Genomic DNA, 70891 nt, shown 5'->3' with positions numbered 1-70891 from the left:
TTGTTTAGATAATGTGGTATCCCTCAAACAACTGCTCCAATTGATAAAAGCTTTCAATTAAAAGCAAATATACAGAGATAACTTTCACTACACTTCTTTGTTAAAGCAGGAGAGAATAACATAGGTTAGAAAGAATGAAAACTTGAAGTAGCATATAAAAGAGAAGTGGAATTGGAATGTTGTATTCAATATATATACATTTTTTTACAATCAATTAATCAATGACCATGGAATAATAAATTGACTTGTGTCACTAACTATACAAATGTTTATGATTCTATCTTAACTCTAGTGTTGTATAAATGATCATATACTCCTGCCTGCCTAAAAGAATCACTCATATCACATCAACAGAGGAGTTGGTGCTCATGACTCAAAAGAGGATATGCTATGCTGCTTCTACTTTGGCTTCTTCCGACCATTTTGAGACAGTCACCAAACCAGTTCCATCTCCAGTGAAGATCAGTCCACCAGGACCTTTCTCGATTGATCTAACTTCTTGTCGAGCAAATAGTCTACCCCTCTCTGTAAAACTTTAAATCGTAAAAGCAGACAACGTCAGGTCAGAAGCAAAATTAAGTTTACACAAAGTCACAACAATAAAATGGTTGCAAGTTTACTTACGATGGTAGTTCATACAGACGAACTGAATTGTCTCGGCAAGAGCAAAACAGTATAGTCTTATCTTCTGCATCAGTCATCGCATTAAGTGCAACAATGCCCTGTAATCAAAATAAATAACAGCTTATGTGACCATGACAAAACAAATACCAGCTTGTTTCCTAGAAATGAAAGAGAGAAACAAATGATATTTGACGAAAATAAAAAATTTATGCACTTACGTTTTCCACATTGTGCGAATATGCCACTTGCAAAGTTTTCTCTTGACTTTCAGCCCAGACCTTAATAGTGCAGTCCAATGAACTTGATAGTAAGAAGTTGCCCCAACAAATAAGGGATGTGACTGTGTCAGTATGCCCATTGAGTGTCATTTTACACTCAAATGTGTCAAGATCCCAAACCTGCATGAAACAATAATAAATTACTATCTCAATCAATAATATGTAGCTAACATAGGGGAACAGTAGACCGCCAAAGATATACAATGACGAAAACAGATAAAGACATTGGCATTTCTATTACAGGATTACAGCATTACACAAGAGAAAGACAAATAATATTTAGCAAAATCTAGATCAGTATCAAGAACTAGACATCAGACAACTCTATTAGTTTATATATAGGTTCTTAAAAAATACAAAAATTTGAAAGAAAAAGAAAACAGTGAAACCTCCAAGATAACAATAAAAATACCTTAATACTGTGGTCCATGGATCCCGAGAAAAGCCTCTTGTTGGGGCATCCGACAGTAAGGCAAACAACAGATTTAGAGTGGCCAAGTAGTGATGCAACCAGTTTAAAAGGGGAATTGGCTTCAGAGCTGCCCTTCCATGCAGAAATTACACCATCCTGCGGTTAAAGTAATGAAATTATAGATAAATTGATCGATTATAGAAAAGAACTGTTACAAAAGTAAGAGAACAAAAAAAGCATTCCGTTTCTAAATACAGATTATAATGTTTGATTTATTCATTCAGATAACAACCATTAAAAAATGTGTCAGTAGTTACCTCTGCACCAGCTAAAAGTGTATCTTTGCCAACAGTCATGGCAAGGACTCGCCCATTAGGCACTTCAAGAGTATACCCTGAACCATTCTGAATATTCCATGCCTTCACAAAAACCACAATTACATAATCAGCTTAAATGTATTGCTCCAATATAAAAGACAAGAATGCACAATGAAAAAAATCTAGTCTTGGACTAAAATAAGAACAAAAACGCTTACCTTGACAATATTTGATAGACCAACAAAAATCCAAGGGCCCTGGCTGATTAAAGAGTTGACTTCATCACCAAGATTGGTCACATTAGCACACTCAGCAGTATGACAGTCCCATATCCGAACTGTGCCATCAGTACTTCCAGAGAAAAGTTTGTTGGTCCCAACTGGAAGTGTAATTCCTGTGACAAGTTTCTTGTGTCCTTCAAGATTTGTTACTGCTGATAACCGATCACCAGAAAACCAAGAATGCATATCCCGACATTTATCACCGTGCACACAGTTTCCGTTGATCCAATATTTGCATAATTCTGTCGATAAAATAGCTGACGAACTCTGAGAAACTTCGACAACTGCTGTCGATAAAATAGGTGACGAACTCTCAGCAGTTTCGACAACTTCTGTCGATGAAGTATGTGATGAAGTCTGAGAAACTTCTCCGACAACTTGTGTCGATATGGTAGGCGATGAAGTCTGAGAAGGCTCAACAAGTGGTGTCTTAGAAATACAATCTCCACTATTCCTAATCCAAACCGTGGCTGCACGCTTAGTAAGTGAATTTTCTTCAGACTCAGACTCAGAACATCGCTTCCTTCCTCCATTACAATTGACGGTCTTGGTGACTATAGGAGGTTTGCTGTGAAGAAACCTACAAGGGTTTCGATTGCATCTCCCATTCAACCAGTAATAACATGTTGTGGGGATAATTCGTCGATCAATTCTTGTCCATTTAGTGACCATGATTATACACTGCATAGAATATATCATATATTATTATCATCAATCAATCAATCAATAACATTCCAATACCAAAAAATGAAACCCTAAAATAAAAACCCTAAAATTGCACCTACAAGTAACGGAGAGAGTGAAGAAGAGAAAACCCTAATCGCGTTACCTAAGTGAACGAACACACAGAGAGAGAGAAGAGTGAAGAAGAGAAAACCCTAATTGCGTTACCTGAGTGAACGAACAGAGAGAGAGGCGCGAAGTGGAGAGGCGCGAAGCGAAGATTGAAGCGAAGTGAAAAGAGAGATGATTGATAGAGCGAAGATATAATCGTTGAATGAATTAAATACAAATGACTAAGAACAATGTTGAAGTGTTTTTGAGTAATTTATATGCAGTGTCTTGTCTTAATTCGTACGCTATCGCGGCGGTTGTTTCTATGGGCTTGTATTTATGAGCCCAATTTTAACTATAATAACTTTTAGGGTTAAATTCTTTTTTTTTGTCTTTATAAAATAGGATTTTTTAAATTTATCCTTTAATTTTTTTTATTTTTTTTATTTTTAGTCCTTGTAAAATTATCCTAAATTTTTAATAAATTTATCCTTTAATGTCATGTTGGTTATTTACTATTTTCATTGTTATATGATTGTAAAAGTGATTTTTCTATAAGTTATGATGTTGTAGTTCCTTTTTTTTTTTGACTAAGATGCTGTAGTTCCATTTATTTTATGCTAAATTGGACAATTGATCCCTTAACTTATTTATTGTTTTCATTTTGGTCCAATAACTAATTAACGATACAAATTGATCTTTAACTTTAATTTTGTTTATCAAAACAAAACCAGCTCAAAAGAGAACCACCATACGATGAGGATGCATAAGCAGCCACAGCAGAGCACAAAACCCAAACTGAAACCCAAGCGCAAGAAGCAGCAACATAATCTAATGCAAAACAACTGGATCACAAAGCATAAGCCATGAACGCGATCTAAAAGGAAAACACCGCGATGCGATAGAACAAGGTGACAAAAAAGCTTAAACAAGACGCAGAGCTGGAAACAACTTCTAAGAACAACTAAATCGAAAACAAAACGCACAAAGGTGGGGTGTAAAGGGCTAAAGTTGCGGCAACGCGAAAAGTTTTGGAGGGAGAAAATGAAGCTCTGCGGTGGTTCTGTTGTGAATGTAAGGGAAGATAAGTCCAACATAGAACAACTCTGGTGCCCATAACATCCAATCTTTTCAAACAATCTTAGGCCAAACAGGACCAACCCAACATATGTGAAATGACAACCGACCGACTAACCATAATCAGACACTTATGGGTCTCTATCGACACATCAATTGGTAGTGCGAATAGATTGAACATGTACATGAACTCCAGGGTACGTGGTTCGATTCCCACGAAAGGTAAAAATTCTATAGAGAGTGAAGTAGAGAATATTGTGAGGTGCAGTGTCGGGTCACCTACTATATAAGAGAAGACGTCTAGGCTGTTTGATGATGATTTTCTTTTCTTTTTTTTAAAATTTTCTTTTCTTCTGTATTATGGGCTACGGTGGGAATCTTCAGATTTAAAGGAATTTTGAATTTGGATCTTGGTAGTTTATTGTTTGATTTTGATTCTAATTTTATTTCAAGATTTTAGTTTTTTCTTTCTTTCTTTGATTTTTTTGAGTTGAAAGTGAGAAAGGTGATGGAGAATCATGTGTAGATGATGAAAGTAGAAGGATGTGAAAAATACAGAAGCTTGTTGGCAGATAGAGATGAGATGGGGTTAATGATGTCGTGGAAGAGGGAAAGAAAGGGAGATGAGATAGGGTTGTTGTTGTTTTTTATTTGATTCAGGATGTGAGAGATAAAGATGGGTTGTTGTTGAAGATGAAGATAATGGATCACTAGGTTTGAAGAAGATGAAAGACGATTTGATGAACTTTGAGTGAAGATGATGAAGATGAAAGAGAGTTTTGGGTTAAAATATTTTTTATTTTATAAAAATTAGTTTTTTTTAAATAATCAAATAATATATTTATCTATATGTCAATAATTAAATTAATTAAAAATGAATTAAAATCCACTTAAGCATATGTCATCAAAAAATTAGGATTCGATGTCCAGTTGGCCATCAGGGGGTAAACGATGGAATCTTCATATTGCAGGGGTAAATCCAAAAAAAATATTTTGTAGGGGGTAAAACAAAACTGACATATTTTGCAGGGGGTAAAAACTTATTTACCCTTTTTTTCCATAATATTTTCATTCATGGGGGGCAGATGTTGGACTCCAGTCAAATAAAATTGTCATTCGCAAAATAAGGTGTGAACAATAATCGCATCCTAGAATGCAAGGAGGTTCTTTTGGTAATTTCAGGGGTCATGTGAGGATTTCTAAGGAACGCGAAAAGTAAATCTTTCAAAATTTTAAGGCACTATAATAATAGTTATATATTTTTAATATTTATAAAATATCAAATGTTTTTTTAGTACAAGGTCATTGGAAATTCCTTACTGTGTCTTTTTTTATAACTAATTTTAGTTTTAGTCATTTCTTTTTGGGTTACATAGTTTTAGTTATTTTAATCATTGATTATGATGCCTTTTTGGATGTTGTATACTATGATAAATTTTTTTTTTATGTGGATTGCCTTTAAACTTAATTTTTTCCCCTCATGATCTTAGCTCCGTTTCTTATCTAATCTTTCTTCCTATCCATATCTCTATACTACAAGAATAAGAACATTTTGCAACGTTGTATATAAAAAAAAGAACATTTTGCAGCTCTTCTCATTGCATTCATTTTTATAATAGTTAAGAAGCCCCACATCGGTTGTGAGATGACATCGACAAGTGTTTATAAGAAACTGACAATCATCACGTTACAAGCTGATTTTGTAAGGATGAGTTAGACCCAATACTCAATTCTAAGATGGTATCATAGCCTCTCTCCGATCCGTTGGGCCACCTGTTATCAGGTTTCCGCTATCGAGCCACCCACCGTTTATATCTACGCACCAAGCCCAATAGTGCTGGGCGTGAGGGGTGTGTTAAGAAGTCCCACATCGATTGTGAAATTGCCTTGACAAGTGTTTATAAGAAACTGACAATCCTCACGTTACAAGCTGGTTTTGTAAGGATGAGTTAGACCCAATACTCAATTCTAAGATGGTATCAGAGCCTCTCTCCGATCCGTTGGGCCACCTGTTATCAGGTTTCCGCTATCGGGCCACCCACCGTTTATATCTACGCACCAAGCCCAATAGTGTTGGGCGTGAGGGGTGTGTTAAGAAGTCCCACATCGATTGTGAAATTGCCTTGACAAGTGTTTATAAGCAAGTGACAATCCTCACCTTATAAGCCGATTTTGTAAGGATGAGTTAGGCTCAATTAATTTAATTTATTATGAGTACATTGTTATTTAATTTATTTAATTACAAATTCTATATGAATATTATTTGGCCGTTTGATTATTTATAAATATAAATAATAACATAGAGATGCTTTCAAATACACCATGTTTGAGCTTTGGAATGTTCCCACTCCAGATGCTCAACTTGTCTTGTCTCATTTCGATGAAAATTATATATACAATACTCAAATAATAATAATAATGAGAAATTAATTAATACACTAACATCCACTAAACTATAATATTTAAATGGAAAATTACACTCACCTCCCATGAGGTTTCTTTAAACAACACATACACCCCCCTCTGTTTTTAAAGTAGACACTAACCTCCCCTAAGATTTTCAAAATAGTAAAAAACCTACCTTGTCAACATAACAGCAACTTAACACCGTTAGTTTGTCAAATACATGCTCTAGTTCTCCATTCTGCACAAATTCTGGGTTAAGTTTATCACATTCTGCTTTCCATTTTGCATCCCAAAAATCTGAAACATGAACAAAAAAAAAAAAGAAGAAGAAGTGAAAATAGAGTAAATAAAAGGCATCAACCATTGTTAAAAAAAAGAGGCATCGATCAACAACCATAAGAATGAACAGTTGTCGGAACATGATGTGAAATTGAAGGAAGAAACTTGGTAGAGTATAAACACAAGCTATCAACTAAGTGAAGTGTGAATTTGAAAAAAGGAATTTTAAGTCCCACATTGGAGGGAACACAACACTTAGTAGTGTTTATATAATGAAAAATTGCACCTTGGGGTGTGCCCCAAGGGGTACCTAGTTTTGTAAACAGGTGATCACGCACTCCTTGTCGAATATCACACACTCGTCGCCGTCTGGCCGGGCTTGAGCTTGGTGATATATTAATTTTTTAAGAAAAAGAAAAAAATTTATTGTTCTTTAAGTGATCACGCACTCCTTGTCGAATATCACACACTCGTCGCCGTCTGGCCGGGCTTGAGCTTGGTGATATATTAATTTTTTAAGAAAAAGAAAAAAATTTATTGTTCTTTAAGTGCGTGAGCTTTTATTTTCGCACATGTTAATTGTGCGTGAGACCAAGTCATCGATGCTGTGTCAGCGATCCGTTGCTCAGGCAAAATCTGTTCCTAAATATCTGGTCACGTTTTGATCAATTTTGAAATTCAACTAATTCCTAAAATTTAGAAAATCAGTTCCCCACTATCTCAATTCGGGTATTATAAATAGCAGCCTTGTTCATTGTTATTCATCGGTTCATACAAGTCTCTAATTACTATTTTTTCCTTATCTCTGCTTGGTTTCTTTCACGAATTTTTTTTCTTTCTTTGTTGTTTCATCGAGTTGATACTCTTGTATCAATTATTGAATTGATTCATCGAATCAATAGAGAAGGGTGTATCTCTGCTCGAATTCTACGGTGCAGTAGCAATTCGGTATTTAAATTTGTAAAGGCTGTTTTACCCTGGAGACTTCACGGTTGATAGTCTACTCTACACAATTTTGAGTAGTACCGTGAAACGTCATAAAGAAAGCATATTCACCCGCGACTCAGCTGATAATATTTTACAGTAGTAGCTTTTTCGAAATTTTTAAAATAATAAAAAAAAAAACAACAACAGCAACAGAAAAACGATACCGAGAGCGCGGCAACAATGAATTAGACGAAAACACGGTGTTACCGATGGCAGCACAACGAGAGCAAACCAGATGCAAACAACGTTACCGAGAACAACAGGAACGAGAACGAAATTGACGATGATGAAGGATACATAGAGGTTTATGCCATGCTTTCATGGTGAGAACAAAGCATCATGAACATATTTTCTTAGAGGAAATCGAAGGTCAAAAGAAATTAAGGATAAGAGGCGTGAAACATGAGTTGGGTTTAGTTTCTGAAGGCAATTTAACGGATTTTAATGGAGGGGAGGTTTGTGTCATGTGAGAAAATAGAGGGGGTATTAGTTACATATTGATCAAGTTCAAGGGAGGTATTAGAATTTGGGAGACCTATACTCAACCACAAAAGCTAGCTTGAGGTTTGCACTACACTTACAAGCTGGAACGTGGGATCAACAACAACGGGTGGCCTAAATATGGGAGGTCTCCACAACAAACAACAAATGGATCTAGGATAGACTTTGATACCATATTAGAATTTGAGAGGCATATACTCAACCACAATCTTAGAAATGAGTATTGGGCCTAACTCATCCTTACAAAACCGGCAATCTTAGAAATGAGTATTGGGCCTAACTCATCCTTACAAAACCGGCTTGTAAGGTGAGGATTGCCTCTAGGATATAAATATTTAGTCAGATCAGCTCTCAACCGATGTGGGACTCTTAACCAAGGTTGTCAGAACCGGACCGGTCATCGAACCGGCAAGCTCACCGGTTCAAGGTTCAATTGGTCGGACCGGGTTCAATCGGGGTCGAACCGTTTTTAATTAAATATATATTATAATTAATATATAAATAAAAATATATGAATAATTGCTCAATATTTCATAATTTCACACATTAAAAATATAAAATATCACAAGTCAAAATAAAATAAAATTTATAATTCAAACCAAATGAAAAATAGATGAAAAACAAAAATCTTTCTTATTCCTACGACGTCGTTGTTTTGTTTCATTTTTTTTAAAAAAAAAAAAAAGTTAAAACGACGTTGTTTTGCCCTATTTGGGCTTGGTGCGTGGATATAAACGGTGGGTGGCCCGATAGCGGAAACCCAATAGTTTATAAACACTTAGTCAGACCATCTCTCAACCGATGTGAGACTTCTTAACACACCCCCTCGCGTCCAGCACTATTGGGCTTGGTACGCGGATATAAATGGTAGGTGGCCCGATATCGGGTGGCCTAACGGATCTTGGAGAGGCTCTGATACCATCTTAGAATTGAGTATTGGGCCTAACTCAATCTTACAAAACCAGTTTCTAAGACACCACTTGTTGAGCCTTCTCAGACTTCATCGCCTACCATATCGACACAAGTTGTCGGAGAAGTTTCTCAGACTTCATCACATACTTCATCGACAGAAGTTGTCGAAACTGCTGAGAGTTCGTCACCTATTTTATCGACAGCAGTTGTCGAAGTTTCTCAGAGTTCGTCAGCTATTTTATCGACAGAATTATGCAAATATTGGATCAACGGAAACTGTGTGCACGGTGATAAATGTCGGGATATGCATTCTTGGTTTTCTGGTGATCGGTTATCAGCAGTAACAAATCTTGAAGGACACAAGAAACTTGTCACAGGAATTACACTTCCAGTTGGGACCAACAAACTTTTCTCTGGAAGTACTGATGGCACAGTTCGGATATGGGACTGTCATACTGCTGAGTAATTCAAAGAAGTGATATTTGGGTTTTTTTTTTTTTTTGTTTATAACCTCTAGTTTCTAGGGAAAAGGGGCCCGAGTAGTCCAGTTATATTTGTGTTTTGTAAACTAGAAATCAGACCAGCATCCTGTCCAATCAAAGCTAAGAACCTCTTATACACAAAATTGGGGGACAAACTGAAAAACAGTAGAAAACTTCATTATATAGGAGTATTAAATTATTATATATTGAAAACTTCAACAATATTTAATAGAGGTCAAGAATCCAAACTTTTTTTGGAGCATCCTATTTATAAAACTTAAAAGCCACTTTTTCTATGATCAAAATTCACATACCCTCTAAACAAAAACAGAACAAAAAATGGATATTTTGTTGTATACCCTGTTGACTTTCATAGCCTTCTCATTTCTAGCAATTTTCCTAACAATATGTTTCATCATGATCACAATTTTCAAAGGAAAATTCATAGGGGACCCAAAATATGCACCTGTTAAAGGCACAGTGTTCAACCAACTTTTCTACTTCAAAAAACTCCATGATTATCATACTCAAATGGCAAAAACTTATCCAACTTTGAGGCTTCTTGCTCCAAATCAAAGTGAGTTGTATACCATAGATGTGAGAAATATTGAATATATATTGAAAACAAATTTTGATAAATACTCTAAAGGTAAGTATAATCAAGATATCATAACTGATCTTTTTGGTGAGGGGATTTTTGCCGTTGATGGTGATAAGTGGAAGCAGCAGAGGAAAATTGCTAGCTATGAATTCTCCACAAGAGTTCTTAGAGATTTTAGTTGTTCTGTTTTTAGAAAGAATGCTGCCAAATTGGTCAAAGTTATATCAGAATTTTCTCATGAAGGACTTGTTTTTGATATGCAAGTAAGTAGTTTTATTTTCCTTAGTATTCAATTTTTTGTTAAAGTTGTTGTTGAGGAAGCTTTCTTTAAGAGTTGTGTTATTTTTGAGTAAGAAGTTTTTCCCTATAAAATTATCAAATTTTGTTTTTGTTTTAATAAGGATAATAAAATAATTTTTAAAATTTTGAAAAATAATGGGACTAAAATTTTGTATGGTGAGAATTGTTTCTTTTTTATAAACACAAACCTGATAGTATGAGGTGCGATAGCAAGTGGCTCAATGGATTTTGGAGACACTCTAATACTATGTTAGAATGAAAAGTTTGGTCTAACTCAGCACTACAAAAGTAGCTTGTAAAGTGACAATCTCATCTTCTTTATAAACTCTAGTTAGGCCTTATCTTTAATCAATGTGGGACATGGTTTTTCGAATATGTGAGATGACCTGAATACGTGTTTATAAAGAAGAGACAATCCTCACCTTACAAGCCGATTTTGTAAGGTTGAGTTAGACCTAACTTTCAATTCCAAAATGGTATCAGAGTCTGATTTCGGTTCACCCACCATTTATTTGAAAAACCAGATCAGACATTACTTAAAGTTAAAGTCTGACCATAATTTATAAAGAGTGGCATCTCTCACCTTACAAACTCAGTTTTATAGGGTTGAGTTAGGGCCCGATTCTAAGAATATTTAGTATAGGAGTTACTTTAACAAATTTTCTCTTGAGTTGTTAACATTATATGTATCATGTAATCTTATAATTCAAATCATGATGTACAAATTTTTTTCTTCTTTTGTTAGGACTTACAAATGAGATGTGCATTGGACTCAATATTCAAGGTTGGGTTTGGAACAGAATTGAATTGCCTAGAAGGATCAAGCAAAGAGGGAACTGAATTCATGAAGGCCTTTGATGAATCAAATGCTTTAATATATTGGCGATATGTTGATCCAATTTGGAGCATTAAGAGGTTTCTTAACATTGGTGGTGAGGCTAAGCTTAAGCGCAATGTGAAATTAATAGATGAATTTGTGAATGGAGTCATAAACACCAAAAAGGAACAGTTGGCACTTCAACAAGATTATGTGAGTTCATCAATTCCTTATGTTTCCCGCCCTTTAGTATAGTTTATTTTTCATTGGAATAAACATTAGTATATTGTAAACTAAGACATTAGGCTCAAGTGATTAGTGAGCTTCCCCTAGGACGGATTGTTCGGGAGAACCCGAGTTCGATTCCTGGTGGAAACAATTATTGGCCAGACTTTCCTAACCTCGCGGCCGAACTCTGTATTACTGGACCCTTTTCCCCTGGGAACCACACGACAAATGCCACAAAAAAAATAAAATTGTATACGGTAACTTTTGTAAAAAAAATAAAATTATACTGTAACTTAGTGCAGAAGGTACAAATAAGACTTGGGTTGTATTTATCATGTTAATGATAATCAATCTTGTAAATTGTGGTTGCAATCAAATGTGAAGAATATTGAAGTCAAATGTGATTGCTATGTTTTTCAGAATGTTAAAGAAGACATACTATCAAGATTTTTAATGGAGAGCAAGAAAGGCCAAACAACTATAAGTGATAAGTATTTGAGGGATATAATTCTTAACTTTATGATAGCTGGCAAAGACACCACTGCAAACACTCTTTCATGGTTCTTCTACTTGCTATGCAAGAACCCTCTTGTAGAAGACAAGATTGTGCAAGAAATAAAAGATGTCACTTGTATCAATGAAAGTGAACTTAGCAACATAGATGAGTTTGTTGCTAATTTAACAGATGTCATCCTTGATAAAATGCATTATCTTCATGCAGCATTGACTGAGACATTGAGATTGTACCCTGTACTCCCTTTGGTATATACCTTCTATGAATTTCTTCATGTGACTATCTAATTATCTCTCCATTTTAAAATGCACCTGCATAAACAACATTACATGTTAAATTTTGATTATCATTTTGTGTCTTGTTATGATACTACTTTTCAAGGATGGTAGAACTGCAGATGAGCCTGATGTTCTTCCTGATGGGTACAAAGTGGAAAAGGGTGACGGAGTGTACTACTTGGCCTATGCTATGGGTCGAATGTCATCCATTTGGGGGGAAGATGCTGAGGAATTCCGTCCTGAACGATGGATTAACAACGGAATTTTCCAACCCGAATCACCATTCAAATTTGTAGCATTCCATGTAATTTGCACCTTTATTTTCCTTTGAATTTGCTTTATATTTGTTATGATACATTATGGTGTATAAGTTTCCAAATGTTTGATTGTAGGCTGGACCTCGTATGTGCTTAGGGAAGGACTTTGCATACAGACAAATGAAAATAGTAGCAATGGCTATTCTTCATTTCTTCAAATTTAAATTGGCAAATGGAATAGAAAATGTGACGTATAAGGTCATGTTTACCCTTCACTTGGACAAGGGCCTCCCTCTCAATGCAATTCCAAGGTCATGATCACTCATGAGTGAGGTGACATGTGAAGTAAAGCAAATAAATATGCATAGCATTTCTAGTGTTTTAGCTTTTGGTGTATAATAAAGAGATTAATTTCATTCTAAATAAAGATAATGATAATGATTTTCTTTATAGCTATATGGATCATTGGCTCTGCCATGTTTTCTAGTGTAAGTAAACTTTCCTAAGGCATTTTATGAATTGTTACATACATGTTTCCTATTCTTATTTTTGACACTAAGATACTTAATAGATAACTCGTTACCATTCATCCTGCGAGTTTAACTTAGTTAGTAGGAATATCACATTATATATGTACGAATCGGAGTTCGAACCCCATATACTCCATTAATTCACCTTAAAGGTGGGATTTCCATCCACTATACTTGACCAAAAATAAGATACATCATTACGATCGTTGCGTTAGGCATTCATTTGAAGAATGAATTTGAGAAACATTTTACAAAATATGGAACTAAATTGAAATATTCATGATACAAGGGACCAAAACAGGAACATTTTAATAGTTTATTAATAGTTTATCCATAATAATCAAATTATTTTAGATAAACTAAGAGTATATAGGCATCAAGGATTGAATAAACATCTCAACACACTAATACTATAGTACGGAATGCATATTTTCATCTATTTTGAGTGACTCATATTTGTTTAAAATGGTCATGACAACAGTAGATTATCATATCACTTGAGTGACATATCCAAAGTTTAGACTTAATTTTGTTTAAAATCTCATTTAAAAATGGTGGGATAAATTCCTAAGACCTAGCTCAATTGTCAATGTGAAAGATAAACTGAACATTTTTCGTACTTACCTGAATTCAAACTTACAATCTCCTTTTGTGTTTGTGTGTTTTCAAATCATAAATAAAACAAGAGACAAAAATTGTAGTTAATCATATTTTTTGAAACATGTGTTCCAGAATCTATGCAAGATTAGTGTCAAACTTCAACAACTTCATATAAAACTCTCTTCACCAAAAAATATTCATAAGCATGCAGCACGTGAGATATATATTAATTAATGTCCACTTAATTAAACAACATTAAAAAGCTCAGATCTCATGATCAAACACAAGTTAATTTTTATATATACTCACACTAACTTAGACACAAACTCACTAAAAAAATTAAGATGTTGAACATGTTGTTCTTAATCATGTTTTATTTCACCTCGATTTTATTTCTATGTTTTTTCCTTTTTTTCTCAATTCTAACACTCACAACATTCATAGGACAATCCATAGGAAACCCAAAATATCCACCAGTAAAAGGAACAATCTTTAACCAAATAATCAACTTCAAAACACTCTTTCATTACCTAACAAAAATATCTCAAACCAATCCAACTTTTAGGCTTCTTGCGCCTAAAAAAAGCAAGATTTACACATGTGACACAAGAAATGTTGAGCACATACTCAAAACACAATTCCATAAATATTCCAAAGGGAAGTTTAACCATGATACTATTTTTGATCTTTTTGGTGATGGGATTTTTGCTGTTGATGATGATAAATGGAGACATCAAAGGAAGCTTGCTAGTGTTGAGTTTTCTACTAGAGTTCTTAGAGATTTTAGTTGCAATGTTTTTAGAAGGAATGCTGATAAGTTGGTTAGAGTTGTTTTGGGGTTTTCTAATGCTGGATTGGTCTTTGATATACAAGTAAGTTTGTCTAATCAATTTAATGGTGGCTTATATACTTGCTAATTAGAATTTGTTTACATTTAAAAATATTCCAAGTTGAACTAAGACATTACGCTCAAGGGGTTAATGAGATTCCTCTAGGACAAACAAAGTAGAAGACATGGGTATTTTAATGAATTCGTAGGGTGTTCCGCTACCTAAGTAGCGGATATGGGTATTTTTTTAAATTCGTAGGGTGCACGAGAAAATTAGTAGAATGACAAAAAAAAAATCACATGAATTATGAGATTTAGACTACTTTTGGACTTTTCTAACCCAACCTAAAAAAAAAGTTGAAAAAGTTCAAATCTTATGTATGGACTACTTTGATCATATTTGACCCAATTTCAAGATATGGGGTGCTCAAATAACAACATATGCCTAGGAATGAACATCTATGAAATAAAGTAGGAAAGCCAAAAATTACTATAATTTTAATTTATTTTTGTAGGATATATTAATGAAATGCACTTTGGACTCCATATTCAAAGTTGGGTTTGGAGTGGAGTTGCATTGTTTGGAGAGATCAAGCAAAGAGGCAAATGTTTTCATGGAAGCTTTTAATGATTCAAATGCTTTTGTATTCAAACGCTATTTGGACCCCTTTTGGAAATTGAAAAGGGTTCTTAATTTTGGATCAGAGGCTTCCCTTAAGAAGAACATAGAAACAATTGATGATTTTGTGCACAGTCTAATCGAGACCAAAAGGAATCTTCTATCCTTGCAAAAGGATAATTTTGTAAGTTCAACAACTTCCATCATGTGTGATTTATATGGATTCTATATATTCAATGTTTAGGTACATGTCACATTTGTACGACATCTAAACGATACACATAAGACATCTCAGAAACATCCGATTTTGGCCTACTAACTTTCACAAACATCTGATTTTGGCCTCCTAACTTTCATAATAGAACTTTTGTTCCACTGATTTTGACCAAGTTAATGCACATGTCGCCATGTCTTGCCACACATGCTGACTTGACATATTAGTCACTGTCCATGCAGCAAAACATGCATACGTGACATATGAGTCAATGTCAACGTGTGTGTTGACTTGATCAAAATCAGTGGGGGTCGGCCACTTATAAAATGGCTTAAAGTTAAGGGGCCAAAAATGTTATTATAAAAGCTAGGAAGTCAAAATCGCAAGTTTGTAAAATTTAGGGGGGCGAAAATATAATTTAAACAAATTTATTTATGCATTGCCCAATCTCTTGGTAACAAAAATGTTTGTGGTGGTTAATTTCTTACCAGAGTGATAAAGAGGACATACTTTCAAGGTTTTTGCTAGAAAGTGAAAAGGACCCTTCAAATATGACTGATAAATATTTGAGAGATATAATTCTAAACGTTATGATTGCTGGAAAAGACACAAGTGCCAACACTTTGTCATGGTTCTTCTACATGCTTTGCAAGAACCCTCTTATACAAGAAAAAGTGGCACAAGAAGTGATAAATATTACTTCTACTATGCAAGAAAGTCAAGTCAATTTAGATGAATTTGTGACCAATATTACTGATGCTACCCTTGATAAAATGCATTACCTTCATGCTGCATTAACAGAGACATTGAGGCTATATCCTGCTGTTCCAATGGTGAGTTCTAAAAATCTAATTGAAAAAACCATCAATTTCTATGAAACACGGTCACAAACACGGACATGACACTGACATGTTGACACTAATAATATTTTGAGAAAATGACATAATTCAATGCAATCATGTGTTAGTTTTGTGTTGGTGTGTCAGACACCAACACATTACACGTGTTAAACACTGGAACACGCTAAATCCGAAAAGTGTCCATACATCATAGAAAAATTTCGTAGTCCAATTAAGTCCAAAGCATTTTGAATATAGAAGTACATGAATTTAGAGCTCTTGACTTCTTTTTTATCATAATTATTTATGTATTTACATAAACTAGTCCTATTAAAATTATTATGTCCATTGAGATGGATCAAGTCAACCCTGCAATTATCGCAATTTATTTATTTTTTGACGAAGCAATATTTGCAATTAAAACTGTCTTTTTTTTAATCGAATCACTAATTTAGTCCTTCAAAATGCAGGTGTCACATAATTTATTTTTCAAAATTAATAAAATTTTAAAATGATATTTGAAATTGCAATTTTTTTATTATATTACAGTTTTTTTAAGGAATAAAATGACTGACCAAAAGAAAAATTAATACAATAAAATATTTTCTAATATATACTACCTCCGTCTCTAATTATAAGACTTTGTTCGACAAAAATGTACTATTCATTTACCTTGTTTTGACCGTATTTTTTCAATAATATATAAATGTAAATATTAGCATATAAGATCTTGTTCAATTTGTTTTGATGAGTATTTTTAAAAATTAAATTTTTATAATTTTTACTAATAGACAATTAAAGATATTAGTGATCAAAATTGTGATCAAACAGAGTCTTATAATTAGGGATAGAGGTATTACTTCATATTAGAATTTCATTAATTTATAGATTAAATTGTTCACGTTTACAATACAAAGAACTAAATTAGTGATTCACTCAATATAAAAATTAGGCTTAAATGCAGTTTTACCTCCCCTATTTTGAATAAAAATCAGAATTTTATCCCCTATTTTAAAATCCGAAATTTTATATATCCCCTATTTTATTTTATTTTTTTGTTGTGATACAAGAATGGTAGGACAGCAGAAGAACATGACATCCTTCCTGATGGCTACATAGTAAATAAGGGAGAAACAGTGTACTACTTGTCCTATGCTATGGGCAGAATGCCTTACATTTGGGGGGATGATGCTGAAGAATTTATACCTGAAAGATGGCTCAAAGATGGAATCTTTCAACCTGAATCTTCATTCAAATTCATAGCTTTTCATGTAAGTGTCACTATTCTTTCAACCTAAGATTAATTCTTATAATTTGAGTAAATATATATGATCTATTTTTCCTTGAAATTGTAGATATGTATCAATCTAGTTATCCACCTTGCCAATATTTCAAAATTATATTTGAATTATAAAATGTTATAAAGGTTTGGGCCTATTTGGATAAACAACCCATATGTTATCAATTAGAATTTGGAAGGCCTATACTCAACTATAAAAGTTAGCTTAAGAGTTGAGGTTTGCACTACACTTATAAAGACTATCTATGTCATATCTCTAGCCCATGTGGGACTTCTAACATTATCTATATTGGAGAACTTATGAAAACAAGTTGAAATAATTTTATAAAATTCTCATAAGTTGTTTTCATAAGCTATATTGGAGAAATTATAAAAATAAGCTGAAATAATCTTACTAAATTGTCATAAGCTATTTTCGGAAGTTCTTTCAAAGAGTCACAACACTTATATCAATAAATAATGTTAAATAAGTCAATCCAAACAGTCCACTTGTCTCTTTATCTCAATATTTTGTTTTGTCAAATATATCTATGAATACCAATAAATGAACGAATTTAATTAAAATTTTACAATTTTGAGAACCATTTTAAAATACCGATAATATAAAGAATTAAATTAATACAATTTTACAATTTCAAAGACTAATTTCTAATTATTCTTTTACCACTTCTTGAGTGAGATTTAAATATTTGACATATTTGCAGGCTGGTCCACGTATCTGCTTAGGAAAGGATTTTGCATATAGGCAGATGAAAATAGTATCAATGGCACTTATTCGATTCTTTCGGTTTAAATTGGCAAATGAAACAAATGATGTGACATATAGAACTATGTTCACTCTTCACATTGACAAAGGCCTCCCTCTATATGCAGTTCCAAGGTGTGATGTATCTTGAATATTGAAAGTGGTGTATTTGGAAGTGCTTGGCATTTCTGAAATTTTGTTTTTGTGGATCACTATTATTTTGCTTCTTAATTGATGATGTAATATATTTTTGAGATCAATAGAGATTTTTAGTTGGTTCAGTAGTGATTGACACTAAACTTGATAGGGAGGACCACAATTCGATCTCCTACAACTGCAACCGGGAGGGAATTGAAATTACTTGATGCTAAAATTGACCCCCTAAACCAGATTAAACTAATGATAAATGTAAAAAAAAAAAAAAAATAGAGATTTTTTATCCGAGTTTTTAGACTTCTATATATTTCACAACGTTTAAAATTTTCCACCCTTCGTGGACAAAAAAAAAACATTTCCACCCTTTATCATTCAATATTTCAATGTTGAGTTCTTTTTGTTGTTGATATGACAATATCATTCATGACGTGACAAGCTTATTTTTTGGCGTGGCAAATCATGTTCGATGTTCTAAATTCGATGAGGTAGTGTGAGGGGGAAAGGAAAAAGCTTTTGCTTAAAGGTGAAAAACTTTTTGGAAAAATCAGAGTATATACTCCAAAGTTTTTTTTAGATATTCACATAATATTATTGTTATATCTTTTAGGTTAAAGTAAAATCATCATTTTCTCTTATTTATCATTTTTGGTATTATGTGTTAATGATCAAATAACATAGTTATTGTGAGGTTTCCTATGAACTTAACTCGGTTGGTAGGGAAATTGATACACTCACAAGAACACGTAATAAAAAGAGTACTCATAGAGACTATAATGAGTAACATGTACTCCTAAGATCATAGATTTTATCTATAACACAAGTTTTAAAACCATTTTCCAAACATACATTTGTCATGTGAAATCCTTCTTTTTAAAAGCAAACTATAGGTTGTAAAAGTCTCTCCTCCACCGTCACCATTCTCACAACGGTCGTCAATTGCTCTAGGTAACCATACATTCAACCACCCGCACACCCCCAAACGCACGGTTTGCGCAATACGCCCTCATAGATGATAGAAGATCGACGTACTGACTTCGCCTATCAGTTCTTCACCAATACCTTGGAATATTCAACAAGAACATCTACCTTCTATGATAGTAATCACAATCAACAACAATACATAGGAAAATGATCACAAACCTACACTATAAACTACTAACACCTTGACATGGCCACACTATGAATATAAACAACAACAAGAACATACAAAAAAGAACAAACAAAAAATAAACAAAAGACTTTTATTTGATAATATGTACTATTACAAACTTGGCATGATGATTTTACAAAGCCAAATGAGGGCTATATATAGCCACTAAGTCACCAAAAAACGTACATAAGATCAACATAACTACTCATTGCTGCCATAAAAATTGAAATATAAAGATCAAAAACTGACAAATGTTGAGTGCAGGGCAGCCGTGGCAATATTTTTAGACACTAGGATTGCATTTTCTGGCTCTGTCACGGCAGTGTGAGGGCTTGGTCTTAAGTATCTTGATCTTTGGTTTTCCACTTAAATTAAAATGTAACGGCAAGGCAAGGAATGCCTTAATGCACAAAATAAACATCATCAACTTCATTTTCCACATTTTATATTAAGGGACCGGGGTTCGAATTCCGGACACCCCACTTATCCACCTTAAAAGTGAAATTTTAAGCTACTAGACTATCTAAAAAAATAGTTATTGTGAGATAGAGAGTCATCAATCTTTTTTAATATTCAAAAAGCAATTTTATAATATTCATATATAAAATCTAGGCATTCATTAGAGAATTAACTTTTCTTAATATGTGAAAATAACAAAATAAATTTTACTCTTTCTGACGTTAAATATGAGAATAGAGTTGATAAAAAGGTGTACTTAAATATAAGTTATTTTTTAAATTTTGTTGTTTTTGGTCAAGTAGTTTATTGCTTAGAAATTTTACCCCTAAGATGGATAAGTGGGATAGCTGAAGTTTGAACCCTGACCCCCCTGCATACTAAATGCAATGTCTCTACCAACTGAACTAAGTTCACGAAACTATTTTTTAAATTATTAGATACATTTATTAGTTTTTCTTTCAAATAAATCTCTAATTAACATCACTAAGTGTTCTGATAAACAATGAAGAAAGACCAATTAGGCACATCATAGATAAAAAATATACACATTAACTATATTATAAATTTTCTTAATAAAAGTGAAGTATACTTTATATTTTATTTTTGATCAAGTAATTTAATAGTTAGAAATTTTACCCTTAAAATAAATAAGTGGAGTGTCTAATATATTTGAACCTCCGCCTTTACGCATATAATTCAATAATTATATTTTGGGAAAATAATTAAAAAGGGGAAAAGGTACGTCTCCATGAACATTGATAAGTTAGTAGGAACATTGCATGTTATATATGTATGACCGATGTTCGAACCTCGGTATTCACGGTTGTTATTGATTTTAAAAGGTAAAATTTTAGCCATTAAAATATAAAAAGAAAAAGGTAGGCAGAATGACACACTCATTTATTAATGAGAAATGTTACGTTGACAACCATTTTAGAACAATCTAATGGACAATCCCTCTTACAACTTCATTTTAGTTTTTTTTAATAATTTTGCTTGTTCATTGGTTGTAAAAAATATTATTCAAATAACACACCTCTTAATTAATGTAACCCTGTGAATCGAATGATTGTTTGGCTGGTCTATGATTTGCATTTTGGTAGTTAGTATTATCACATCACTTATCACTTATACTGTTAATGTTATACAATGTGTTGGTCTCCATATTCATTCACCGTCACTATTTTCCTAATAAACCACTAAATTTATTTTTGGGTGAAATGAGTAGCTCAACTAATTAAACTAATTGAATTAAAGGTTAAGAAGCATGAAATTCAAGATTCAAGTTCCGGTAAAGGAGAAGATTGCTTATAAAAAAAAAAAAATTTCTTTTACGTCTCTTAATTTTTTTTTTTAACTATGCCTCTTTTAATATTAAATTAGTATCCGTCAAATGTTTTTTAATTTGGTTTCTCCATGAATATATTTTTTACTTAGTGTCAAATAATTCTAGATGTTAATCTCCTTTTTATCAAAATAGACTTAAAGTTTCGTTTGCCCTTGCTTATTTTCGACTTTTTTTTCTTCTTTTTAAAAGTAGTAAAAAATTGTGTTTGACCCAACTTCTCCTTATTTTCTACTTCGGCTCTGTTTGGATTGATGTTATAGAATGGAACAAAACAGAATGAAACATAATAGAAAGGAGTGGAACGGAATGAAACAAAAATTTCGTTCCATTAATGTTTGGATATTTAGTGATAGAATGAGAAAAATTACCACTCCATCGTTTGGAAAGTGAGCGGAATGAAAAAGTTATAATATTTTTATTTCAATTTTACCTTTATTTAAAAACATTAAACTATAACTAATTAAATGATTGAATTCAACCGATTAATGAATTACTCTAATAACCAAAAGGTTAAACACGAAAAAACACTAAATCATAAATCTATATATAAATTTTTGTGTTAATTTATAAGTTTTTAATAGCTAAAATTGTATCCTCATAAACTGTTGTTTATAAAGTACCTTAATAAGTTAGTTTGTATAAGTTATTTTACATAAATTAAAAAAAAAAACATTCCAAACTTATTTATTAGACAATATCAATCCAAACTGTGGCAATATCAAATTTTGTATTAATTAACTTGCCAGGACCAAAATGTGGTAAAAACTTAACAAAAACAAAGTTAATTACTCCTTCCTCCTAAATCTTTGGTCCTTTTATCATTTTAGTTTTGTCTCAAATCTCCAGTCCTCTTAAGAAACCAATGCACAATTAGCTAGTGATACTTTATCATTTGTACCCTCACTAAAGCTAAAACATTAATTAAATATATTTTTTCTTTCTTAATAAAGTAAGAGTAAAAATGACATAACTTATCAATGAAGATTTTCATTTTACTTATAGTTTTTCATTGCACTTTGTATGTGTTCCTATGCTGGTGGAAGCCTTTTAGTTTCATGTCTAAGACAAAAGATACGAAGAATGGTGACTTTATCAAATATGGAACTATGCATGTGGAGACATAATTGAAACAACAGAGGATTTTAACATCAAATATTGCATAGGAATTGGTGGTTATGGTAGTGTCTACAAAGCAAAGCTACATAGTGGTAGATAGTTGCATTGAAGAAACTCCACAAAGATAAGGCATAGAAGTATTTTGAAGCTATTTTGAAGCAGTGGTAAACATGCATCTATACAAATAGAATTTTGAAGATATATAGAAGTTTTTATTAGTACTTTGACAAAGATAAGGCATAGAGATGTGAGAACCGAAAATGTTCTGTTGAACTCAGAAATGTAAGCTTGTCTTTATGACTTCGGCATAGCCAGACTTCGCCAAATCAAACAGTACTTGCAGGCTCTTGTGGATATCTTGCATCAGGTGAGCTTTTTCTTATGCAAGTTGTTGAAATTCCACCTTAATCTTAGTCCGTGATCGAAACTCCGCCTTAACTGTAGTCCGCTCCCTGTCACGTTAATTTCTGCTGCCTTTGCTGTAACCTTCAGAACCATTAATGTGTCAGTTAGGTCAAAAGGGTGGACTAGCCTCACATTGCTTGCAACTATTACCAAAGTCGTGATTATATTACTCTGGCAATCCTCATTGAACAATTTGATTTTGTAGCGTCCATATAGGCTTGACCTATTCTAAGCTCCGTTAATTTAAATTCCATAAATCCGTTAATTTAATTGAAGGGATATGCAACGTCCAACATGTAACAATTTTCGACACCGATACAACACCCATCGGTAAAATATCATTCAATGACTTTCATTTTCTCAAATTATTATCAATATCTTCGGTGCGTTTGTGTTTGCTTTAACTATTGCTTCATATATTATAACTAGTCTTATATTACCTACAATGAGAATAAGGGAAATGAATTGTATTGATTGATTTGATTAAAATTAAAATACATGGTCTTGAATTTATACAATTTTTTTTGTTGATGAAATTTTTGAATTTTTACTATTTACATTAGCCGCTTGAGAGATAATTAACCAGTCTGCAACTAAGATACAGCTACCAATAACTCACTACCTGACAGTCATTAATTGTAACAATTAAAAGCTTCCAATTAGTTATTGTTTAGATAATGTGGTATCCCTCAAACAACTGCTCCAATTGATAAAAGCTTTCAATTAAAAGCAAATATACAGAGATAACTTTCACTACACTTCTTTGTTAAAGCAGGAGAGAATAACATAGGTTAGAAAGAATGAAAACTTGAAGTAGCATATAAAAGAGAAGTGGAATTGGAATGTTGTATTCAATATATATACATTTTTTTACAATCAATTAATCAATGACCATGGAATAATAAATTGACTTGTGTCACTAACTATACAAATGTTTATGATTCTATCTTAACTCTAGTGTTGTATAAATGATCATATACTCCTGCCTGCCTAAAAGAATCACTCATATCACATCAACAGAGGAGTTGATGCTCATGACTCAAAAGAGGATGCTATGCTGCTTCTACTTTGGCTTCTTCCGACCATTTTGAGACAGTCACCAAACCAGTTCCATCTCCAGTGAAGATCAGTCCACCAGGACCTTTCTCGATTGATCTAACTTCTTGTCGAGCAAATAGTCTACCCCTCTCTGTAAAACTTTAAATCGTAAAAGCAGACAACGTCAGGTCAGAAGCAAAATTAAGTTTACACAAAGTCACAACAATAAAATGGTTGCAAGTTTACTTACGATGGTAGTTCATACAGACGAACTGAATTGTCTCGGCAAGAGCAAAACAGTATAGTCTTATCTTCTGCATCAGTCATCGCATTAAGTGCAACAATGCCCTGTAATCAAAATAAATAACAGCTTATGTGACCATGACAAAACAAATACCAGCTTGTTTCCTAGAAATGAAAGAGAGAAACAAATGATATTTGACGAAAATAAAAAATTTATGCACTTACGTTTTCCACATTGTGCGAATATGCCACTTGCAAAGTTTTCTCTTGACTTTCAGCCCAGACCTTAATAGTGCAGTCCAATGAACTTGATAGTAAGAAGTTGCCCCAACAAATAAGGGATGTGACTGTGTCAGTATGCCCATTGAGTGTCATTTTACACTCAAATGTGTCAAGATCCCAAACCTGCATGAAACAATAATAAATTACTATCTCAATCAATAATATGTAGCTAACATAGGGGAACAGTAGACCGCCAAAGATATACAATGACGAAAACAGATAAAGACATTGGCATTTCTATTACAGGATTACAGCATTACACAAGAGAAAGACAAATAATATTTAGCAAAATCTAGATCAGTATCAAGAACTAGACATCAGACAACTCTATTAATTTATATATAGGTTCTTAAAAAATACAAAAATTTGAAAGAAAAAGAAAACAGTGAAACCTCCAAGATAACAATAAAAATACCTTAATACTGTGGTCCATGGATCCCGAGAAAAGCCTCTTGTTGGGGCATCCGACAGTAAGGCAAACAACAGATTTAGAGTGGCCAAGTAGTGATGCAACCAGTTTAAAAGGGGAATTGGCTTCAGAGCTGCCCTTCCATGCAGAAATTACACCATCCTGCGGTTAAAGTAATGAAATTATAGATAAATTGATCGATTATAGAAAATAACTGTTACAAAAGTAAGAGAACAAAAAAAGCATTCCGTTTCTAAATACAGATTATAATGTTTGATTTATTCATTCAGATAACAACCATTAAAAAATGTGTCAGTAGTTACCTCTGCACCAGCTAAAAGTGTATCTTTGCCAACAGTCATGGCAAGGACTCGCCCATTAGGCACTTCAAGAGTATACCCTGAACCATTCTGAATATTCCATGCCTTCACAAAAACCACAATTACATAATCAGCTTAAATGTATTGCTCCAATATAAAAGACAAGAATGCACAATGAAAAAAATCTAGTCTTGGACTAAAATAAGAACAAAAACGCTTACCTTGACAATATTTGATAGACCAACAAAAATCCAAGGGCCCTGGCTGATTAAAGAGTTGACTTCATCACCAAGATTGGTCACATTAGCACACTGAGCAGTATGACAGTCCCATATCCGAACTGTGCCATCAGTACTTCCAGAGAAAAGTTTGTTGGTCCCAACTGGAAGTGTAATTCCTGTGACAAGTTTCTTGTGTCCTTCAAGATTTGTTACTGCTGATAACCGATCACCAGAAAACCAAGAATGCATATCCCGACATTTATCACCGTGCACACAGTTTCCGTTGATCCAATATTTGCATAATTCTGTCGATAAAATAGCTGACGAACTCTGAGAAACTTCGACAACTGCTGTCGATAAAATAGGTGACGAACTCTCAGCAGTTTCGACAACTTCTGTCGATGAAGTATGTGATGAAGTCTGAGAAACTTCTCCGACAACTTGTGTCGATATGGTAGGCGATGAAGTCTGAGAAGGCTCAACAAGTGGTGTCTTAGAAATACAATCTCCACTATTCCTAATCCAAACCGTGGCTGCACGCTTAGTAAGTGAATTTTCTTCAGACTCAGACTCAGAACATCGCTTCCTTCCTCCATTACAATTGACGGTCTTGGTGACTATAGGAGGTTTGCTGTGAAGAAACCTACAAGGGTTTCGATTGCATCTCCCATTCAACCAGTAATAACATGTTGTGGGGATAATTCGTCGATCAATTCTTGTCCATTTAGTGACCATGATTATACACTGCATAGAATATATCATATATTATTATCATCAATCAATCAATCAATAACATTCCAATACCAAAAAATGAAACCCTAAAATAAAAACCCTAAAATTGCACCTACAAGTAACGGAGAGAGTGAAGAAGAGAAAACCCTAATCGCGTTACCTAAGTGAACGAACACACAGAGAGAGAGAAGAGTGAAGAAGAGAAAACCCTAATTGCGTTACCTGAGTGAACGAACAGAGAGAGAGGCGCGAAGTGGAGAGGCGCGAAGCGAAGATTGAAGCGAAGTGAAAAGAGAGATGATTGATAGAGCGAAGATATAATCGTTGAATGAATTAAATACAAATGACTAAGAACAATGTTGAAGTGTTTTTGAGTAATTTATATGCAGTGTCTTGTCTTAATTCGTACGCTATCGCGGCGGTTGTTTCTATGGGCTTGTATTTATGAGCCCAATTTTAACTATAATAACTTTTAGGGTTAAATTCTTTTTTTTTGTCTTTATAAAATAGGATTTTTTAAATTTATCCTTTAATTTTTTTTATTTTTTTTATTTTTAGTCCTTGTAAAATTATCCTAAATTTTTAATAAATTTATCCTTTAATGTCATGTTGGTTATTTACTATTTTCATTGTTATATGATTGTAAAAGTGATTTTTCTATAAGTTATGATGTTGTAGTTCCTTTTTTTTTTTTGACTAAGATGCTGTAGTTCCATTTATTTTATGCTAAATTGGACAATTGATCCCTTAACTTATTTATTGTTTTCATTTTGGTCGAATAACTAATTAACGATACAAATTGATCTTTAACTTTAATTTTGTTTATCAAAACAAAACCAGCTCAAAAGAGAACCACCATACGACGAGGATGCATAAGCAGCCACAGCAGAGCACAAAACCCAAACTGAAACCCAAGCGCAAGAAGCAGCAACATAATCTAATGCAAAACAACTGGATCACAAAGCATAAGCCATGAACGCGATCTAAAAGGAAAACACCGCGATGCGATAGAACAAGGTGACAAAAAAAGCTTAAACAAGACGCAGAGCTGGAAACAACTTCTAAGAACAACTAAATCGAAAACAAAACGCACAAAGGCGGGGTGTAAAGGGCTAAAGTTGCGGCAACGCGAAAAGTTTTGGAGGGAGAAAATGAAGCTCTGCGGTGGTTCTGTTGTGAATGTAAGGGAAGATAAGTCCAACATAGAACAACTCTGGTGCCCATAACATCCAATCTTTTCAAACAATCTTAGGCCAAACAGGACCAACCCAACATATGTGAAATGACAACCGACCGACTAACCATAATCAGACACTTATGGGTCTCTATCGACACATCAATTGGTAGTGCGAATAGATTGAACATGTACATGAACTCCAGGGTACGTGGTTCGATTCCCACGAAAGGTAAAAATTCTATAGAGAGTGAAGTAGAGAATATTGTGAGGTGCAGTGTCGGGTCACCTACTATATAAGAGAAGACGTCTAGGCTGTTTGATGATGATTTTCTTTTCTTTTTTTTAAAATTTTCTTTTCTTCTGTATTATGGGCTACGGTGGGAATCTTCAGATTTAAAGGAATTTTGAATTTGGATCTTGGTAGTTTATTGTTTGATTTTGATTCTAATTTTATTTCAAGATTTTAGTTTTTTCTTTCTTTCTTTGATTTTTTTGAGTTGAAAGTGAGAAAGGTGATGGAGAATCATGTGTAGATGATGAAAGTAGAAGGATGTGAAAAATACAGAAGCTTGTTGGTAGATAGAGATGAGATGGGGTTGATGATGTCGTGGAAGAGGGAAAGAAAGGGAGATCAGATAGGGTTGTTGTTGTTTTTTATTTGATTCAGGATGTGAGAGATAAAGATGGGTTGTTGTTGAAGATGAAGATAATGGATCACTAGGTTTGAAGAAGATGAAAGATGATTTGATGAACTTTGAGTGAAGATGATGAAGATGAAAGAGAGTTTTGGGTTAAAATATTTTTTATTTTATAAAAATTAGTTTTTTTAAAATAATCAAATAATATATTTATCTATATGTCAATAATTAAATTAATTAAAAATGAATTAAAATCCACTTAAGCATGCCATGTCATCAAAAAATTAGGATTCGATGTCCAGTTGGCCATCAGGGGGTAAACGATGGAATCTTCATATTGCAGGGGGTAATCCAAAAAAAATATTTTGTAGGGGGTAAAACAAAACTGACATATTTTGCAGGGAGTAAAAACTTATTTACCCTTTTTTTCCATAATATTTTCATTCATGGGGGGCAGATGTTGGACTCCAGTCAAATAAAATTGTCATTCGCAAAATAAGGTGTGAACAATAATCGCATCCTAGAATGCAAGGAGGTTCTTTTGGTAATTTCAGGGGTCATGTGAGGATTTCTAAGGAACGCGAAAAGTAAATCTTTCAAAATTTTAAGGCACTATAATAATAGTTATATATTTTTAATATTTATAAAATATCAAATGTTTTTTTAGTACAAGGTCATTGGAAATTCCTTACTGTGTCTTTTTTTATAACTAATTTTAGTTTTAGTCATTTCTTTTTGGGTTACATAGTTTTAGTTATTTTAATCATTGATTATGATGCCTTTTTGGATGTTGTATACTATGATAAAGTTTTTTTTTATGTGGATTGCCTTTAAACTTAATTTTTTCCCCTCATGATCTTAGCTCCGTTTCTTATCTAATCTTTCTTCGTATCCATATCTCTATACTACAAGAATAAGAACATTTTGCAACGTTGTATATAAAAAAAAGAACATTTTGCAGCTCTTCTCATTGCATTCATTTTTATAATAGTTAAGAAGCCCCACATCGGTTGTGAGATGACCTCGACAAGTGTTTATAAGAAACTGACAATCATCACGTTACAAGCTGATTTTGTAAGGATGAGTTAGACCCAATACTCAATTCTAAGATGGTATCAGAGCCACTCTCTGATCCGTTGGGCCACCTATTATCAGGTTTCCGCTATCGGGCCACCCACCGTTTATATCTACGCACCAAGCCCAATAGTGCTGGGCGTGAGGGGTGTGTTAAGAAGTCCCACATCGATTGTGAAATTGCCTTGACAAGTGTTTATAAGAAACTGACAATCCTCACGTTACAAGCTGGTTTTGTAAGGATGAGTTAGACCCAATACTCAATTCTAAGATGGTATCAGAGCCTCTCTCCGATCCGTTGGGCCACCTGTTATCAGGTTTCCGCTATCGGGCCACCCACCGTTTATATCTACGCACCAAGCCCAATAGTGTTGGGCGTGAGGGGTGTGTTAAGAAGTCCCACATCGATTGTGAAATTGCCTCGACAAGTGTTTATAAGAAACTGACAATCCTCACGTTACAAGCTGGTTTTGTAAGGATGAGTTAGACCCAATACTCAATTCTAAGATGGTATCAGAGCCTCTCTCCGATCCGTTGGGCCACCTGTTATCAGGTTTCCGCTATCGGGCCACCCACCGTTTATGTCTACGCACCAAGCCCAATAGTGCTGGGCGTGAGGGGTGTGTTAAGAAGTCCCACATTGATTGTGAAATTGCCTTGACAAGTGTTTATAAGCAAGTGACAATCCTCACCTTATAAGCCGATTTTGTAAGGATGAGTTAGGCTCAATTAATTTAATTTATTATGAGTACATTGTTATTTAATTTATTTAATTACAAATTCTATATGAATATTATTTGGCCGTTTGATTATTTATAAATATAAATAATAACATAGAGATGCTTTCAAATACACCATGTTTGAGCTTTGGAATGTTCCCACTCCAGATGCTCAACTTGTCTTGTCTCATTTCGATGAAAATTATATATACAATACTCAAATAATAATAATAATGAGAAATTAATTAATACACTAACATCCACTAAACTATAATATTTAAATGGAAAATTACACTCACCTCCCATGAGGTTTCTTTAAACAACACATACACCCCCCTCTGTTTTTAAAGTAGACACTAACCTCCCCTAAGATTTTCAAAATAGTAAAAAACCTACCTTGTCAACATAACAGCAACTTAACACCGTTAGTTTGTCAAATACATGCTCTAGTTCTCCATTCTGCACAAATTCTGGGTTAAGTTTATCACATTCTGCTTTCCATTTTGCATCCCAAAAATCTGAAACATGAACAAAAAAAAAAAAGAAGAAGAAGTGAAAATAGAGTAAATAAAAGGCATCAACCATTGTTAAAAAAAAGAGGCATCGATCAACAACCATAAGAATGAACAGTTGTCGGAACATGATGTGAAATTGAAGGAAGAAACTTGGTAGAGTATAAACACAAGCTATCAACTAAGTGAAGTGTGAATTTGAAAAAAGGAATTTTAAGTCCCACATTGGAGGGAACACAACACTTAGTAGTGTTTATATAATGAAAAATTGCACCTTGGGGTGTGCCCCAAGGGGTACCTAGTTTTGTAAACAGGTGATCACGCACTCCTTGTCGAATATCACACACTCGTCGCCGTCTGGCCGGGCTTGAGCTTGGTGATATATTAATTTTTTAAGAAAAAGAAAAAAATTTATTGTTCTTTAAGTGCGTGAGCTTTGATTTTCGCACATGTTAATTGTGCGTGAGACCAAGTCATCGATGCTGTGTCAGCGATCCGTTGCTCAGGCAAAATCTGTTCCTAAATATCTGGTCACGTTTTGATCAATTTTGAAATTCAACTAATTCCTAAAATTTAGAAAATCAGTTCCCCACTATCTCAATTCGGGTATTATAAATAGCAGCCTTGTTCATTGTTATTCATCGGTTCATACAAGTCTCTAATTACTATTTTTTCCTTATCTCTGCTTGGTTTCTTTCACGAATTTTTTTTCTTTCTTTGTTGTTTCATCGAGTTGATACTCTTGTATCAATTATTGAATTGATTCATCGAATCAATAGAGAAGGGTGTATCTCTGCTCGAATTCTACGGTGCAGTAGCAATTCGGTATTTAAATTTGTAAAGGCTGTTTTACCCTGGAGACTTCACGGTTGATAGTCTACTCTACACAATTTTGAGTAGTACCGTGAAACGTCATAAAGAAAGCATATTCACCCGCGACTCAGCTGATAATATTTTACAGTAGTAGCTTTTTCGAAATTTTTAAAATAATAAAAAAAAAAACAACAACAGCAACAGAAAAACGATACCGAGAGCGCGGCAACAATGAATTAGACGAAAACACGGTGTTACCGATGGCAGCACAACGAGAGCAAACCAGATGCAAACAACGTTACCGAGAACAACAGGAACGAGAACGAAATTGACGATGATGAAGGATACATAGAGGTTTATGCCATGCTTTCATGGTGAGAACAAAGCATCATGAACATATTTTCTTAGAGGAAATCGAAGGTCAAAAGAAATTAAGGATAAGAGGCGTGAAACATGAGTTGGGTTTAGTTTCTGAAGGCAATTTAACGGATTTTAATGGAGGGGAGGTTTGTGTCATGTGAGAAAATAGAGGGGGTATTAGTTACATATTGATCAAGTTCAAGGGAGGTATTAGAATTTGGGAGACCTATACTCAACCACAAAAGCTAGCTTGAGGTTTGCACTACACTTACAAGCTGGAACGTGGGATCAACAACAACGGGTGGCCTAAATATGGGAGGTCTCCACAACAAACAACAAATGGATCTAGGATAGACTTTGATACCATATTAGAATTTGAGAGGCATATACTCAACCACAATCTTAGAAATGAGTATTGGGCCTAACTCATCCTTACAAAACCGGCAATCTTAGAAATGAGTATTGGGCCTAACTCATCCTTACAAAACCGGCTTGTAAGGTGAGGATTGCCTCTAGGATATAAATATTTAGTCAGATCAGCTCTCAACCGATGTGGGACTCTTAACCAAGGTTGTCAGAACCGGACCGGTCATCGAACCGGCAAGCTCACCGGTTCAAGGTTCAATTGGTCGGACCGGGTTCAATCGGGGTCGAACCGTTTTTAATTAAATATATATTATAATTAATATATAAATAAAAATATATGAATAATTGCTCAATATTTCATAATTTCACACATTAAAAATATAAAATATCACAAGTCAAAATAAAATAAAATTTATAATTCAAACCAAATGAAAAATAGATGAAAAACAAAAATCTTTCTTATTCCTACGACGTCGTTGTTTTGTTTCATTTTTTTTAAAAAAAAAAAAAAGTTAAAACGACGTTGTTTTGCCCTATTTGGGCTTGGTGCGTGGATATAAACGGTGGGTGGCCCGATAGCGGAAACCCAATAGTTTATAAACACTTAGTCAGACCATCTCTCAACCGATGTGAGACTTCTTAACACACCCCCTCGCGTCCAGCACTATTGGGCTTGGTACGCGGATATAAATGGTAGGTGGCCCGATATCGGGTGGCCTAACGGATCTTGGAGAGGCTCTGATACCATCTTAGAATTGAGTATTGGGCCTAACTCAATCTTACAAAACCAGTTTCTAAGACACCACTTGTTGAGCCTTCTCAGACTTCATCGCCTACCATATCGACACAAGTTGTCGGAGAAGTTTCTCAGACTTCATCACATACTTCATCGACAGAAGTTGTCGAAACTGCTGAGAGTTCGTCACCTATTTTATCGACAGCAGTTGTCGAAGTTTCTCAGAGTTCGTCAGCTATTTTATCGACAGAATTATGCAAATATTGGATCAACGGAAACTGTGTGCACGGTGATAAATGTCGGGATATGCATTCTTGGTTTTCTGGTGATCGGTTATCAGCAGTAACAAATCTTGAAGGACACAAGAAACTTGTCACAGGAATTACACTTCCAGTTGGGACCAACAAACTTTTCTCTGGAAGTACTGATGGCACAGTTCGGATATGGGACTGTCATACTGCTGAGTAATTCAAAGAAGTGATATTTGGGTTTTTTTTTTTTTTTGTTTATAACCTCTAGTTTCTAGGGAAAAGGGGCCCGAGTAGTCCAGTTATATTTGTGTTTTGTAAACTAGAAATCAGACCAGCATCCTGTCCAATCAAAGCTAAGAACCTCTTATACACAAAATTGGGGGACAAACTGAAAAACAGTAGAAAACTTCATTATATAGGAGTATTAAATTATTATATATTGAAAACTTCAACAATATTTAATAGAGGTCAAGAATCCAAACTTTTTTTGGAGCATCCTATTTATAAAACTTAAAAGCCACTTTTTCTATGATCAAAATTCACATACCCTCTAAACAAAAACAGAACAAAAAATGGATATTTTGTTGTATACCCTGTTGACTTTCATAGCCTTCTCATTTCTAGCAATTTTCCTAACAATATGTTTCATCATGATCACAATTTTCAAAGGAAAATTCATAGGGGACCCAAAATATGCACCTGTTAAAGGCACAGTGTTCAACCAACTTTTCTACTTCAAAAAACTCCATGATTATCATACTCAAATGGCAAAAACTTATCCAACTTTGAGGCTTCTTGCTCCAAATCAAAGTGAGTTGTATACCATAGATGTGAGAAATATTGAATATATATTGAAAACAAATTTTGATAAATACTCTAAAGGTAAGTATAATCAAGATATCATAACTGATCTTTTTGGTGAGGGGATTTTTGCCGTTGATGGTGATAAGTGGAAGCAGCAGAGGAAAATTGCTAGCTATGAATTCTCCACAAGAGTTCTTAGAGATTTTAGTTGTTCTGTTTTTAGAAAGAATGCTGCCAAATTGGTCAAAGTTATATCAGAATTTTCTCATGAAGGACTTGTTTTTGATATGCAAGTAAGTAGTTTTATTTTCCTTAGTATTCAATTTTTTGTTAAAGTTGTTGTTGAGGAAGCTTTCTTTAAGAGTTGTGTTATTTTTGAGTAAGAAGTTTTTCCCTATAAAATTATCAAATTTTGTTTTTGTTTTAATAAGGATAATAAAATAATTTTTAAAATTTTGAAAAATAATGGGACTAAAATTTTGTATGGTGAGAATTGTTTCTTTTTTATAAACACAAACCTGATAGTATGAGGTGCGATAGCAAGTGGCTCAATGGATTTTGGAGACACTCTAATACTATGTTAGAATGAAAAGTTTGGTCTAACTCAGCACTACAAAAGTAGCTTGTAAAGTGACAATCTCATCTTCTTTATAAACTCTAGTTAGGCCTTATCTTTAATCAATGTGGGACATGGTTTTTCGAATATGTGAGATGACCTGAATACGTGTTTATAAAGAAGAGACAATCCTCACCTTACAAGCCGATTTTGTAAGGTTGAGTTAGACCTAACTTTCAATTCCAAAATGGTATCAGAGTCTGATTTCGGTTCACCCACCATTTATTTGAAAAACCAGATCAGACATTACTTAAAGTTAAAGTCTGACCATAATTTATAAAGAGTGGCATCTCTCACCTTACAAACTCAGTTTTATAGGGTTGAGTTAGGGCCCGATTCTAAGAATATTTAGTATAGGAGTTACTTTAACAAATTTTCTCTTGAGTTGTTAACATTATATGTATCATGTAATCTTATAATTCAAATCATGATGTACAAATTTTTTTCTTCTTTTGTTAGGACTTACAAATGAGATGTGCATTGGACTCAATATTCAAGGTTGGGTTTGGAACAGAATTGAATTGCCTAGAAGGATCAAGCAAAGAGGGAACTGAATTCATGAAGGCCTTTGATGAATCAAATGCTTTAATATATTGGCGATATGTTGATCCAATTTGGAGCATTAAGAGGTTTCTTAACATTGGTGGTGAGGCTAAGCTTAAGCGCAATGTGAAATTAATAGATGAATTTGTGAATGGAGTCATAAACACCAAAAAGGAACAGTTGGCACTTCAACAAGATTATGTGAGTTCATCAATTCCTTATGTTTCCCGCCCTTTAGTATAGTTTATTTTTCATTGGAATAAACATTAGTATATTGTAAACTAAGACATTAGGCTCAAGTGATTAGTGAGCTTCCCCTAGGACGGATTGTTCGGGAGAACCCGAGTTCGATTCCTGGTGGAAACAATTATTGGCCAGACTTTCCTAACCTCGCGGCCGAACTCTGTATTACTGGACCCTTTTCCCCTGGGAACCACACGACAAATGCCACAAAAAAAATAAAATTGTATACGGTAACTTTTGTAAAAAAAATAAAATTATACTGTAACTTAGTGCAGAAGGTACAAATAAGACTTGGGTTGTATTTATCATGTTAATGATAATCAATCTTGTAAATTGTGGTTGCAATCAAATGTGAAGAATATTGAAGTCAAATGTGATTGCTATGTTTTTCAGAATGTTAAAGAAGACATACTATCAAGATTTTTAATGGAGAGCAAGAAAGGCCAAACAACTATAAGTGATAAGTATTTGAGGGATATAATTCTTAACTTTATGATAGCTGGCAAAGACACCACTGCAAACACTCTTTCATGGTTCTTCTACTTGCTATGCAAGAACCCTCTTGTAGAAGACAAGATTGTGCAAGAAATAAAAGATGTCACTTGTATCAATGAAAGTGAACTTAGCAACATAGATGAGTTTGTTGCTAATTTAACAGATGTCATCCTTGATAAAATGCATTATCTTCATGCAGCATTGACTGAGACATTGAGATTGTACCCTGTACTCCCTTTGGTATATACCTTCTATGAATTTCTTCATGTGACTATCTAATTATCTCTCCATTTTAAAATGCACCTGCATAAACAACATTACATGTTAAATTTTGATTATCATTTTGTGTCTTGTTATGATACTACTTTTCAAGGATGGTAGAACTGCAGATGAGCCTGATGTTCTTCCTGATGGGTACAAAGTGGAAAAGGGTGACGGAGTGTACTACTTGGCCTATGCTATGGGTCGAATGTCATCCATTTGGGGGGAAGATGCTGAGGAATTCCGTCCTGAACGATGGATTAACAACGGAATTTTCCAACCCGAATCACCATTCAAATTTGTAGCATTCCATGTAATTTGCACCTTTATTTTCCTTTGAATTTGCTTTATATTTGTTATGATACATTATGGTGTATAAGTTTCCAAATGTTTGATTGTAGGCTGGACCTCGTATGTGCTTAGGGAAGGACTTTGCATACAGACAAATGAAAATAGTAGCAATGGCTATTCTTCATTTCTTCAAATTTAAATTGGCAAATGGAATAGAAAATGTGACGTATAAGGTCATGTTTACCCTTCACTTGGACAAGGGCCTCCCTCTCAATGCAATTCCAAGGTCATGATCACTCATGAGTGAGGTGACATGTGAAGTAAAGCAAATAAATATGCATAGCATTTCTAGTGTTTTAGCTTTTGGTGTATAATAAAGAGATTAATTTCATTCTAAATAAAGATAATGATAATGATTTTCTTTATAGCTATATGGATCATTGGCTCTGCCATGTTTTCTAGTGTAAGTAAACTTTCCTAAGGCATTTTATGAATTGTTACATACATGTTTCCTATTCTTATTTTTGACACTAAGATACTTAATAGATAACTCGTTACCATTCATCCTGCGAGTTTAACTTAGTTAGTAGGAATATCACATTATATATGTACGAATCGGAGTTCGAACCCCATATACTCCATTAATTCACCTTAAAGGTGGGATTTCCATCCACTATACTTGACCAAAAATAAGATACATCATTACGATCGTTGCGTTAGGCATTCATTTGAAGAATGAATTTGAGAAACATTTTACAAAATATGGAACTAAATTGAAATATTCATGATACAAGGGACCAAAACAGGAACATTTTAATAGTTTATTAATAGTTTATCCATAATAATCAAATTATTTTAGATAAACTAAGAGTATATAGGCATCAAGGATTGAATAAACATCTCAACACACTAATACTATAGTACGGAATGCATATTTTCATCTATTTTGAGTGACTCATATTTGTTTAAAATGGTCATGACAACAGTAGATTATCATATCACTTGAGTGACATATCCAAAGTTTAGACTTAATTTTGTTTAAAATCTCATTTAAAAATGGTGGGATAAATTCCTAAGACCTAGCTCAATTGTCAATGTGAAAGATAAACTGAACATTTTTCGTACTTACCTGAATTCAAACTTACAATCTCCTTTTGTGTTTGTGTGTTTTCAAATCATAAATAAAACAAGAGACAAAAATTGTAGTTAATCATATTTTTTGAAACATGTGTTCCAGAATCTATGCAAGATTAGTGTCAAACTTCAACAACTTCATATAAAACTCTCTTCACCAAAAAATATTCATAAGCATGCAGCACGTGAGATATATATTAATTAATGTCCACTTAATTAAACAACATTAAAAAGCTCAGATCTCATGATCAAACACAAGTTAATTTTTATATATACTCACACTAACTTAGACACAAACTCACTAAAAAAATTAAGATGTTGAACATGTTGTTCTTAATCATGTTTTATTTCACCTCGATTTTATTTCTATGTTTTTTCCTTTTTTTCTCAATTCTAACACTCACAACATTCATAGGACAATCCATAGGAAACCCAAAATATCCACCAGTAAAAGGAACAATCTTTAACCAAATAATCAACTTCAAAACACTCTTTCATTACCTAACAAAAATATCTCAAACCAATCCAACTTTTAGGCTTCTTGCGCCTAAAAAAAGCAAGATTTACACATGTGACACAAGAAATGTTGAGCACATACTCAAAACACAATTCCATAAATATTCCAAAGGGAAGTTTAACCATGATACTATTTTTGATCTTTTTGGTGATGGGATTTTTGCTGTTGATGATGATAAATGGAGACATCAAAGGAAGCTTGCTAGTGTTGAGTTTTCTACTAGAGTTCTTAGAGATTTTAGTTGCAATGTTTTTAGAAGGAATGCTGATAAGTTGGTTAGAGTTGTTTTGGGGTTTTCTAATGCTGGATTGGTCTTTGATATACAAGTAAGTTTGTCTAATCAATTTAATGGTGGCTTATATACTTGCTAATTAGAATTTGTTTACATTTAAAAATATTCCAAGTTGAACTAAGACATTACGCTCAAGGGGTTAATGAGATTCCTCTAGGACAAACAAAGTAGAAGACATGGGTATTTTAATGAATTCGTAGGGTGTTCCGCTACCTAAGTAGCGGATATGGGTATTTTTTTAAATTCGTAGGGTGCACGAGAAAATTAGTAGAATGACAAAAAAAAAATCACATGAATTATGAGATTTAGACTACTTTTGGACTTTTCTAACCCAACCTAAAAAAAAAGTTGAAAAAGTTCAAATCTTATGTATGGACTACTTTGATCATATTTGACCCAATTTCAAGATATGGGGTGCTCAAATAACAACATATGCCTAGGAATGAACATCTATGAAATAAAGTAGGAAAGCCAAAAATTACTATAATTTTAATTTATTTTTGTAGGATATATTAATGAAATGCACTTTGGACTCCATATTCAAAGTTGGGTTTGGAGTGGAGTTGCATTGTTTGGAGAGATCAAGCAAAGAGGCAAATGTTTTCATGGAAGCTTTTAATGATTCAAATGCTTTTGTATTCAAACGCTATTTGGACCCCTTTTGGAAATTGAAAAGGGTTCTTAATTTTGGATCAGAGGCTTCCCTTAAGAAGAACATAGAAACAATTGATGATTTTGTGCACAGTCTAATCGAGACCAAAAGGAATCTTCTATCCTTGCAAAAGGATAATTTTGTAAGTTCAACAACTTCCATCATGTGTGATTTATATGGATTCTATATATTCAATGTTTAGGTACATGTCACATTTGTACGACATCTAAACGATACACATAAGACATCTCAGAAACATCCGATTTTGGCCTACTAACTTTCACAAACATCTGATTTTGGCCTCCTAACTTTCATAATAGAACTTTTGTTCCACTGATTTTGACCAAGTTAATGCACATGTCGCCATGTCTTGCCACACATGCTGACTTGACATATTAGTCACTGTCCATGCAGCAAAACATGCATACGTGACATATGAGTCAATGTCAACGTGTGTGTTGACTTGATCAAAATCAGTGGGGGTCGGCCACTTATAAAATGGCTTAAAGTTAAGGGGCCAAAAATGTTATTATAAAAGCTAGGAAGTCAAAATCGCAAGTTTGTAAAATTTAGGGGGGCGAAAATATAATTTAAACAAATTTATTTATGCATTGCCCAATCTCTTGGTAACAAAAATGTTTGTGGTGGTTAATTTCTTACCAGAGTGATAAAGAGGACATACTTTCAAGGTTTTTGCTAGAAAGTGAAAAGGACCCTTCAAATATGACTGATAAATATTTGAGAGATATAATTCTAAACGTTATGATTGCTGGAAAAGACACAAGTGCCAACACTTTGTCATGGTTCTTCTACATGCTTTGCAAGAACCCTCTTATACAAGAAAAAGTGGCACAAGAAGTGATAAATATTACTTCTACTATGCAAGAAAGTCAAGTCAATTTAGATGAATTTGTGACCAATATTACTGATGCTACCCTTGATAAAATGCATTACCTTCATGCTGCATTAACAGAGACATTGAGGCTATATCCTGCTGTTCCAATGGTGAGTTCTAAAAATCTAATTGAAAAAACCATCAATTTCTATGAAACACGGTCACAAACACGGACATGACACTGACATGTTGACACTAATAATATTTTGAGAAAATGACATAATTCAATGCAATCATGTGTTAGTTTTGTGTTGGTGTGTCAGACACCAACACATTACACGTGTTAAACACTGGAACACGCTAAATCCGAAAAGTGTCCATACATCATAGAAAAATTTCGTAGTCCAATTAAGTCCAAAGCATTTTGAATATAGAAGTACATGAATTTAGAGCTCTTGACTTCTTTTTTATCATAATTATTTATGTATTTACATAAACTAGTCCTATTAAAATTATTATGTCCATTGAGATGGATCAAGTCAACCCTGCAATTATCGCAATTTATTTATTTTTTGACGAAGCAATATTTGCAATTAAAACTGTCTTTTTTTTAATCGAATCACTAATTTAGTCCTTCAAAATGCAGGTGTCACATAATTTATTTTTCAAAATTAATAAAATTTTAAAATGATATTTGAAATTGCAATTTTTTTATTATATTACAGTTTTTTTAAGGAATAAAATGACTGACCAAAAGAAAAATTAATACAATAAAATATTTTCTAATATATACTACCTCCGTCTCTAATTATAAGACTTTGTTCGACAAAAATGTACTATTCATTTACCTTGTTTTGACCGTATTTTTTCAATAATATATAAATGTAAATATTAGCATATAAGATCTTGTTCAATTTGTTTTGATGAGTATTTTTAAAAATTAAATTTTTATAATTTTTACTAATAGACAATTAAAGATATTAGTGATCAAAATTGTGATCAAACAGAGTCTTATAATTAGGGATAGAGGTATTACTTCATATTAGAATTTCATTAATTTATAGATTAAATTGTTCACGTTTACAATACAAAGAACTAAATTAGTGATTCACTCAATATAAAAATTAGGCTTAAATGCAGTTTTACCTCCCCTATTTTGAATAAAAATCAGAATTTTATCCCCTATTTTAAAATCCGAAATTTTATATATCCCCTATTTTATTTTATTTTTTTGTTGTGATACAAGAATGGTAGGACAGCAGAAGAACATGACATCCTTCCTGATGGCTACATAGTAAATAAGGGAGAAACAGTGTACTACTTGTCCTATGCTATGGGCAGAATGCCTTACATTTGGGGGGATGATGCTGAAGAATTTATACCTGAAAGATGGCTCAAAGATGGAATCTTTCAACCTGAATCTTCATTCAAATTCATAGCTTTTCATGTAAGTGTCACTATTCTTTCAACCTAAGATTAATTCTTATAATTTGAGTAAATATATATGATCTATTTTTCCTTGAAATTGTAGATATGTATCAATCTAGTTATCCACCTTGCCAATATTTCAAAATTATATTTGAATTATAAAATGTTATAAAGGTTTGGGCCTATTTGGATAAACAACCCATATGTTATCAATTAGAATTTGGAAGGCCTATACTCAACTATAAAAGTTAGCTTAAGAGTTGAGGTTTGCACTACACTTATAAAGACTATCTATGTCATATCTCTAGCCCATGTGGGACTTCTAACATTATCTATATTGGAGAACTTATGAAAACAAGTTGAAATAATTTTATAAAATTCTCATAAGTTGTTTTCATAAGCTATATTGGAGAAATTATAAAAATAAGCTGAAATAATCTTACTAAATTGTCATAAGCTATTTTCGGAAGTTCTTTCAAAGAGTCACAACACTTATATCAATAAATAATGTTAAATAAGTCAATCCAAACAGTCCACTTGTCTCTTTATCTCAATATTTTGTTTTGTCAAATATATCTATGAATACCAATAAATGAACGAATTTAATTAAAATTTTACAATTTTGAGAACCATTTTAAAATACCGATAATATAAAGAATTAAATTAATACAATTTTACAATTTCAAAGACTAATTTCTAATTATTCTTTTACCACTTCTTGAGTGAGATTTAAATATTTGACATATTTGCAGGCTGGTCCACGTATCTGCTTAGGAAAGGATTTTGCATATAGGCAGATGAAAATAGTATCAATGGCACTTATTCGATTCTTTCGGTTTAAATTGGCAAATGAAACAAATGATGTGACATATAGAACTATGTTCACTCTTCACATTGACAAAGGCCTCCCTCTATATGCAGTTCCAAGGTGTGATGTATCTTGAATATTGAAAGTGGTGTATTTGGAAGTGCTTGGCATTTCTGAAATTTTGTTTTTGTGGATCACTATTATTTTGCTTCTTAATTGATGATGTAATATATTTTTGAGATCAATAGAGATTTTTAGTTGGTTCAGTAGTGATTGACACTAAACTTGATAGGGAGGACCACAATTCGATCTCCTACAACTGCAACCGGGAGGGAATTGAAATTACTTGATGCTAAAATTGACCCCCTAAACCAGATTAAACTAATGATAAATGTAAAAAAAAAAAAAAAATAGAGATTTTTTATCCGAGTTTTTAGACTTCTATATATTTCACAACGTTTAAAATTTTCCACCCTTCGTGGACAAAAAAAAAACATTTCCACCCTTTATCATTCAATATTTCAATGTTGAGTTCTTTTTGTTGTTGATATGACAATATCATTCATGACGTGACAAGCTTATTTTTTGGCGTGGCAAATCATGTTCGATGTTCTAAATTCGATGAGGTAGTGTGAGGGGGAAAGGAAAAAGCTTTTGCTTAAAGGTGAAAAACTTTTTGGAAAAATCAGAGTATATACTCCAAAGTTTTTTTTAGATATTCACATAATATTATTGTTATATCTTTTAGGTTAAAGTAAAATCATCATTTTCTCTTATTTATCATTTTTGGTATTATGTGTTAATGATCAAATAACATAGTTATTGTGAGGTTTCCTATGAACTTAACTCGGTTGGTAGGGAAATTGATACACTCACAAGAACACGTAATAAAAAGAGTACTCATAGAGACTATAATGAGTAACATGTACTCCTAAGATCATAGATTTTATCTATAACACAAGTTTTAAAACCATTTTCCAAACATACATTTGTCATGTGAAATCCTTCTTTTTAAAAGCAAACTATAGGTTGTAAAAGTCTCTCCTCCACCGTCACCATTCTCACAACGGTCGTCAATTGCTCTAGGTAACCATACATTCAACCACCCGCACACCCCCAAACGCACGGTTTGCGCAATACGCCCTCATAGATGATAGAAGATCGACGTACTGACTTCGCCTATCAGTTCTTCACCAATACCTTGGAATATTCAACAAGAACATCTACCTTCTATGATAGTAATCACAATCAACAACAATACATAGGAAAATGATCACAAACCTACACTATAAACTACTAACACCTTGACATGGCCACACTATGAATATAAACAACAACAAGAACATACAAAAAAGAACAAACAAAAAATAAACAAAAGACTTTTATTTGATAATATGTACTATTACAAACTTGGCATGATGATTTTACAAAGCCAAATGAGGGCTATATATAGCCACTAAGTCACCAAAAAACGTACATAAGATCAACATAACTACTCATTGCTGCCATAAAAATTGAAATATAAAGATCAAAAACTGACAAATGTTGAGTGCAGGGCAGCCGTGGCAATATTTTTAGACACTAGGATTGCATTTTCTGGCTCTGTCACGGCAGTGTGAGGGCTTGGTCTTAAGTATCTTGATCTTTGGTTTTCCACTTAAATTAAAATGTAACGGCAAGGCAAGGAATGCCTTAATGCACAAAATAAACATCATCAACTTCATTTTCCACATTTTATATTAAGGGACCGGGGTTCGAATTCCGGACACCCCACTTATCCACCTTAAAAGTGAAATTTTAAGCTACTAGACTATCTAAAAAAATAGTTATTGTGAGATAGAGAGTCATCAATCTTTTTTAATATTCAAAAAGCAATTTTATAATATTCATATATAAAATCTAGGCATTCATTAGAGAATTAACTTTTCTTAATATGTGAAAATAACAAAATAAATTTTACTCTTTCTGACGTTAAATATGATAATAGAGTTGATAAAAAGGTGTACTTAAATATAAGTTATTTTTTAAATTTTGTTGTTTTTGGTCAAGTAGTTTATTGCTTAGAAATTTTACCCCTAAGATGGATAAGTGGGATAGCTGAAGTTTGAACCCTGACCCCCCTGCATACTAAATGCAATGTCTCTACCAACTGAACTAAGTTCACGAAACTATTTTTTAAATTATTAGATACATTTATTAGTTTTTCTTTCAAATAAATCTCTAATTAACATCACTAAGTGTTCTGATAAACAATGAAGAAAGACCAATTAGGCACATCATAGATAAAAAATATACACATTAACTATATTATAAATTTTCTTAATAAAAGTGAAGTATACTTTATATTTTATTTTTGATCAAGTAATTTAATAGTTAGAAATTTTACCCTTAAAATAAATAAGTGGAGTGTCTAATATATTTGAACCTCCGCCTTTACGCATATAATTCAATAATTATATTTTGGGAAAATAATTAAAAAGGGGAAAAGGTACGTCTCCATGAACATTGATAAGTTAGTAGGAACATTGCATGTTATATATGTATGACCGATGTTCGAACCTCGGTATTCACGGTTGTTATTGATTTTAAAAGGTAAAATTTTAGCCATTAAAATATAAAAAGAAAAAGGTAGGCAGAATGACACACTCATTTATTAATGAGAAATGTTACGTTGACAACCATTTTAGAACAATCTAATGGACAATCCCTCTTACAACTTCATTTTAGTTTTTTTTAATAATTTTGCTTGTTCATTGGTTGTAAAAAATATTATTCAAATAACACACCTCTTAATTAATGTAACCCTGTGAATCGAATGATTGTTTGGCTGGTCTATGATTTGCATTTTGGTAGTTAGTATTATCACATCACTTATCACTTATACTGTTAATGTTATACAATGTGTTGGTCTCCATATTCATTCACCGTCACTATTTTCCTAATAAACCACTAAATTTATTTTTGGGTGAAATGAGTAGCTCAACTAATTAAACTAATTGAATTAAAGGTTAAGAAGCATGAAATTCAAGATTCAAGTTCCGGTAAAGGAGAAGATTGCTTATAAAAAAAAAAAAATTTCTTTTACGTCTCTTAATTTTTTTTTTTAACTATGCCTCTTTTAATATTAAATTAGTATCCGTCAAATGTTTTTTAATTTGGTTTCTCCATGAATATATTTTTTACTTAGTGTCAAATAATTCTAGATGTTAATCTCCTTTTTATCAAAATAGACTTAAAGTTTCGTTTGCCCTTGCTTATTTTCGACTTTTTTTTCTTCTTTTTAAAAGTAGTAAAAAATTGTGTTTGACCCAACTTCTCCTTATTTTCTACTTCGGCTCTGTTTGGATTGATGTTATAGAATGGAACAAAACAGAATGAAACATAATAGAAAGGAGTGGAACGGAATGAAACAAAAATTTCGTTCCATTAATGTTTGGATATTTAGTGATAGAATGAGAAAAATTACCACTCCATCGTTTGGAAAGTGAGCGGAATGAAAAAGTTATAATATTTTTATTTCAATTTTACCTTTATTTAAAAACATTAAACTATAACTAATTAAATGATTGAATTCAACCGATTAATGAATTACTCTAATAACCAAAAGGTTAAACACGAAAAAACACTAAATCATAAATCTATATATAAATTTTTGTGTTAATTTATAAGTTTTTAATAGCTAAAATTGTATCCTCATAAACTGTTGTTTATAAAGTACCTTAATAAGTTAGTTTGTATAAGTTATTTTACATAAATTAAAAAAAAAAACATTCCAAACTTATTTATTAGACAATATCAATCCAAACTGTGGCAATATCAAATTTTGTATTAATTAACTTGCCAGGACCAAAATGTGGTAAAAACTTAACAAAAACAAAGTTAATTACTCCTTCCTCCTAAATCTTTGGTCCTTTTATCATTTTAGTTTTGTCTCAAATCTCCAGTCCTCTTAAGAAACCAATGCACAATTAGCTAGTGATACTTTATCATTTGTACCCTCACTAAAGCTAAAACATTAATTAAATATATTTTTTCTTTCTTAATAAAGTAAGAGTAAAAATGACATAACTTATCAATGAAGATTTTCATTTTACTTATAGTTTTTCATTGCACTTTGTATGTGTTCCTATGCTGGTGGAAGCCTTTTAGTTTCATGTCTAAGACAAAAGATACGAAGAATGGTGACTTTATCAAATATGGAACTATGCATGTGGAGACATAATTGAAACAACAGAGGATTTTAACATCAAATATTGCATAGGAATTGGTGGTTATGGTAGTGTCTACAAAGCAAAGCTACATAGTGGTAGATAGTTGCATTGAAGAAACTCCACAAAGATAAGGCATAGAAGTATTTTGAAGCTATTTTGAAGCAGTGGTAAACATGCATCTATACAAATAGAATTTTGAAGATATATAGAAGTTTTTATTAGTACTTTGACAAAGATAAGGCATAGAGATGTGAGAACCGAAAATGTTCTGTTGAACTCAGAAATGTAAGCTTGTCTTTATGACTTCGGCATAGCCAGACTTCGCCAAATCAAACAGTACTTGCAGGCTCTTGTGGATATCTTGCATCAGGTGAGCTTTTTCTTATGCAAGTTGTTGAAATTCCACCTTAATCTTAGTCCGTGATCGAAACTCCGCCTTAACTGTAGTCCGCTCCCTGTCACGTTAATTTCTGCTGCCTTTGCTGTAACCTTCAGAACCATTAATGTGTCAGTTAGGTCAAAAGGGTGGACTAGCCTCACATTGCTTGCAACTATTACCAAAGTCGTGATTATATTACTCTGGCAATCCTCATTGAACAATTTGATTTTGTAGCGTCCATATAGGCTTGACCTATTCTAAGCTCCGTTAATTTAAATTCCATAAATCCGTTAATTTAATTGAAGGGATATGCAACGTCCAACATGTAACAATTTTCGACACCGATACAACACCCATCGGTAAAATATCATTCAATGACTTTCATTTTCTCAAATTATTATCAATATCTTCGGTGCGTTTGTGTTTGCTTTAACTATTGCTTCATATATTATAACTAGTCTTATATTACCTACAATGAGAATAAGGGAAATGAATTGTATTGATTGATTTGATTAAAATTAAAATACATGGTCTTGAATTTATACAATTTTTTTTGTTGATGAAATTTTTGAATTTTTACTATTTACATTAGCCGCTTGAGAGATAATTAACCAGTCTGCAACTAAGATACAGCTACCAATAACTCACTACCTGACAGTCATTAATTGTAACAATTAAAAGCTTCCAATTAGTTATTGTTTAGATAATGTGGTATCCCTCAAACAACTGCTCCAATTGATAAAAGCTTTCAATTAAAAGCAAATATACAGAGATAACTTTCACTACACTTCTTTGTTAAAGCAGGAGAGAATAACATAGGTTAGAAAGAATGAAAACTTGAAGTAGCATATAAAAGAGAAGTGGAATTGGAATGTTGTATTCAATATATATACATTTTTTTACAATCAATTAATCAATGACCATGGAATAATAAATTGACTTGTGTCACTAACTATACAAATGTTTATGATTCTATCTTAACTCTAGTGTTGTATAAATGATCATATACTCCTGCCTGCCTAAAAGAATCACTCATATCACATCAACAGAGGAGTTGATGCTCATGACTCAAAAGAGGATGCTATGCTGCTTCTACTTTGGCTTCTTCCGACCATTTTGAGACAGTCACCAAACCAGTTCCATCTCCAGTGAAGATCAGTCCACCAGGACCTTTCTCGATTGATCTAACTTCTTGTCGAGCAAATAGTCTACCCCTCTCTGTAAAACTTTAAATCGTAAAAGCAGACAACGTCAGGTCAGAAGCAAAATTAAGTTTACACAAAGTCACAACAATAAAATGGTTGCAAGTTTACTTACGATGGTAGTTCATACAGACGAACTGAATTGTCTCGGCAAGAGCAAAACAGTATAGTCTTATCTTCTGCATCAGTCATCGCATTAAGTGCAACAATGCCCTGTAATCAAAATAAATAACAGCTTATGTGACCATGACAAAACAAATACCAGCTTGTTTCCTAGAAATGAAAGAGAGAAACAAATGATATTTGACGAAAATAAAAAATTTATGCACTTACGTTTTCCACATTGTGCGAATATGCCACTTGCAAAGTTTTCTCTTGACTTTCAGCCCAGACCTTAATAGTGCAGTCCAATGAACTTGATAGTAAGAAGTTGCCCCAACAAATAAGGGATGTGACTGTGTCAGTATGCCCATTGAGTGTCATTTTACACTCAAATGTGTCAAGATCCCAAACCTGCATGAAACAATAATAAATTACTATCTCAATCAATAATATGTAGCTAACATAGGGGAACAGTAGACCGCCAAAGATATACAATGACGAAAACAGATAAAGACATTGGCATTTCTATTACAGGATTACAGCATTACACAAGAGAAAGACAAATAATATTTAGCAAAATCTAGATCAGTATCAAGAACTAGACATCAGACAACTCTATTAATTTATATATAGGTTCTTAAAAAATACAAAAATTTGAAAGAAAAAGAAAACAGTGAAACCTCCAAGATAACAATAAAAATACCTTAATACTGTGGTCCATGGATCCCGAGAAAAGCCTCTTGTTGGGGCATCCGACAGTAAGGCAAACAACAGATTTAGAGTGGCCAAGTAGTGATGCAACCAGTTTAAAAGGGGAATTGGCTTCAGAGCTGCCCTTCCATGCAGAAATTACACCATCCTGCGGTTAAAGTAATGAAATTATAGATAAATTGATCGATTATAGAAAATAACTGTTACAAAAGTAAGAGAACAAAAAAAGCATTCCGTTTCTAAATACAGATTATAATGTTTGATTTATTCATTCAGATAACAACCATTAAAAAATGTGTCAGTAGTTACCTCTGCACCAGCTAAAAGTGTATCTTTGCCAACAGTCATGGCAAGGACTCGCCCATTAGGCACTTCAAGAGTATACCCTGAACCATTCTGAATATTCCATGCCTTCACAAAAACCACAATTACATAATCAGCTTAAATGTATTGCTCCAATATAAAAGACAAGAATGCACAATGAAAAAAATCTAGTCTTGGACTAAAATATGAACAAAAACGCTTACCTTGACAATATTTGATAGACCAACAAAAATCCAAGGGCCCTGGCTGATTAAAGAGTTGACTTCATCACCAAGATTGGTCACATTAGCACACTGAGCAGTATGACAGTCCCATATCCGAACTGTGCCATCAGTACTTCCAGAGAAAAGTTTGTTGGTCCCAACTGGAAGTGTAATTCCTGTGACAAGTTTCTTGTGTCCTTCAAGATTTGTTACTGCTGATAACCGATCACCAGAAAACCAAGAATGCATATCCCGACATTTATCACCGTGCACACAGTTTCCGTTGATCCAATATTTGCATAATTCTGTCGATAAAATAGCTGACGAACTCTGAGAAACTTCGACAACTGCTGTCGATAAAATAGGTGACGAACTCTCAGCAGTTTCGACAACTTCTGTCGATGAAGTATGTGATGAAGTCTGAGAAACTTCTCCGACAACTTGTGTCGATATGGTAGGCGATGAAGTCTGAGAAGGCTCAACAAGTGGTGTCTTAGAAATACAATCTCCACTATTCCTAATCCAAACCGTGGCTGCACGCTTAGTAAGTGAATTTTCTTCAGACTCAGACTCAGAACATCGCTTCCTTCCTCCATTACAATTGACGGTCTTGGTGACTATAGGAGGTTTGCTGTGAAGAAACCTACAAGGGTTTCGATTGCATCTCCCATTCAACCAGTAATAACATGTTGTGGGGATAATTCGTCGATCAATTCTTGTCCATTTAGTGACCATGATTATACACTGCATAGAATATATCATATATTATTATCATCAATCAATCAATCAATAACATTCCAATACCAAAAAATGAAACCCTAAAATAAAAACCCTAAAATTGCACCTACAAGTAACGGAGAGAGTGAAGAAGAGAAAACCCTAATCGCGTTACCTAAGTGAACGAACACACAGAGAGAGAGAAGAGTGAAGAAGAGAAAACCCTAATTGCGTTACCTGAGTGAACGAACAGAGAGAGAGGCGCGAAGTGGAGAGGCGCGAAGCGAAGATTGAAGCGAAGTGAAAAGAGAGATGATTGATAGAGCGAAGATATAATCGTTGAATGAATTAAATACAAATGACTAAGAACAATGTTGAAGTGTTTTTGAGTAATTTATATGCAGTGTCTTGTCTTAATTCGTACGCTATCGCGGCGGTTGTTTCTATGGGCTTGTATTTATGAGCCCAATTTTAACTATAATAACTTTTAGGGTTAAATTCTTTTTTTTTGTCTTTATAAAATAGGATTTTTTAAATTTATCCTTTAATTTTTTTTATTTTTAGTCCTTGTAAAATTATCCTAAATTTTTAATAAATTTATCCTTTAATGTCATGTTGGTTATTTACTATTTTCATTGTTATATGATTGTAAAAGTGATTTTTCTATAAGTTATGATGTTGTAGTTCCTTTTTTTTTTTGACTAAGATGCTGTAGTTCCATTTATTTTATGCTAAATTGGACAATTGATCCCTTAACTTATTTATTGTTTTCATTTTGGTCCAATAACTAATTAACGATACAAATTGATCTTTAACTTTAATTTTGTTTATCAAAACAAAACCAGCTCAAAAGAGAACCACCATACGACGAGGATGCATAAGCAGCCACAGCAGAGCACAAAACCCTAACTGAAACCCAAGCGCAAGAAGCAGCAACATAATCTAATGCAAAACAACTGGATCACAAAGCATAAGCCATGAACGCGATCTAAAAGGAAAACACCGCGATGCGATAGAACAAGGTGACAAAAAAAGCTTAAACAAGACGCAGAGTTGGAAACAACTTCTAAGAACAACTAAATCGAAAACAAAACGCACAAAGGCGGGGTGTAAAGGGCTAAAGTTGCGGCAACGCGAAAAGTTTTGGAGGGAGAAAATGAAGCTCTGCGGTGGTTCTGTTGTGAATGTAAGGGAAGATTAGTCCAACATAGAACAACTCTGGTGCCCATAACATCCAATCTTTTCAAACAATCTTAGGCCAAACAGGACCAACCCAACATATGTGAAATGACAACCGACCGACTAACCATAATCAGACACTTATGGGTCTCTATCGACACATCAATTGGTAGTGCGAATAGATTGAACATGTACATGAACTCCAGGGTACGTGGTTCGATTCCCACGATAGGTAAAAATTCTATAGAGAGTGAAGTAGAGAAGATTGTGAGGTGCAGTGTCGGGTCACCTACTATATAAGAGAAGACGTCTAGGCTGTTTGATGATGATTTTCTTTTCTTTTTTTTAAAATTTTCTTTTCTTCTGTATTATGGGCTACGGTGGGAATCTTCAGATTTAAAGGAATTTTGAATTTGGATCTTGGTAGTTTATTGTTTGATTTTGATTCTAATTTTATTTCAAGATTTTAGTTTTTTCTTTCTTTCTTTGATTTTTTTGAGTTGAAAGTGAGAAAGGTGATGGAGAATCATGTGTAGATGATGAAAGTAGAAGGATGTGAAAAATACAGAAGCTTGTTGGCAGATAGAGATGAGATGGGGTTGATGATGTCGTGGAAGAGGGAAATTAAAATGTAACGGCAAGGCAAGGAATGCCTTAATGCACAAAATAAACATCATCAACTTCATTTTCCACTATCCGCTCATAAAGAACTGTCCATTTACACCACATATGATTTCATGATTGAATATCCATCAAATTGGGCCTAAAAAAAATGCTCATTTCCACTTGTTTATGTGTTTGGACCTACAAAATGCAAAACAAAGGGAAATGTGGGAAAATAGTTGCAATAACTTGAACAGTAAACAAAGTTTAATTATTAAGTAAAATATAACTACTCAAATCGTGCATATTTTAAAGGTGTCAGACATCACATTTTATAATAAGGGACCGGGGTTCGAATTCCGGACACCCCATTTATCCATCTTAAAAGTGAAATTTTAAGCTACTAGACTATCTACAAAAATAGTTATTGTGAGATAGAGAGTCATCGATCTTTTTTAATATTCAAAAAGCAATTTTATAATATCTTTTACAAGTAAAAGGAATGTTGAGTTGTTCACAATCAAGTATTTTGATGATGTGGCACTCTACAAGAAAAGTTTACAATCTCTATTAAAAAACTTTTTCATCATCTCCTTTAATTAAATCATTTTAATTTTAATTATCAATATATCAAATTATCAAGTTTACAATCTCTATTAAAAAACCTTTTCATCATCTCCTTTGATTAAATCATTTTAATTTTAATTATCTTTAATTAAATCATTTTAATTTTAATTATCAATATATCAAATTATCACTATATAACTTCTTAAAAGGGACCAACTAACTAAAATGAAAAATTATTAAATTAAAATAGACCAACTAATATATAAGATTTATATAACCACAAAATATTCATGACTATTGGAATTCTTTCAATACTAATACTAATAAAAAAAAAAGGAATCATTATATTTCAAGCAAGTGAGTCACTTTGATATTCCAAACCTCTTTGATCAATCCCTTAAAGAGCTGAATTTAATAAAAAAAAAACGTGTGTCTCTCTTCATTGCAAGTTAATTGGTTCCTAAATGAATTAAAAGGGACCAATATAACCACAAAATATATTCTTTCAATACTAAGAAAAAAAAAGTGGTATGTGCTATGTATTATGATAGGTTTTTCTTTCAAATTCTAGAGCTAGAAAGTGGTATTAGCTAGAAAAACACTTTAGTATAAAATGAGAAAGTTTAGTGACTAATAGGTTCACTCTCACTCTACAAGAAAAGTTTACAATCTCTATTAAAAAACTTTTTCATCATCTCCTTTAATTAAATCATTTTAATTTTAATTCTCAATATATCAAATTATCAGGTTTACAATCTCTATTAAAAAACCTTTTCATCATCTCCTTTGATTAAATCATTTTAATTTTAATTATCTTTAATTAAATCATTTTAATTTTAATTATCAATATATCAAATTATCACTATATAACTTCTTAAAAGGGACCAACTAACTAAAATGAAAAATTATTAAATTAAAATGGACCAACTAATATATAAGATTTATATAACCACAAAATATTCATGACTATTGGAATTCTTTCAATACTAATACTAATAAAAAAAAAAAAGGAATCATTATATTTCAAGCAAGTGAGTCACTTTGATATTCCAAACCTCTTTGATCAATCCCTTAAAGAGCTGAATTTAATAAAAAAAAAACGTGTGTCTCTCTTCATTGCAAGTTAATTGGTTCCTAAATGAATTAAAAGAGACCAATATAACCACAAAATATATTCTTTCAATACTAAGAAAAAAAAAGTGGTATGTGCTATGTATTATGATAGGTTTTTCTTTCAAATTCTAGAGCTAGAAAGCGGTATGAGCTAGAAAAACACTTTAGTATAAAATGAGAAAGTTTAGTGACTAATAGGTTCACTCTCACTCTTTATAACCACCACCCCACATTCTTTTTCTACTTATTATTTCTAAATCTTAATAATTGATATTTTCACTCAATCTTTGAGCGTATTTCTACCATGGTGCTATGTATTGATATCTAACAATATTCATTTGTACTAATGTTTAGTTTTTGTTCTTCATGTGTAGGTTGAAAGAAATAATTTTTCACTACAATAGAATGTTAATGGATGAAAAGGCCGGTATACTCAATTACTCTTATCAAATTATATTGTTCATTTAAAAGTTATCTTTAAAATATATTTTTTATCATAACAATGATTGTAAGTAAACAATCTTATTTTTCTCATTTATTTATTGATATTGATTGTTCATTTGTTATCGAGAACATAGAACGTTATATTATTTTAGTCTACTTACTCCAGATCCATGTGATAGAACCAGAGGAAGAAAAAGGTATTTACTAATTTATAAATTTTTTGTTTGAGTCATCATTTACTTTCTCCAAAATAACTCTTAGGTACGTATTACTTTTAATAATGTCTTATGTTCTTTTCTTACTTTCCATGTATGCCTTCACTAATTTATTGATTTCTATGGCAGAATATTGACTAAAGTATCTATTGATTTTCATGCATCCTTACGAGAAATTTGTAAAACAAATAGTCACTCATATAAGAATATCGTATCATCTATTGTATATTCAGTTTCACCCTTTTATTATTTATCCATTTTGTATTTCATATTCTTCATATATGTTAATCCATATTTTTTATGGTTGGATATCTATTATATTGATCGGCCAAATTATATCTTGAAAATTGACATAACATCTTTTACTATTAAAAGGAAGCTTGAATTGCTTTTAGGCCTTCTTTGTGATGATGTGGCACCTCTAAGAGAATTTCTTACAAAAGAATATATCAATAATGAAAAATGAAAAATTTAATTAAAAGTGACCAACTAATATTATAAGACCTACAAATTTATATCTCGGTTATGGTTTAGAGAGAGACATAAATGATACTATGACCATCAAATTCTCATGATTATTGGAATTCTAAAATGAAATTCTCACAAGAAGATATATCAACAAACAATGATGTATTCTTATATATATTATTTGTCTCAGCTTTCTACTAAATTTGGACTTATAATGATAAATGATAGTATATAATGTAATTGAGAAAAAAGCGCCATATTGACATTTTTGCGTCCAACTTTACTAAAAAGTTATCTGATAAACAAAAAAAAAAATCTTCCTTAGAATTTTTTTTAATAATATGCAATTTTACTAAAGTTATTGTATAACTATGAATATAATTTTATATTTGATACCGGACTTTTTAGAAAAAAGAATTGATAAATACGAGAACAATAACATGTTTATTATTGGTCCATAGAAGAAAAAATAATTGAAATCAGTTATGAGATTTATTTTATGCTTAATTGCAAATAATTGGAAACACCAATTAATAGTGTGACTTTTGATTATCTGCAAAAGAAACAGCACACTAAAATGAAAAGAATTAAACTTCATGTGTTATTGTGGTTTTTGCATAAAGAGATCTAATTTCTTATGCTATAAATTAACATTTGCATAGTTAATCTGTAAAAATATAATGCAATGATAACTAAACACTCATTACAATTAAATCTTATGACTGTTGGAATGCTTCTCAGTGTAACCATGATCCTTATATAACTAATATCTATTCACATGTATCACATACTTTTTGTTTAGTCATGCTCTCTCATTTTTTGTATTTAAATTATTTTGTATGTTTTCTATGTATAGATATTTTAGCAAATTATGTCTATATATATATGAATGTTATTCTATTTTCAATATCCATTTTTCACAGGATTGAAGTTTAAAGATTGCTTTATGCAATAAATGTGGTCATTGCAGTGTGATGATTGTGGAGCACGTCCATTTGATCGGAAGTTTTCCTTCTATTTAAACCATGGATTTGGTATGTTTTGTAAAAAAAAAAAATGTATGTCTCAACTACATTAGAAATAATTTGAATGTATATGACCTATGCAAAAGTTTAGAAGTTAAAGGTTATAATTTATTTTACGACATATCTATAAGCGAACTTTAAATTGCTCTTATGTCTCATATTTTTCTTATTCTTTTTTGACCAACAATACATCGAAGAGGAGTTAAATATGCTATTTTAATATCTATCATTTAACTATATGATATTATATTGCTTCAAAAAAAAAAAACTATATGATATTATTATATTTATAACAATTATTATTTTTCATTTATAAAAATATTTTAATTATATATTTAATCAAACCTGTGCAACGCACGGGTTTACCCCTAGTTCATATATAAAATCTAGGCATTCATTAGAGAATTAACTTTTCTTAATATGTGAAAATAACAAAATAAATTTTACTCTTTCTAACGTTAAATATGAGAATAGAGTTGATAAAAAGGTGTACTTAAATATAAGTTATTTTTTAAATTTTGTTGTTTTTGGTCAAGTAGTTTATTGTTTAGAAATTTCACCCCTAAGATGGATAAGTAGGATAGCTAAAGTTTGAACCCTGACCCGCTGCATATTAAATGCAATGTCCTATCAACTGAACTAAGTTCACGAAACTATTTTTTAAATTATTAGATACATTTATTAGTTTTTTTTTCAAATAAATCTCTAATTAATATCACTAAAGTGTTCTGATAAACAATGAAGTAAAAACAATTAGGCACATCATAGATAAAAAATATACACATTAACTATATTATAAATTTTCCTAATAAAAGTGAAGTATACTTTATATTTTATTTTGGATCAAGTAATTTAATAGTTAGAAATTTTATCCTTAAAATAAATAAGTGGAGTGTCTAATATATTTGAACTTCCGCCTTTATGCATATAATTCAATAATTATATTTTGGGGAAATAATTAAAAAGGGAAAAAGGTGTCCCCATGAACATTGAGAAGTTAGTAGGAACATTGCATATTATATGTAGGACTGATGTTCGAACTTCGGTATTCACACTTATTAATTTTAAAAGATAAAATTTTATCATTAAAATATAAAAAGAAAAGAAAAAGGTAGGTAGAATGACACACTCATTTATTAATGAGAAATGTTATGTTGACAACCATTTTAGAACAACCTAATGGACAATCCCTCTTACAACTTCATTTTAGTTTTTTTTAATAATTTTGCTTGTTCATTGGTTGTAAAAAATATTATTCAAATAACACACCTCTTAATTAATGTAACCCTGTGAATCGAATGATTGCTTGGCTGGTCTATGATTTGCATTTTGGTAGTTAGTATTATCACATCACTTATACCGTTATACAATGTGTTGGACTACATATTCAATCACTGTCACTATTTTCCTAATAAACCACTAAATTTATTTTTGGGTGGAATGAGTAGCTCAACTAATTAAACTAATTAAACTAGTTGAACTAAGAGTTAAGGAGCAGGAGATTCAAGATTCAAGTTCCGGCAAAGGAGAAGATTGCTTATAAAAAAAAACTAAATTCTTTTATGTCTCTTAATTTTTTTTAACTATGCCTCTTTTAATATTTTAAATTAGTATCCGTCAAATGTTTTTTAATTTGGTTTCTCCATGAATATATTTTTTACTCAGTGTCAAATAAATATGAATTTTAATCTATTTTTTATCAAAATAGATTTAAGGTTCTGTTTGACCTTGCTTATTTTCTACTTTTTATTTCTTCTCCTTAAAAGTAGTAAAGAAGTAAAAAATTGTGTTTGACTCAACTTCTCATTATTTTCTACTTCGGCTCTGTTTGGATTGATGGTACAGAATAAAACAGAGCGGAATGAAACATAATGGAATGGAGTGGAGCGGATCGGAATGGAACAAAAATTTCGTTCCATTATTTGGATATTTAGTGATAGAATTGGAAAAATTACCACTCCATCGTTTGGAAAGTGAGCGGAATGAAATAAATTATAATATTTTTATTCCAATTTTATCCTTATTTAAAAACATTAAACTATAACTAATTAAATGATTGAATTCAACCGGTTAACGAATTACTCTAATAACCAAAAAGTTAAACACAAAAAAACACTAAATCATAAATTTATATATAATTTTTTGTGTTATTTTATAAGTTTTTACGAGCTAAAATTATATCCTTATAAACTATTTGTTTATAAAGTACCTTAATAAGTTAATTTGTATAAGTAATTTTGCATAATTTTTTTTTAAAAAATTCCAAACTTATTTATTAGATAATATCAATCCAAACCGTGGCAATATCAAATTTTGTATTAATTAACTTGCCAGGACCAAAATGTGGTAAAAACTTCTTAAGGATTTGGATTTACTGCTGTTGGGATATCACACAGTTTCACAAAGTTGAAACAATCCTGACCATTGAAACAATCCAATGGTTTCTTTTAATTTAAAAAATTGTTATTTTAATTTTAATACAAAAATGACAGAAAACCCTTCTCTCTTCTCTCTCCTTCTCTGCTGTCATGTCCGTTCAACTGGCCGGAAATTGAAGAAACCAAAACAAGATGGTGCTGTAAGTTTCCAGAGAGAGAAATACAATGGTTTCTTCTAATTTGAAAATTTGTTTATTTTAATTTTAATGTTTGTCAAACTGTTCATCTTTTTCGTCTCTCTAAAATTTGTTACCAGATTTGCAAGAGTGGCAGCTTGATCTCAGATCTGTATCGACAATAGAGGAAGACGATGGTGGTGGTGGCCGGTGATGGAGGAGGACGACGGTGATGAAGGTGATGACTGATGATGGTGACTGGTTTAGAGAGTGAGAGAGACACAGGGAACAACGAAGAGAGGGTGGTCGGCGAGTGAGGCTGGCCGGCGGAGAGAGGGTGAGTCGGAGAAGAGAAAGAGAACAGAAGGAAAAAAAAATTTGTATAGAAGAAGGTGAACAGTGTTGTTGTTGTATGATGGATTACTTGTATCTGGTTCGTTGGATTAATTTGATGGCCTAGATTTTAGCAACTTTGTGAAACTGTGGGATATCCCAACAGCAGTAAATCCAAATCCAAAACTTAACAAAAACAAAGTTAATGACTCATTCCTCTCAAATCTTTGGTCCTTTTATCATTTTAGTTTTGTCTCAAATTTCCAGTCTTTTTAAAAAATCAATGCACAATTATTGATACTTTACCATTTGTAACCTCACTAAAGCTAAAACATTAATTAAATATATTTTATCTTTCTTAATAAAGTAAGGATAAAAATGACTTAACTTATCAATCTTTATCATTTCTTAATCTCTGTGCAAAACTCTAAAAGGACTAAAGTTTTGGGACGGAGGGAGTAACACAATTTTATTATAGATTCAAACTATAGATTCAATTTGGTCCCTTTATTATTTTTTGGTGACAAGTAATCAACATAAATAAATAAATAAATCAAAGTTTCACAAAAAGAATGAAGATTAGCATAGCGAAAGAAAAACACGTCTGAGCAAGAAATGGCATATACAAAAATATTGATGATGTTACTACTTGCTGACGATGACCGATGAAGCAGGATTAAAAATGTTGAGGAGAAAAAAAATTGAGGATAGGATTATATGAGAAGGAATGAGTTCCATTTTGTTCCATTCCATTCCTATTTTATAAATTCAAAGAATGGAACTTAATTATTTATCATTCTATACCACTTTATTTCATCCCTTACCACCAATCTAAACATAGTCTTCTTTACATTTCTCTAATTCTTTTAACGAGAAATAGAGTCAAATACAATTTTCTACTTCTCTATTTCTTTTAAGAAAAAGTAAAAAAATAAAAAATTAGGAATGGAAATTATTCCATATTTTTATCAATTTTTTTATCGAATAGTTACAATTTTAAATTTACATTAACTACGTGACATTTAAATTATTTAATATTATTGTCCACGTACACTTAACACTTCACATCATCAATGTATTTAACTGAAACATAAAAACAAATTAAGAAACGTCAAGAAAACTACTAATTTGAGATATTTGTTATTATTATATTAGGCTAATGCTACGATGGACCGGACTGAAGTTTCGATTCCTCCCCGATTCCTATTTACTCGATCCATTGTTTGTGCAATCTTAAGGTTCATAGTCCTTTAGCTCATATTAAAGTGGTTGACAGTGTCTTATGAAAGTGGTTCACCGTGGACAAGTGATCTACAAAATATGAATTTTACGAAATTCACCGTTGGATTGAAAGTTTATATCGTATATATCATTCATAAATTTTTTAGTTATTTTTGAAAATCATTTTTATATGTTATTGAGACCCATCAAGATTTACGTTATTTAATAAACCATTAATCTTGATGTGTCTATATAACATATCAAATATTTTCAATTTTCTATGGATGATCTATATGATATAAACTTTCAATCCAACGGTGGATTTTGTAAAATTCGTATTCGTTATAATGTTATTCATGACTGGTCTACCATGGATCACTTGATGAAGTGGTCCGTATTAGAATTTTCAATTATATTATTATATATTTTATGTAGTTGACTAATTGTTAACCTTAGATAAATACAAAAAACTTTAGATCAAATAAGCCTTTGACTCTGCCACAACATAAACTTCATCCCTAAATCTACAAACCAGCACCACCATGCCATTACCATCCATGGATTTTCTATCAAATCCTTATATTTTTGCAGCTTTGTCTGCATCTTTAACTTTTTTGTTAGTTCAATTTCTGTTGAGAAAATTGAACAAAAACAATAATAGCATGAAGAAGAAGTATCATCCTGTTGCTGGAACTGTGTTTAATCAGATGGTGAATTTCAACAGACTTCATCATTATATGACTGATCTTGCAAGGAAGTACAAGACATACAGGTTGCTTAATCCTTTCAGAAATGAAGTTTATACTGCTGAACCAAGTAATGTTGAGTATATACTCAAAACCAATTTTGACAATTATGGAAAGGTATATCTATGCTTTATTACATGGTTAGTATATTGGTTGAATTAACATTTTAGTTGTATAAATTCGTATTTTTTATTTAATGGATAATCTAGAATAGATCTTGTACAAGTGTAGTATGGTGCTGCAGTTGTAAGCACCGATAGTTTTAGAGAGAGAAACTTTATAAATCTAGTGGTCCCTAAAGTTTCACTACTATATTATATATTACTTTTAAGAAGTTTTAAAAGTCTCACATCAGATCAGATATGAGTTGGCCTATACATGAGTTTATAAGTGATAAGTCGGATTTGTAAGGTTGAGTTAGACTCAATCCTAATTTTAATATGGTATCAGAGCCTCCCCAAAATTCGTTGGGCCACTCGCTATCGGCTCACCAATAGTGTTGGGTGTGAGGGAGCGTGTTAAGATGAGTTTATAAGTGAGGGCAATCATCACCTTACAAGCTGGTTTTGTAAAAATGAGTTAGACCCAACTCCCAATTCTAAAAATTAGAGTGGTAAATGATCCAATCCCCAAAAAATCAGAGTTACTGCCGTCAAGAAACCGATGCAGTTGGATTCAAATGATTGGATGGTTCATGTTTAGAACTGAGCCATTCGAACTTGATCTAACTGTGTCGATCTTTTGGATGCAGTTACTTTATGTTTTTTTACCGTAGGAAATTCGGATCCTTTGTAGTAGATTGGATTTAAGTATTTGAATTTGTACTAACTCCTTTTTTTTTCTGATTTTCAAATTGATGGAAATGTGTCTAGTGTTAAAATTTTGGAAAATACTTGATTCTTTTTTCATGTGGAAACCAACTTGCTAACTCTGAAAAAGCACACTTCATTTTCCTGCTTCTGCATAATTTTTCTTCTATGTTCTGATATGATTACAATGAATAGATATATAATCAGCGAGAAATGATAAGATATTTAATAATGTTTTTAAGGATTCAAAAGAAATAGTGGATGAGGTAAAGGCTTATAGTTGGAAATGGAGTGTCAATAGGTTGAAGATATCACCATGTTTGTTCTACGAATGGTCATGCGAGCCTATTGACTGTTAATTGTTTCCAAAAATAATTTTGAGGAGCTGTTTTGGTGCTATTGTTGGTTTTGTTCTAGTGCCATAATGCCATTGTTTTAGAGTTGCATCCTGCTATATTATGCAGGGCTTTGTATTGTTCCTTTTCCTTAAGTATTTCTTGTACTTATGAAACATATGCTCATTACTTTCAAAATGCTGCCTAGGCATTTGATTGACCTTAGAAGGATGAAGTATAGAGAACATTAACACACAGAAAATATATAAAAAAAACTTATACAAAGAAGGAAAGTTGGTTTCATTGAGGCATTTGTTCGATATTAAAAGGATGAAGTATGGCTCAATGGCTTATAATTTCTATGTAGGGGTTGTACAATTATCACAATTTGAAGGATTTACTAGGAGATGGAATTTTCACAGTTGATGGCGAGAAGTGGCGTGAACAAAGGAAGATATCAAGTCATGAATTCTCCACCAAGATGTTAAGGGACTTCAGTACTTTAATATTCAGAAAAAATGCAGCAAAAGTTGCAAATATTGTGTCTGAAGCTGCAAATTCTAATACTAAGTTAGAAATCCAAGTGAGTAAATATATTCTTTGAAAGATATTATTTGTTCCGATCTCAAGTCTGCTGCACGGCTGCACCGACTGACATGCTGTTTAGCCCCTTAGCCTCAAGGGGCTAAAATAAAGTTTATGAACATTAACACTCATCTACCACGGTGGCACCTTTTAACTAAGGACAAAACTGTCAGGACTTACGCACAAGACCCAAAGCAGACAATGTCTCATAAAAACAGCTCAGCGGACTTGAGGTCGAAACACTGTCATATTGCCTTCTTTTATCTGATTAGTTGGCATGTTGACTAATAATATGATCCAATAATTTAAATAGGATCTTTTCATGAAATCAACATTGGATTCAATTTTCAAAGTTGCATTTGGAACTGAACTTGACAGCATGTGTGGAACAAATGAAGAAGGGAAGAATTTCGCCAATGCTTTTGATTCTGCAAGTGCGTTAACACTTTATCGTTATGTTGATGTGTTTTGGAAGATAAAGAAGTTTCTCAATCTTGGATCGGAGGCCACATTAAAAAAGAATACTCAAGTTTTAAATGAATTTGTCATTAAGCTAATCAACAATAAAATTGAAGAAATGAGGAATTCAAAGGGTGATTCTGTTGTAAGTCTACTTTAGACAACTATGCAAGTTAATTTCTGATTATATACATAATATTTGTGCATGTATTTTTCACTTTTACATGTACTATGCAGAGAAAAAGTGGAGATATTCTCTCAAGGTTTCTTCAAGTGAAGGATTTCGATACAACATACTTAAGAGATATAATTCTAAACTTTGTTATTGCCGGGAAAGACACGACGGCCGCGACACTTTCTTGGTTCATGTATATGCTATGCAAGTATCCTGCAGTACAAGAAAGAGTTGCAGAAGAAGTGAGAGAAGTAACAAACACAAAAACAATTAGTAGCTGCACTGAGTTTGTGTCAAGTGTAACAGATGATGCTATGGAAAAGATGAATTATCTCCATGCAACACTCACAGAAACTCTCAGACTTTATCCTGCAGTTCCTGTGGTAAGGCTAACATTGAATGTGATGTGAATGACTAGTTGATTTCTAGTGCAAATTTAATCTATCAAGATTTTCAATCCTTAGTCATGAACTGATTTTTGTTGATATATGTTGCACAAACATTTTGGATCAAAGGTGTGTCTGGTGTGTGACCTGTGTTAGTGTCCTATACTTACACATATAGTTACATTCAATCACTTATGTTTTCATAATTTATTACTAATGTCTACGTGTCAGTATCGTTGTCTAGTACCTACGTCAGTGCTTCATAGGATAATCTAACGGCTTAGATTTATCCATCGGTGGAGGTTTGACGGCAGAGGATCCAAGTTGAACATCCTCATAAATTATTTTGGCCTATAATATTATCAAGATTCTTTTCATGCAGGATGCAAAGATTTGCTTCTCTGATGATACATTGCCAGATGGATATAGTGTAAAAAAAGGAGACATGGTGTCTTACCAACCTTATGCAATGGGGAGGATGAAATTCATATGGGGTGATGATGCTGAGGAATTTAAACCAGAAAGATGGCTTGATGAGAATGGCATTTTTCAGCAAGAAAGTCCTTTCAAGTTTACTGCTTTTCAGGTTAGTACAATTTTACTTTTTCTCTGGACATGTAATCAGTTGAACCTAAATCTATTATCCAAGTGTGGTTAAAATTGACACTACATAGGCAAGTTTGAAAGCAATTACCTTTTTGGACTACAAAAAATTAAAGAGTTTGAGATTTGAGGAGTTTTTACAATTTTTCTAATTTTTCCTTAGTAAGTGTAAGCTGTTTTGAGGAAGATTGTTGTTCTTGATCAAAATTACTGGCTTGGAGTGCACAACCTTGCTTCTTCCAACATGTCTGACACCTATGCCGCGCATGATCACACAAATGTTTGTCAGGTTTCTTGGTTTCTCTTTTCTCTTCATTGAAGTTTCTAGTAGCAAAATTTGACCTTCCAACTTCTGAAACTCCGGTCAACTTACCCATCATGATTCTTTTTTGTTCCTCTTCTCTCCTTATCTCCAAAAACGTTTCACGAACAGTTGGAAGAGGTGCCTTCCCCAAGATTTTCCGCCTCACGTCATCATATTCCTTATTTAGCCCAGCAAGAAACATGAAGACGCGATCATTCTCATGTCTTTCGATAAACAAAAGATTATCCTCATCACATTTCCAACTGTCATCATAACACAGATCCAATTCTCGACATAGTTTCATCATCTCATTATAATAAGTGGACACATCCATGTTACCTTGTTTCGCAAGCCACAACTTTGACTTTAGAAAAAATATATGATAGGAGTTATCAATGTCAGAATATGTGTCTCTGACAGCTTCCCAAACTTCCTTTGCAGATGATAAGAACATGAAAGACTTTCGAATTGCCGGTTCCATAGAGTTAACTAACCAAAGAATAATTAATGAATTTTCACACTTCCATTGCCTATAAGCAAAGTCTCCTTCGTCTGGTTTTTCCATGTCCCCTGTCAGAAACCCGAACTTTTTCTTGCGTTCCAAGATTTGACGAATGGTTTGGGCCCATTTGGTATAATTCTTTCCATTCAGCCGTGGAAAATTGAGTTCGAGAGAACTTGAGGATTGCTCTTGGCCATTAAAACAGACATCGAAGTCGCTGCTACAACTTCCATCAAAGAAGCCTCTGACACCATCCCCAGGGCAACTTCCTATTCCTTCTCTGGCTCCTCCGCCTAGGCTGACACCTCCGCCCCTGTCTGCTTTAACACCACTTGCATCCCTGCCTGCACTGTCTCTAATCATAGTGGAGTCATCTTTGGTGTTTTTGTGGGATGAGCTAGTGATGGGATATTTCCATGCATTTGGGCGCTCCATATAAGAACGGAAAAAGAAAACCCTTGATCAAATAACCCAATAATTTATTATTTTTAGGTAAATAAAAGAGAAAATGGAGATGCGGGGTATCGATCCCCGTACCTCTCGCATGCTAAGCGAGCGCTCTACCATCTGAGCTACATCCCCATGTTGTGATTTATAACATTTGTATAACATATAATTACTTTCCTGTATATGTTAAAAGCATGCTTAAATGTCTATGTGAATTTAACTGAGTTGGCAGGGATCACATTATATATGTGGGGGCCAGGGTTTGAACTCGGGATACTCCACTTTTTCTCTTTATGGTGAAATTTCTAGTCACTCTTAAGAAATTAATCTCAGCAATTACGCACAGAGGATACCTTATTTACCCGTAAAAATATGCTTAAATATTGAATTTTTTTATTGAAATGCAGGCAGGTCCTAGGATATGTCTAGGAAAGGAGTTTGCTTATAGACAGATGAAGATATTCTCAGCTGTTTTATTAGGTTGTTTTCGTTTCAAATTGAATGATGAGAAGAAAAATGTGACTTATAAGACAATGATAAATCTTCATATTGATGGAGGTCTTGAAATCAAAGCATTACATAGGGATTAGAAGATCATTCCTTACAAAAATCAAACTCTACAAATTAGCATGAAGCTGTTCAAGAAAAGGGATGTAGGTCTACAGGTTCTGTCTAGCATGGGAAAGGGATGTAGGTCTCCCACCATGGGAAAGGACCTTTTAGCCGTCAGATTTATTACTAAAATAATCAATGAACATGATGCATTACTGGGAACCTGAGGGTGCAGTGTTCTTCAGGTTAATTTTTTTTTATAGTAATGCCCACTTGTTTTTGAGTAATTAAAATTTGTCCATGATCAATATAACCCTTATATTTTCTATTATTCTCTTTTCATTCCAATGATTTTTTTTTACTCCAAATCACATTAGGGATTTAAATAACCCAAAATCAAACAAAACACAAACATGCCGTCAAAAACAAACACAAACAGAAATCAAATCAATTCAACAAAACAAAAATCAATATAAAATCCTGAAGAACAATTGTAAAATTATCAAATAACAGTGCCAACAAAAGCCAAAATACAAAGAACAATTGAAACTGATTCCAATTCAAAGAAACAAACTAAAAACCCAACGGATCTTAAACCTTTCATTCCAATGAATCTTAAAATTTGGGTTTTGCTTGTTCTTTTAAATTTTGGATATCAGATTATGACTGTTTTAGATGCAGAAAAAATATTGAATCACATGGAAATATTAGATTCGTGATTATCTGGGTAAAATATTGTGTTTTTGGTGTTAAAAACCTGTGAAATCGCATTTTGCAATTTTCGGGTCGTATGGGTTTCAACGGGTCATTCTGACCCGACCCGTCTAGAGGTTGAAGAAGCAAATTTAAAAAAAGGAAACAAAAATAATAATAATGTTATTTGGCACCAAGCAGTTTTGAACCTGATACCTCTAAATAAAAGTGTATAACTTATCAATTCCGAGGAACAATATCATATTCCAAGGAGAGGTGGCTGATGTTTCTAAGCTGATTGATAATATCACGGCAGTTTCGTGGATTTGGTTTAGTGGCAGAGCTGGTCGCAAGTCCACTTTTTCTTTTGCGGATTGGTGTACTAATCCTATTGCATGTTTACAAAGCATTTAATCTTTTGACTTGAATTGTAAGGGTTTGAGTACCCCTTATACTCCTTTATAAGTCAATTTTGCTTATAAAAAAAAAAAAAAGTGTATAACTTATCCGCTTGACTGTTTGCAACATTTTACAATATGATGCATTAAAGTAATATTTATTGCTTCTTTAAGTTCTGTATAATTTTTGCTTTGCTAAAATTAATTACTTGCATCAACATGTACTTGGGTCCCTTAATTATTTGGTCATGGGTTCGATTTTCGGTCGGTGCATATGAAGAAGCATTTGTTGAGAGAGGTCAACCCCTTAAATGGATCTCAGTTACCTCGAGGAGATTAGTCTCTATAGTTGCGCGCGGAGATACTTTTAGTTTACCAAAAAAAAAAAAACTTAATTACTTACTTTGCAATTTAATTATGCATAAATACATTAATTTTTTCATTTGTTTCCTTTTTTAGTATGCTTAACTAGTGCCCCGGGAACACTGTTTAGCATGACCCAATTTTAATTACCGGGGAGTATCCACAAATAATTTTTTTTTACAAAGACGAAATCACAAATACATCATAAATTTACACACACAAATGAGAGAGTTGGGGTTCGAATCCCAATCATGGCGTTCGATCTAACAATTTTGTCAATTTTTGTCAGTTGAGCTAGAACTCGTGGATCACAAACAACATCTTTAATTATGCAAAATTATATATTAAGGGTTTAAAATCATGTTTGTGATGATGATGGTAATTAATTATATTGAGCATAGTAAACTTCATCCTACATTAAATTTTTATTATGTTTATTTATGATTAATTATGATGAAATATTATGATGAACTCTGTAGGTTCTATTCTTTTTGGTGTCAATTTTGGTGGGTTGATTAGTTCATACATAGTAAGAAAAACAATTTTGGCTTTAAACGGAACCGTCATTAGTGGGCAGTAGGATTGACCCCCTTGAATTAGTCGGTCATTGGGTCGGATGCTGAGTTTTCAAAAAAAAACAAATATGATGAAATATTAACTTACATTTTTTAATTTACCCACAGGAATTAGAAAAAAGGAACATAATTTGATAGTTTTAGGTTAATTATTAAACAATTAAAGGAACATAATTTAATTTACCTGCGTTGAATCTAATTAAGACTTTTTAGGTTAATTATTAGACTATTAAAGACTTATTATACCGGGTTTAACTTCGTTAAGAATTTTTAGGTCAATTGTATACTAATTTAAACTTTTTATATTGTGTTGAATCTATTTAAGACTTTTTAGGTTAATTATAAACTATTAAAAACTTATTATTAATCATTATTCATGAGAAACTTTGGCAACAATTGATATTTTTATGAGAAACTTTGATCAATTTTTAATTGTTTTATATGTTTAATTTTATTTATTTTCTTATTTATTATGAGAGAAGATTGTTTTATGAATGAGTTTTGGGTGTTGGCGATGGAGAAATTGGAGATGACAACGACGATGATTTAGAACTTGACATTCCATCAGATTTATTGATTCCAAGTTCAGGTGATCCTCTTGCTTCTATCGTTGAAAGCACATATCCCCAATTTTTACAAAACATGAACGATATAACGTATTTCCAAAATAGAGCTATACTAGCTCCTAAAAATTCAATAGTCGACACAATAAATGATTATATGTTGGATTTAATTCCTGGTGAAGAAAAAACATATTTGAGTTATGATAATCCACTCACACAAAATGTAGATGGTCAAACAGTGGATGATGTTCATACTCCCGAATTTTTGAACACGATTTCTACGTCAGGACTTCCAAATCACAAGTTGAGACTTAAAGTTGGAGTTCCAGTTATGCTATTAAGGAATTTGAATCAAAAATTAGGATTATGCAATGGAACAAGACTTATTATTACGAGATTGGGAAAACGTGCTCTTGAAGGAAAAATTATTTCAGGAAGTAATATTGGTGATCAGGTTTTCATACCTAGATTTTCTCTAACACCATCTGACGTGAGAATTCCTTTTAAATTTCAACGGAGACAATTTCCTATAATGATTTCTTTTGCGATGACTATTAATAAGAGTCAGGGACAATCTTTAAAGCATGTTGGGATATATCTTCCGTCGCCAGTGTTTTCACATGGTCAGTTGTATGTTGCAATTTCAAGAGTTACTTCTAGAAAAGGATTAAAAATATTGATCAACGATGACGACGGTGAAGATACGACTAAGACTTCGAACGTGGTCTATAAGGAAGTCTTCCGTAATATAACATAATTTTCTTTGTATGAATATTTATCCAAAATTATTGTTGAACTATCGTTTAATGTTACTCAACTTTTTTCATATACCGTACATTATTAGAATTATCATGACTTATTTAATCATTATATATCTTACCGCTAATCAGACCCGTGCACCGCACGGGTCGATGTTCTAGTTGTATACTAATTTAAACTTTTTATATTGTGTTGAATCTATTTAAGACTTTTTAGGTTAATTATAAACTATTAAAAACTTATTATACCGATTTTAACCTCGTTAAGAATTTTTAGGTCAATTCGTATACTAATTTAGACTTTTTATACCGCATTGAACCTAGTTAAAACTTTTTAAATCAATTATTCGACTAATTAATACTTCTTATACCGGATTGAATCACATTAGGCTTTTTAGACTTTTTATACTACATTGAACCTAGCTAAGAATTTGTAGGTCAATTATTCTACTAATTAAGAAACATGACACCAGATTGAACCTGATTTAGGTTTTTAGGTAAATTATTGGACTAATTAAGACTTATTATACCAGATTTAACCTAACTAAATTTTTTCAGGTCAATTATTCTACTAATTAAGACATATGTACTAGATTTAACCTCGTTAAGACTTTTTAAGTCAATTCATCCACTAATTTAGAATTTTTATACTACGTTGGACCTAGTAATGACTTTTGAGGTGAATTATTCTACTGATTAATATATATGATACCGGATTGAACAACATTAAGGCTTTTTAGGTCATTTTGTCTGCTAATTTGAAGTTTTTATACCGCGCTGAACCTAATTAAGACTTTTTAGGTTGATTATTAGACTATTAAGACTTATTATACCAGATTTAACCTCATTAACAATTTGGTCTAGTGGTGAGGAGTTTGGATAGTTAGCATGAGGTTTTGGGTTCGATCATCTGCTCCGTTGTAAAAAAAATAAAAAATTTGTGAGGTCAATTACTATAATAATTTAGTCATTTTATGTCGTGTTGAACTTAGTTAAGAATTTTTTAGACCAATTATTCAACTAATTAAGACTTCTTAAACCAAATTAAACCATGTTAAGACTTTTTATTTGTCTACTAAATTAGACTTTTTATACTGCATTGAACCTAGCCAAGAATTTTCAGATCAATTATTCTACTAATTAAGATTTATTATAGCAGATTGAACATCATTAAAAAAATTTAGGCAAATCATTTGACTAATTAAGATTTATTATACCGGATTTAACTCAACAAATAATTTTTAGGTCAATTATTCTACTAACTAAGACTTATATAATATTAGATCGAATATCGTTAAGATTTTTTACGTCAGCTCGTCTTCTAATTTAAATAAACTTTTTTAGGTCAAGGCTAAATATGTTTTTTTTTTTCTTATAAAAAAAGGGTCATGCTAAACAGTGCCCCAAGGCACTAGTTAAGCATACTAAAAAAAGAAAGAAAGAACAAAATTAATGATATGAGATAATAACTTTTTACATCTTTAAGGTATTGAATTTACAATTTCCAATATAAAGTTTTTATTTTGATATCCTTAACCAGTGCCCCCTCGGGGACACTGCTTAGCATTTTCCATAAAAAAATAACACATGTTTTCATCCCTGATATTTTTTCTTTTAGTTCCCAGCATTTTTTTGCCTGTTAATTGATTAATAGGTTGCCACGTGTCAATGCATCTTGCAAAACAAAGAAAAAATTGAAGAAAAAAATATTAAATTAATTTTTTCAGTTTGTGTTTAAATTAAAATTTAAGGTTGTTATGGGCAGTTTTCATAAATATGACATATGTGGTAATTGTGTAAATAACATAAGTTAATATTATATTATTAAAACCTGTTTCACTTGCAAAGGCATGTTAAAAAGACTTTTCCCATGGTGGGAGACCTACCTCCCTTTCCCATGGTAGCCAGCGCTACATGTGATGATCGAACATTGAAGGTGTCATTTTGTAAGTATTTGTGCTGGCAAAGCATGCTATACTCAAATTGTGACTAATGAATGCAATGAAGCATATAATGTATATATGTTTGTATCATATTGTATAGAAATCTGTGCTGGCAAAGAGTGGCCAATTCTAGGGTGGGAGATCATGATAGGTCTCTCACCGGTGCACCGTATGATTTGTGGTTAGGATTGAATGTGTACATGATATTATGGTGTACTGTCAGTATTATATTATTTATTTATTTTTTAAAAAAAAAGTTTTTAATTTTTTCGGATAAAAGTTTTCTATTTCTTTTTTCGGAAAAAAAGTTTCGATTTTAGAAAAAAAAAACAATTCCGGAGTCTTTGCTGAACAAAAAGTTTCCGTTCTTTTTTCGGGAAAAAAGTTTCGGATATTTTCCGAAAATAAAGTTTCCGATTTTTTCCTGAAAAAGTTCCAATATTTTATTCGAAAAAAAAAGTTTCAAATATTTTCTATTTTTTTACTCTTTTTTGTATCGACAATAATTTTGAGGTGAACATTTCGAAACTATTTTCCCCAAAAAATCGGAAACTTTTTTTCGGAAAAAATCTGAACTTTTTCCATAAAAAAAGCAACAACTTTTTTTTTTTTGAAAAATATCCGAAACTTTTTTTCCGAAAAATGAACGGAAATTTTTTTTCCCAGAAAAACTATGGAA

At 32.5% G+C, this 70891-nt stretch overlaps 8 protein-coding genes and 1 non-coding gene across 9 annotated transcripts; 5 read left to right on the top strand and 4 right to left on the bottom strand.

Annotated features, from left to right (window-relative positions):
• Nucleotides 1-148: 148 nt before the first annotated feature.
• On the bottom strand, nt 149-2931 carry LOC123898724 (zinc finger CCCH domain-containing protein 48-like). Its single transcript, XM_045949739.1, has 7 exons — nt 2804-2931; nt 1850-2593; nt 1632-1733; nt 1315-1470; nt 843-1022; nt 625-722; nt 149-533 (listed from the first exon to the last, which is right to left on the bottom strand). Exons 2-7 carry the CDS (start codon nt 2582-2584, stop codon nt 389-391), a joined length of 1416 nt encoding a protein of 471 aa, XP_045805695.1. The 5' UTR covers nt 2585-2593; nt 2804-2931; the 3' UTR covers nt 149-388.
• A 6632-nt stretch (nt 2932-9563) lies between these two features.
• LOC123897651 (cytochrome P450 704C1-like) lies at nt 9564-12914 on the top strand. The gene is made up of 5 exons (XM_045948367.1): nt 9564-10194; nt 10977-11261; nt 11697-12038; nt 12172-12372; nt 12461-12914. Exons 1-5 carry the CDS (start codon nt 9670-9672, stop codon nt 12641-12643), a joined length of 1536 nt encoding a protein of 511 aa, XP_045804323.1. The 5' UTR covers nt 9564-9669; the 3' UTR covers nt 12644-12914.
• An 884-nt stretch (nt 12915-13798) lies between these two features.
• Nucleotides 13799-18282, top strand: LOC123897650 (cytochrome P450 704C1-like). The gene is made up of 5 exons (XM_045948366.1): nt 13799-14327; nt 14800-15087; nt 15609-15950; nt 17027-17227; nt 17961-18282. The coding sequence occupies exons 1-5, from the start codon at nt 13800-13802 to the stop codon at nt 18150-18152; spliced, it is 1551 nt and encodes a 516-aa protein (XP_045804322.1). The 5' UTR covers nt 13799; the 3' UTR covers nt 18153-18282.
• Nucleotides 18283-23449: 5167 nt separating this feature from the next.
• LOC123897649 (zinc finger CCCH domain-containing protein 48-like) lies at nt 23450-26287 on the bottom strand. The gene is made up of 7 exons (XM_045948365.1): nt 26103-26287; nt 25149-25892; nt 24931-25032; nt 24614-24769; nt 24142-24321; nt 23924-24021; nt 23450-23832 (listed from the first exon to the last, which is right to left on the bottom strand). The coding sequence occupies exons 2-7, from the start codon at nt 25881-25883 to the stop codon at nt 23688-23690; spliced, it is 1416 nt and encodes a 471-aa protein (XP_045804321.1). The 5' UTR covers nt 25884-25892; nt 26103-26287; the 3' UTR covers nt 23450-23687.
• Nucleotides 26288-32992: 6705 nt separating this feature from the next.
• On the top strand, nt 32993-36343 carry LOC123900118 (cytochrome P450 704C1-like). Its single transcript, XM_045951442.1, has 5 exons — nt 32993-33623; nt 34406-34690; nt 35126-35467; nt 35601-35801; nt 35890-36343. The coding sequence occupies exons 1-5, from the start codon at nt 33099-33101 to the stop codon at nt 36070-36072; spliced, it is 1536 nt and encodes a 511-aa protein (XP_045807398.1). The 5' UTR covers nt 32993-33098; the 3' UTR covers nt 36073-36343.
• Nucleotides 36344-37227: 884 nt separating this feature from the next.
• Nucleotides 37228-41711, top strand: LOC123898441 (cytochrome P450 704C1-like). The gene is made up of 5 exons (XM_045949386.1): nt 37228-37756; nt 38229-38516; nt 39038-39379; nt 40456-40656; nt 41390-41711. Exons 1-5 carry the CDS (start codon nt 37229-37231, stop codon nt 41579-41581), a joined length of 1551 nt encoding a protein of 516 aa, XP_045805342.1. The 5' UTR covers nt 37228; the 3' UTR covers nt 41582-41711.
• A 5167-nt stretch (nt 41712-46878) lies between these two features.
• LOC123899027 (zinc finger CCCH domain-containing protein 48-like) lies at nt 46879-49716 on the bottom strand. The gene is made up of 7 exons (XM_045950083.1): nt 49532-49716; nt 48578-49321; nt 48360-48461; nt 48043-48198; nt 47571-47750; nt 47353-47450; nt 46879-47261 (listed from the first exon to the last, which is right to left on the bottom strand). Exons 2-7 carry the CDS (start codon nt 49310-49312, stop codon nt 47117-47119), a joined length of 1416 nt encoding a protein of 471 aa, XP_045806039.1. The 5' UTR covers nt 49313-49321; nt 49532-49716; the 3' UTR covers nt 46879-47116.
• A 9748-nt stretch (nt 49717-59464) lies between these two features.
• Nucleotides 59465-65250, top strand: LOC123898177 (cytochrome P450 704C1-like). Its single transcript, XM_045949069.1, has 6 exons — nt 59465-59879; nt 61274-61489; nt 61805-62095; nt 62188-62508; nt 62894-63097; nt 64775-65250. The coding sequence occupies exons 1-6, from the start codon at nt 59559-59561 to the stop codon at nt 64955-64957; spliced, it is 1536 nt and encodes a 511-aa protein (XP_045805025.1). The 5' UTR covers nt 59465-59558; the 3' UTR covers nt 64958-65250.
• Nucleotides 64430-64502, bottom strand: TRNAA-AGC. Its single transcript has one exon. It is a non-coding gene; the product is annotated as a tRNA-Ala (tRNA).
• Nucleotides 65251-70891: the final 5641 nt, after the last annotated feature.

This window comes from Trifolium pratense, linkage group LG7 (assembly GCF_020283565.1).
Source record: "Trifolium pratense cultivar HEN17-A07 linkage group LG7, ARS_RC_1.1, whole genome shotgun sequence".
In the NCBI taxonomy this organism is placed as follows: Eukaryota; Viridiplantae; Streptophyta; class Magnoliopsida; order Fabales; family Fabaceae; genus Trifolium; species Trifolium pratense.
This window is presented reverse-complemented; position numbering and strand designations above follow the sequence as displayed.

Bases quoted from the DNA above. Each gene is read 5' to 3' on its own strand.
- LOC123898724 (XM_045949739.1), bottom strand. From the start codon at position 2,584: ATGGTCACTAAATGGACAAGAATTGATCGACGAATTATCCCCACAACA. The intron at 1,023-1,314 runs GTATTTTTATTG...TGTTTCATGCAG, and splicing joins CCATGGACCACAGTATTAAG to GTTTGGGATCTTGACACATT. The intron at 534-624 runs GTAAGTAAACTT...TACGATTTAAAG, and splicing joins CGTCTGTATGAACTACCATC to TTTTACAGAGAGGGGTAGAC.
- LOC123898177 (XM_045949069.1), top strand. From the start codon at position 59,559: ATGCCATTACCATCCATGGATTTTCTATCAAATCCTTATATTTTTGCA. The intron at 61,490-61,804 runs GTGAGTAAATAT...TAATTTAAATAG, and splicing joins ATACTAAGTTAGAAATCCAA to GATCTTTTCATGAAATCAAC. The intron at 62,509-62,893 runs GTAAGGCTAACA...CTTTTCATGCAG, and splicing joins TTTATCCTGCAGTTCCTGTG to GATGCAAAGATTTGCTTCTC.
- LOC123900118 (XM_045951442.1), top strand. From the start codon at position 33,099: ATGGATATTTTGTTGTATACCCTGTTGACTTTCATAGCCTTCTCATTT. The intron at 33,624-34,405 runs GTAAGTAGTTTT...TTCTTTTGTTAG, and splicing joins GACTTGTTTTTGATATGCAA to GACTTACAAATGAGATGTGC. The intron at 34,691-35,125 runs GTGAGTTCATCA...TATGTTTTTCAG, and splicing joins TGGCACTTCAACAAGATTAT to AATGTTAAAGAAGACATACT.
- LOC123897651 (XM_045948367.1), top strand. From the start codon at position 9,670: ATGGATATTTTGTTGTATACCCTGTTGACTTTCATAGCCTTCTCATTT. The intron at 10,195-10,976 runs GTAAGTAGTTTT...TTCTTTTGTTAG, and splicing joins GACTTGTTTTTGATATGCAA to GACTTACAAATGAGATGTGC. The intron at 12,373-12,460 runs GTAATTTGCACC...GTTTGATTGTAG, and splicing joins TCAAATTTGTAGCATTCCAT to GCTGGACCTCGTATGTGCTT.
- LOC123899027 (XM_045950083.1), bottom strand. From the start codon at position 49,312: ATGGTCACTAAATGGACAAGAATTGATCGACGAATTATCCCCACAACA. The intron at 47,451-47,570 runs GTAAGTGCATAA...TTTTGATTACAG, and splicing joins ATTCGCACAATGTGGAAAAC to GGCATTGTTGCACTTAATGC. The intron at 47,262-47,352 runs GTAAGTAAACTT...TACGATTTAAAG, and splicing joins CGTCTGTATGAACTACCATC to TTTTACAGAGAGGGGTAGAC.
- LOC123897649 (XM_045948365.1), bottom strand. From the start codon at position 25,883: ATGGTCACTAAATGGACAAGAATTGATCGACGAATTATCCCCACAACA. The intron at 24,770-24,930 runs GTAACTACTGAC...CTTTAACCGCAG, and splicing joins CACTTTTAGCTGGTGCAGAG to GATGGTGTAATTTCTGCATG. The intron at 24,022-24,141 runs GTAAGTGCATAA...TTTTGATTACAG, and splicing joins ATTCGCACAATGTGGAAAAC to GGCATTGTTGCACTTAATGC.
- LOC123898441 (XM_045949386.1), top strand. From the start codon at position 37,229: ATGTTGAACATGTTGTTCTTAATCATGTTTTATTTCACCTCGATTTTA. The intron at 38,517-39,037 runs GTAAGTTCAACA...ATTTCTTACCAG, and splicing joins CCTTGCAAAAGGATAATTTT to AGTGATAAAGAGGACATACT. The intron at 39,380-40,455 runs GTGAGTTCTAAA...TTGTGATACAAG, and splicing joins TATATCCTGCTGTTCCAATG to AATGGTAGGACAGCAGAAGA.
- LOC123897650 (XM_045948366.1), top strand. From the start codon at position 13,800: ATGTTGAACATGTTGTTCTTAATCATGTTTTATTTCACCTCGATTTTA. The intron at 14,328-14,799 runs GTAAGTTTGTCT...TTATTTTTGTAG, and splicing joins GATTGGTCTTTGATATACAA to GATATATTAATGAAATGCAC. The intron at 17,228-17,960 runs GTAAGTGTCACT...ACATATTTGCAG, and splicing joins TCAAATTCATAGCTTTTCAT to GCTGGTCCACGTATCTGCTT.